The 63,067-nt window shown below is 36.8% G+C and overlaps 3 protein-coding genes across 6 annotated transcripts; 2 read left to right on the top strand and 1 right to left on the bottom strand.

Annotated features, from left to right (window-relative positions):
* Positions 1-4,296: 4,296 nt before the first annotated feature.
* On the bottom strand, positions 4,297-40,684 carry IFT74 (intraflagellar transport 74). Of its 2 annotated transcripts, none has more exons than XM_064640962.1 (20): positions 40,613-40,684; positions 39,922-40,063; positions 39,312-39,447; positions 38,777-38,825; positions 37,868-37,966; positions 37,641-37,701; positions 37,113-37,172; positions 36,105-36,166; positions 25,561-25,699; positions 24,499-24,561; positions 23,433-23,576; positions 22,290-22,330; positions 20,971-21,050; positions 18,233-18,286; positions 14,829-14,926; positions 13,807-13,933; positions 9,982-10,145; positions 9,292-9,417; positions 6,849-6,909; positions 4,297-5,028 (listed from the first exon to the last, which is right to left on the bottom strand). In XM_064640962.1, exons 2-20 carry the CDS (start codon positions 40,036-40,038, stop codon positions 4,913-4,915), a joined length of 1,797 nt encoding a protein of 598 aa, XP_064497032.1. In that variant the 5' UTR covers positions 40,039-40,063; positions 40,613-40,684; the 3' UTR covers positions 4,297-4,912. The 2 variants fall into 2 exon arrangements, with proteins under 2 accessions (XP_064497032.1, XP_064497031.1); XM_064640961.1 differs by lacking the exon at positions 40,613-40,684 and adding an exon at positions 40,351-40,559.
* Positions 28,451-37,272, top strand: LRRC19 (leucine rich repeat containing 19). 3 transcript variants are annotated; one of them, XM_064640964.1, is made up of 5 exons: positions 28,775-28,974; positions 31,312-31,404; positions 32,331-32,841; positions 33,041-33,241; positions 34,438-37,272. In XM_064640964.1, exons 1-5 carry the CDS (start codon positions 28,948-28,950, stop codon positions 34,761-34,763), a joined length of 1,158 nt encoding a protein of 385 aa, XP_064497034.1. In that variant the 5' UTR covers positions 28,775-28,947; the 3' UTR covers positions 34,764-37,272. The 3 variants fall into 3 exon arrangements, with proteins under 3 accessions (XP_064497035.1, XP_064497034.1, XP_064497033.1); XM_064640963.1 differs by having other exon boundaries at positions 28,850-28,974; positions 32,328-32,841; positions 34,438-34,867; XM_064640965.1 differs by lacking the exon at positions 31,312-31,404 and having other exon boundaries at positions 28,451-28,974; positions 32,328-32,841.
* A 106-nt stretch (positions 40,685-40,790) lies between the features above and the next one.
* On the top strand, positions 40,791-58,349 carry PLAA (phospholipase A2 activating protein). Its single transcript, XM_064640960.1, has 14 exons — positions 40,791-40,989; positions 43,250-43,443; positions 44,340-44,440; positions 44,531-44,651; positions 44,978-45,145; positions 46,137-46,272; positions 46,777-46,946; positions 48,461-48,618; positions 50,053-50,272; positions 51,202-51,270; positions 52,779-52,850; positions 53,430-53,531; positions 56,026-56,190; positions 57,635-58,349. Exons 1-14 carry the CDS (start codon positions 40,841-40,843, stop codon positions 58,198-58,200), a joined length of 2,391 nt encoding a protein of 796 aa, XP_064497030.1. The 5' UTR covers positions 40,791-40,840; the 3' UTR covers positions 58,201-58,349.
* Positions 58,350-63,067: the final 4,718 nt, after the last annotated feature.

Genomic DNA, 63,067 nt, shown 5'->3' with positions numbered 1-63,067 from the left:
AAAGTCATTATGAAGGACATCAGGCTGACTGTCTTATGTCTATGCTCTGAAAACTTTCACTTTGTGAGTCAGTTGACTATTTTTGTAGAAGGCTTTGTATTGATTTTAGTGTGGCCTGCCTGTTGTCAGCAGGACAAAAAAATTGTTTCTCTGTTCTACTACTACTTTTCTACCTAATTTTTTACAATATATTTTGAAGGACAAATGAGTATTTATGCTTAATGGCAACAATTGTAAATCCAAATATCTTTAGGATATTAATATTGAATCACCCCAAATGATGCACAGCAATAAAAATATGACTGCCTAAAATAAAAGGGCATTAAGGAGGTAAATTTTGTACTTGTGCGATTTGGAGAAATAAAGAGACATTTCATAAGCCTCTTAATGAATGTGGAGTTTGAAGTTCTGAGTATTGCTTCCAAGGACCAGGAAATGGGTCATGCTAATTAACACTCAGGGGTAGTGTTTTCAACCGTTAAGGTTACAAAAATTCATTCTTAATACTCTGTTTCCAGGACCCACTATCCTCTACTGAAGTAATCTCACACTGTTAGTATGATTTAATGGTAATTTTTATTTGATGACTGCATCATTTAACTTTGACTTTAAACTGAATTCAACAAGTACAGCTTAGTGGTAAATTTGCTGTCTACCTTTCTCTGCTTCCAAATTTGGGATTGGAAATCTTGAAGAAATCTTAGAAATCTCAAAATCCGAAGGCTTCATTTGGAATTTTGTCTTGTGTAACTGTTTAGGTGACTGATGCTACTGATAATCATTATTCTACTATAATCATTATTTTCTTTTTCTTCCTAATTTTCAGACATGCTCAGTCCCCCTCACACCACTTGAAGTAGTATTTGTGGGCAAACTTGTGTTGTATGTTGGAGACAGAGGTCTTGCACCTTACTCATCCTTTGCTGAACAGCAGAAATCTTGGGCCTGATACAAAGATACCAGTGCTCAGTGAATCAAACTCAGTCACTTTAAATGAATGTAGCTTTCAAGGAATTAGGTTTACAAGAGGAAACAAGAGCAGATAATTTTACATTTCTGACTCTATTTTGTTTAAATGCGGGATGTTTCCTCCATTTCACATATTTGGCATATTGTCCAGATATTCCTCCTTCCTGAAGGAGGAGCTAGCAAGTATATAGAGAGCAAGTCAGGCCAACGAACATTTCTTCCTCTGCTCCGAAATTGTCAATCCCAATAAATGATTGATTAAAGCTGGGATTTGAATTCAGATCATCTCTGTACATATGAATGCTTAAAGGTTTCCTTCCTCCTTACTGAAGAGGAAAAAGGTGACAATTACTTTGTTTGGGAATGATCCAGTTCCCCTTCTGAGTGACTGACCTGCATTTCCACAGCCTTGGTCTGGCTGGAGTTATCACATACAATATATGTGTATTATTTGGTGTTCAGCTGGTATTCACCATTGTGCACATGTTCAAGTGAACTCCAGTTTTACGATTGCTTTCACAATCCGAGGGTTTTTCACTCCAGGCAATTGCTACATCCACCCCACCCAGATGACTTACTGCCATGAGCCATGTTTCCAAGGAGTTCACTCAGAGCAGATGCTTTGAGGAGAAATAGATTAAATGCTTACTTCATAACTATTCTTCAAACTAAGATATTCTTAAGGCTAGTGCCTCCTCATAAGGTCTGCATTATGCCCTGTATTTTTGTTTTACACTTGCAGCAGAAAAATAGAAGTGTAAGAGCTTACAACCACTTCACCTAGGAAATATGTCCCTCTGATTCTGAAACAGCACCTACCAGCACCAAGAGCCATTAACTGTCTTAAGGTGGAAGGAACTGAAAAAGAATTTCAGTGTTCTGCCTGTCTAGAATTGCTCACAGGAATGTTGCATGTTGTCTTCTAAGCTCACTAAGAGAAATTAAAAAATAAACTAATTTTGAAAGAAAAGTAAGCTTTTTTGATCACCATGAAAAGTAATGAAGGCAAGATGAAGCAGGAATGCCAACAAGACAGGGAATAACAGGCTTGTGAGCTTGATCTCAATCCCTGAGAAAGGGATGGAGCAACCTACACTGGATATTATTTCCAGACACATGAATGAAGGGAAGGTGATCGGGAGCAAAGATCACGGATTTATGAAGCAGAAATTACGCTTAATCAAGCTGACAGAGTTCCACGCTGAGGTAACTAAATCAATGAGCAAGAAGAGAGGTGTGGATGTTGTTTACCTCAACATTAGCAAGGCGCTTGACACGGTTCTCCATTAAATCCTCACAGATAAGCTGACAAAGTTCAGGTTAGGTAGGCAGGCTTGGGGCTCACTATGGCATCAGTGGCCTGGTCCTGCTGGAGGCCAGTCAGTAGTGGAATACCCTAGGCACAGATACTGGGGCTGATACTGTTTAACCTTTTCACTAATGACCTGGATGATGGGTGCATGCTCAGGGAGTTTGCAGATGACATAAAGCTGAGAGGAGTGGCTCATGTGCCAGATGGGTGCCCTGCTGTTCAGAGGGACCTAAACAGGTGAAGAAATGGGCAGCCAGGAGTCATGAAGTTCCACAAAACACATGCACAGTCCCGTCCCTGTGGAGGCATGAATACACACTGTGGGCTGAGTGGCGGGAAAAGGTTTTGCTGAGAAGGGCCTTGGGGCCCTTCCAGGTGTACACCAGGCTGACCAAGAGCCAACGATACACAGCAAAAAAGGCCAGCAGTATCCTGAGCATTGCCAGGTAGGCTGAGGGAGGTGATCCTTACCCCTACTTAGCCCTGATGAGAGATGTGAGCAGAAAAGGTATTAAACATCTCCACCCCACAGACGCTGCCAGTTAATTAACGTTCTCCCAGTCTGAAGTCACAGTATAAAATGGATGAAAGACTGCCTGGGTAGGGAGACCTGTGTTACTGAGTTAGTGTCTTGATGTACACACATGACCTTTGGTGAAAAAACATTGTCTGTCTGGTACTACTTAAATTGTATTTAAAAACAAGAAGAAAAAAAGAGTTAAAGAAAAGGTTATTTTCACTGAGACTTTAGTCTGGGTGACATGGGTACAATTTACTCAGTTTACTATGGGGAATGAGTTATTAATCTCCCAGAGAGAGATAAACACTTGCTGTGTAGTTCACAGCTTAGAATCCATACAGCTCTTTTCAGCCATGGGTACTATGTCCACGATTTAGGACCGTAAGGATGAACTGTTATAAAAAGAAATGAGTGATGAGATTCTCAAATGGAAACAGGTAATCTGAAGATCCTTCAATGGAATACAGAAAAGAACAGCATGCTGGAGAAAAGGTTTTTATGACAGGCATCTCCTGTGGAACAGAACTAAACCCTGTAAACTTTACCATGCTGTCATACAGAATCACTACCAAGGAATAAAACCTTCCTCTGCCCTGAGTGAAAGCAAATTCAAAGCAGTCTGTTTACTCAGTCTGCAGCTTTTTTCCATTGTTCATTACAATATGTTATTCTAGCACAAGTGGAATTCAGGAGGCGATCTCTCTGGCTGATGGTTGGATTGGTGAGAATATTAGACTTCAACTTTATCTCAGCAAATAATGGGCTCTCTCTGGAATAGCTGAAACTCTGACAGGAAGGAAGAGACATTAGTGGGAATTTCCCCTAGATAACAGTCCTTGGTTTATAGAAATCCTGTTCCATTATCTCTAGATGTTATACAGACATAAATATATAGAGTAACAGCATCTACAGTGCTGAATTTGCAAACACAGTGCTCTCTGCAAGAATCTTCAATCTTTTTATTTTACGTATTTCTTTATACTCTAAATGCCAATCACAGATTTGGAGAAATTTAGTGACAAAAATACAGAACTATTTTAATGGACTCAGCACACTGGATAATTATTTCAGAAATCCAGTTGTATGAAGTGAAGTGCATAGTCTACCTCTTTTCCAGAAAACTTTTTCTAAGGGAGCAGAACAACTATAAATCCAGATCCCACTGCTTTTTAGTACATTTTTTTTTTGTTCCTGTCTAGCTAAGATTCCTATCTCTAGTCAACTGTGCTCTTTTCTCTTTGACCAGGACTAGCTTACAACATACCAGGTAAAGGAAATTATCAATAGGCAGTTTAGAAATACAGACATGTAGAATGTGAGGGAAAGATATAAATGGAAATTTCGTTTTCTGAAATTTCTGTATCATAAACCACATTGTTATTTTCTGTATCAGTCCTGGTTTTGCTCTGTGTTGAAACTCTTTCTGTGTATATTTGTCAGAGGTTGCATATGGCACTGCAGCTTGAAAAAGCAGGAAAAAAATCCTTGCAGAAAATACTAGTTATTTTCCCTTTTATTTCCTTTACTGGTGAATATTACAGCAGTAAAATGCTCCATAAAATCAGTATTAGCTACAGTTCACTACTTTTTTATCATAGTTCTCTCTTTATAATTACATTTTAAAAATAAGGAAGTTCATTAGGAAATGAAAATTTGCTGGCATTTACTTTTATTGTAAGATTTTTACACTACAAAGCAATTCTGACTTTAAAAGATGCTTGTCATCCTTAGATGTTTTCCGTACTTGATATAAATTGCTATCTAAATAGAGATGGTATGATGATGTTACAGTTAGAAATTAAACATGTAAAGCAGACTGAAATTTCACATTTGAGATGCAATTTAGCAATGGGCTTCAGTAACTCTTTGGGCAGTATTTCCTTTTTGTTTATACAAGTTTCTAAAATTCAGAAGTTTATTTCTAAAAATTTTAAACAGTGCAAAAGGAGGGATACTATTAAAACCTGTAACTTTTAAAAACCTTGAAAAATACTTTTAAGAATATCTGTCACCATAGTGGTGAGTGAATGAGCTCAGTAGTCCAGCTTTCCATGCCGGCTGTGCACATCTCTAATTGTTGATCCATTGGGGCAGGAAGGAAATGCCTGGGTTCAGTTCTTGGTGTTCTGTAAAGCTTCTATGAGAGCCTTGTTGTATTCTCTGACCAGCTTTCTCACGTTCTTCATTATTGGCTGGTAGTCACTCTCCTGGCTTTTTGTTGCTATGACTGATTAAAAGAATTAAGGAAACAAACTGCCAGTATAAATATGAGCACAATTAGAGATCACAAGGGAACACAATACAGGACATTTGCTTCTGTGAAAACCCGCAAGTGTTGCAAATAATGGAAAAAACTCCACTGGGGTCTAAAAGATTTACACTAATTTACTAGGGCTAGCTGCCATCTCATGCCAAGCACTGTAGGAAAAAAAAAATAAGATTACATGCCTCAGTCAGTTTTGTTTTCATATATACAGGCAATAGGTCCCTTGTGAAAGACTCTGCCCATTGTTACATTGCAAGTAAAACCATTTCAAAGCACTCAGCTATTTACAGCCATTCAGCCTAGCTACAAAAGTCCCAGTCCAGGAAAGCAGCCCCTCTCTTTCCAGTAGCCCAAGCAGACACAGTACTCTGTATAAGGGTCTGTACTTGGAAAGGCAATATTGCATAGCAAGTTAGCAGATGCTTTAATATCCTGATGAACTTTTTCTCTTGTTTTTTTTAGAGGTTTTTTTGTAGGAAATATTTTATTTAACAGTATTGCCTTAAGAAACATTCCTGTAGAGCCTCCTTCATAGAGGAGGTACCTCCAATTAGATTACATTGTCCAAGACTTTTTTCAGATGTATTTTCTAAGAATGAGAGCACTTATCAGATATGAGAAATGGGTTATTTGGTATATGAAAAAGACAACACTATATGTACTGTTAGATATTATATGTTACTATTTATTATTATCATCATCACCATTATTTCTCTGATGGCTAGGCTATCACGTAATTGCCTGAAATATATTCCTGTGCTATTTTCTGAGACATATAGCAATGTCCATTGTCCAACATAATACACTGGATGGTACAGTCCAGTTTTGATGTTATCTTTACCAATTACATTTGTACTGTAATCATGTAACACTGATTTTGTGCATCTTAGAAATTTCAGATTTTTTGTTACCAAATAATTTTAAAGAAGTAAGTTTATTGCAGTGAATTCACTGTCCCAAAATAAAACTTCAGCTTGGTCCTACTCAGATCTCTACCATAACTATGGAGAATAAAAAAAAAATAGTACAAGATGAGAAGAACCATCAATTCTAAGTAACATAAACATCAGTGCTTTCACTTATTTCAAAAACTATCTTATGGAAGTCATTTGCAAATAAGCAAATAATGATTTTGCTCATGTTTTGTAAGGTCTTATATGATTAGTGAAATATAACCCTTCAATTTGAATCACATAATGAAAAAGCTACAGTGCAGTTCCTCCAGTCACCCATTTTGCAGCTCAAGCATCTCCTTGTCATGTCCTAACAGGTTCACCTGTTTTTTTCCTCTAGTAGGCAACTCCCCTTTTATTTCATAAGAAAAACATTAAATGTGTACAATTTATTGTTTACTTTTTCATTATTGGTATTTTCAGGGGGTTAAACTGCAAAACACCATGCAAAGTCACCATGCTCTACAGATTTTCAAACAATAATACACTTGAAGATTAATTTCAGATAAGACTGGACAGATACGAAGATGAACTTTGTATGAAACTTAATGGCAAAACTGAGCCAGAAGGAATAACTCCAGACTGCAAAGCAAAGCTTATGCTTTAGGATAAGCTTTAAAATTGTAAAATTGTTTCAGACAACACATGCAGGTTTTGCTATATATAATATCTATCAGCTAACCAGACATTTGCAAAGGATTGCCTTTCCCCTCCTCCCCTGTCTCCTGCTCCCCATTCTGTCCTGTCTTATTCTGCTGGAGGAAACAGACTTCTTCCTCAATTAATACAGTGCATGAATTTGACTCTATTTCTTACAGAAAAGGATACATTCCTTCATCATAAAGTTATTTTGCTCATGGTGCTGCCACTTCCTCTCCAAATTTGTAAGCTGAAAACACAAAAAGAGTCAAAAATTAAAATGCTAATTACTACACACACACTTGATACAAACTCCCAAAACTGTTGTATCAGTACCTTGTACACTATCACCCGATAAGATCAAAGTTATTTCACATAAAAAACTCCAAAATGAGAAACAATGTCAAAATGTTTTTAAAGCTGCCAAAAATTAACCTGCATATAATTTAAGACTTCATAATCCATCAGTACAAAAGCACTGCATGCAATTGCAGTGACAGACGAAAAAATCAGATGAGAATTCAAGACATCATATAAGGAAGTATGTAGGTAAGTCATAAGTAAAAAGATGAACACTGCAGGGAGATACTAATTCTCATAATGCTTCTTATCACTTAAATTATCTCTTCTTAGAATCAGTAGGATCTAAAATCACCAAAGATACAATATTTCCTGACACTGTCTTGGACTTTAAGCTACACAGAAGAAACTTCCTTACTTCCATAGTTAGGTTTCCTGTCTGATGCCAGAAGCTGTGATAAGAACAGAGCTGCAGCAAGAAGATTGTAGGAGTGTGGGTTAAGTGTTGGCACTTCTTCAATACTTTCAGCATCAACAGGAAACTAATGTGGACATTATATCGATGGCTGCTTCCTTACAATACAATTTTATACTTGTTTTTCCTGATGCTACTGTTAAAGGTTCTGCATTTCAAGATATGAAGATGTTATTTTTAAATGTAAAAACTGAAAATCATTCTGAGACTAAACTATCAGTGGAAATCAAAAATTTTCCTATAAATTAGGAAAACACTGCAGTATTTTACGCAAAAGCTTATTCTTAAGCTAGAAGATATGAAAATAGTTGCTCTATTACTCAAATCTTAACAGAGAAGAATCAATTATCTAGTGTACTAGTTCACAGCACACGACAATAATTTATTTCCAAGATCAGATATTTCTGACCAATTAAAATTTTTACTGCCTCCTTTGTGTTGTTACACATGATATAGCCAGTAAGGGAGCCTAGATTTGAAATACTTTATGTCTGATATACATAAAAGGAAACATTCAGTGTATTTTTACAGTAACTCCATGGAGGCCAGTTAACTGCTTGCAAAATTGCCCAAGCCCTCAAGATACATGAACAGTATTTGTACTTCACAATGCTTGATGCAACAACCAATCGGCTGTTACAAGATATACTTTATTCACTTTCATGATATTTACACTTATGACATAAAAAGTCCTTTTTGCAGACACTGAAATAGAACTGCCACAGCTTAATGAATTGAAGAAATTATGTATAACTATTATTTTATATAAAATTTTAACCCTCATCATGCAAGTACCCTAACTGCTTATTCATTTCTGATTTCCCTAAGCTCTAGGAATAAGAATCTGATCTTGGCATAAAAAATATACAGTATCTGAAGTCTTGCAGACTTTGGCATGTAGCTTTGTGGATTTATATTATCACCCTAGAGTGATTATAATAATCCTGTTCTACACATGTATACATATACCTCAGTCAGAGCTACACCTTCTCATCTGCTCCATGAAGTTCACTCCAGAAGAAAGTCAACTTAAACATGTACCAATATGACCTTCAGCTTTTAACTGAATTATAAAAAAAATAACGGTTCTAAAGGGCAAATATCTCAACAACCTCAAGCAATAAAAACCAGTGAAATGCACAGAAAATAATCAATTTCCATTTCCACCTTATTTTAAGGTTATCCGTTTTCCTTCTGAGCATTCAAACCTCTATGCCAGTGAAGTTCTGTTGCCAAAATGACAGCAATAAATGGGTGTTTATAATGGAAGAATCAAAGTTGCTCAAGAGGTTACAAACACCTTCTTTCCTGATTCACTTTTTAAATGTAAATGTACATATATATCAAAGTTTAAGTCTGAACAAACCCCAGAACTTCAGTGGTCTCCAAGGAGCAGAAGAATTAGAAAAAGGAAAACGAAATTAATAGCACAGGTTGCAAGAGAAAACTTACCACCATAGCTTCAAAAGCAAAACGGATCTTAGCTGATTAGTAGTGACTGTTTTTTCCCCTGTACTTTCTTCTAAGTTTGTCCCCAAAACTACTCAAGCAAAGGAAGGGCAGAAGGCGGAGGGTTCTGAGCAAGATTAATACAAACACTTAAACATAGAAGTCACATAATTTTAAGCTCAGAACGATCTCTGAGTTTAGTAATCTAAAGTTTACAAGCAATTTATTGGTATAATATTAAGTTTTGTTTGAAAACTGAAAATATGGCTGCACACTTAAAACACATGACTAAGAAAACTCACTGAGAAGGAATAAACAGATTCCATCCATACAATGCTTCATGTGTTTGAGAAAACCAAAACTGAGAAAGAAACAACTGAAGGGGATAATATGTAATCTGAGTTATACCTGAGAATGTGTCTCGTTTTCTTGCAGCTCCTTTTTTAGTGTCTCATACTCTGTATTCAAGTGTTCCATTATCTTCTTGAAAGAATAGCTGCGCTTTGTTAATTTTTCTTTGTCATCCTGGAGTCTCTAGTTAGAAAAAAACCCAACACAAACTGATTAATGAGTTCATTTGCTGTTAGCTTCAGGCAAATTACTTCAATTCAGCTTTCGAAGTGTTACTTTTTTTTCCTTTCAGAACAAGACCACATGAACAGAGAACTCATAGGTTTTTCTCTAGCAATGCATGCTTTATCCTAAAAATGATACTCAATGATTATGACCAAGTTCTAGGCTTAGACCATATTCTATGAGCACAAGTGGGAATGCTGACGTTAAGAATTTGTAGGAAATTCTTTTTTGTTTGTGTTCTGTGTTAGATTGCTAAATTCAAAGTTTGGGTAGTCATAAATTACACCAGAAGAGTTTAGCTGAATCATTAAAATAAAATGAGGAGATTTTGTGGAAGGAAGTTATCAAAAGGCATCCAGCTCATAGCCTGCTACATGGACCTATTTAGTAAGTAATTTATATAAGCAGAGAAGCATTTGGATTCATTTGCAGCTATCAGCTATGAGGAAGTACTCTCAATCACATATTACCCCCCACTGGTTGCTCAAAAGCACACAAATTCTATTTTATTCCTTTTGTTACCTTTTCCTTCTCTTCTCCTGATGCTTTCAGAGCTGGCAAATTATTGTAGACCTCCAACTCTGCTTTTGTCTGTTCAATTTTGTCTTTAAGAGAAGCCAGTTCACCAATCATCTTGCCCTCCAATAGTTCCATCTTCTGTAGGTCCATCTGCAGTTTTTGACTCTCTAGATCACCAGATACACAATTTCTAATTAACAGTATTTTTGTTTCATAATATATAGCCCAGTACGTAAAGGTTTATACTATATTTCAGCAATATAAGCAGCTCCTGTATATCTTTCTGATTTTTATATTAATGGGACTGTTTATGTGAAGGAAAGAAAAAAATGTGATCTTCACAACCATCCCACAAGTCATACTCATACATTACAATAACTGTATTATACTCCATAAGTGAAGAGTGTGAATGAAGATGTGAAGTTTTTTGTATCACATTGTTAAAGTTTATAGCACCAGACAATTTCAAGTCTTAAAGCAGTGGTGATAAACTTACAAAAAGTTGCAATAATGCAGAAAATTTAAATAAATAATTTCATTAGTTTCTTTTAGCAAGATGGTGTTTTATTTATGCTGCTTGTATGTGGGTAAGACCTAGTTTTTTGAGAACAAATAGCCAAATTTTCTTTAAACATTCACTCTGTACAGAAAAACACTTCCATATACCCACAGAATAAGAAGTGCTACAACATACAGAATTTACTTCTGATACTCCATTAAAAATAAGTAACAGAGATACAGGTAATAAGGGAATTAGAAATACAGATGGATTCTTATATGAAGAGAACTGCAAAGACTGAAACAGTTCAGACATGAGATGCATAAGAGAAGAAACAATAAAAAGATACAAAATAATAAATATATGTCGACATAGTTTTGGAGGTAAGTTCCCTGAGTGGGAAAGGACTAGGTGTGGCTAGACTTATTTTGGTTTTGTGATTGTATTTTATTCATGTTCCCGAACATTAAACACATGGCTAAACCTTCTTATGTTTCAGATCTGTGTCTAACTCAGAAGAATGATACAAATGTTGCAGGTCTTTTTCCTACAATCTAAAATATCAGGCAACATGGGCTATTGGGAGGGATGAGACCACACAAAGAAACTTTTCTCGGCATAGACTGGTATTTTGCTCACAGTCAGATTTGTGCTGATCGGCCGGAAAAAGGTAGAAAATTTACCCCCCAACTTAAACAGAGCAGTGTAAATCTTTAAGGCAGAAGGGAACAGATGTGACTATGTGACAGAGGGAGACTTCAGCTTTCCAAAAACTGTGGGTATGGTTTCCTCAGTGGATTTATTTGGGAAAATCTCACTGTCATAGCAAGATTTTGGTATTCAGCTCTCTGCTTGTGAATTTATGCCATATGCTTATTTTTTAGAGTGAAGGATTTCCTTTAATCAATATTTTTTGTTTATTACAATGTTTTGGTGATTTGTTTAGGAATCTCAAAATTAAAAAAAAGACAAGCCAAAATTTTTGTGCACCATTCAAAATCATCCTGAGGAATGCTCATCCATATGGTAAGATTGAAAGGGTCCTATATGTGCAAAGAGCATGTATATAAATACAAAAAATTTCCATACAAGACAAAGAAGGGTTTAAAAGTAAAAGTTTTGGACTGCATTCCATGTCTGCACTTCAGTGTCTGCCTTCCACTGTAAAGCACTTAAGAAAACACTTTCTCTGTGCCTGTAATATTTTGTAACTGCCCATAGTTTCAATGCAAAGTTCCCAATAGTGGTCAGTGACAGACTGTAAACCACAAGTGAACCGACCACAGCTTTACTTCTCTTGTTTCTACAGCACTGTGGTTTAAAGACAGACAAGTGCTTAAGGACCTCAATAAATGAGGGTTTTAAGACCAAAATCAGTAAAAACCAGAATTATAAAATAAATTCAGATTGGAGAGAAATAGCAGAAAACAACTTTAGATGTTCTTTAGGATTTATTTAGGCCTAATCACAGCATTTTCACTTTTTATATAGTAGTTTAATATCTATATTTTATTTTAAAATAATAAAATAGTTGACTGGTTGCAATTTTATTTTACATGTAAAGAGTAGTAAGAACATAAGTGCCAAAGAGGCACAAAGTGTTCTTAGACTGTTCTATCTATATACTGATAGAAACTATGATGAGACAGCAATGGGTATTCCTATCCATTCACACTTTCTGGAGAAAAGGGAAGAAACTGGAAGGGGTGAATTTTATCCTTATCCAGCAGCAGCCTCAATGAAAAAACCTCAGAACTCCTCTAGAGGAAGAGACAGGAAGAGGATGCAGCCCAGTTCCTTCTGATAGGCCATGAAGTTGCAGTGTCTAGCATGCAGTGTGTACATAGTAGCAGATTCTCAGAACAAACTACAGTGACCCAAGGAAATATTTTTGGGAAACTATGCCATCAGCACTTTTGTTTACTCCTCATGGTTTCCTTCTCTTTTTAATTTTTTTAAGGGTTCTGCTGGTGGACATTCTATATTTTTGTTATGACAAGAAAATATGGATATCCAGATTTTAATCACAACAAAAGAATTCTGAAGATTAATTAAAGTGTTAGGAAGAACTTCAGCTGTGCAAACTGAAAATTCAGTGCATTTCTGAAAGAATCTTAAGTTGTTTATTACAGTATCTGTGACTCCTTGCTGTCAGACATTTACTTACGAATCATTTAAATGATCTGCTGAAAATTATGCACTGTAACTTCCTTCTCTCCCCTTGCAGAGAAAGAAATATGTCTTTCAATAATGCCTCTGTAGCACTAGGTGCTTTCAAAACATCCATATACTGTAAAGTAGTCAGAATTGATGCTTACATGAATGAACAAAAAGCCATATTTGAACTTTTAATGTGTGGCCCAGCATTTTAAACTACACTAGAACTGCAAAATGAGTACTTGCAGACAAGTGAACACTAAATGTTCAAACGCAAAACAGAACAATCAAATTCTGCAATATTTTGTGCATAACAACTTCATATTTGCTTACAACTAATTTGAAGTCACAACAGGGGCACCTATTTTGAAAATTACTACAAAGTACAGCATGTAATAGTCTTCTAACAAAATGATTTATGGTTCTTAATTCTTGCCCCTTCCTTTCAGCCAAATAAACAAGGAAAGGTTTGCTGAACCAATAATGATATTGGCAAAGACTTAGAACTTTGAGAACAATCCTACTATAAACAGTGCAAATAAAGAACTAAATAGACACTTGTTATGGGAATGAAAGAAAAATACTGTCTGCTTTTTGAAATTACAGACAGGATCCTGCAGATGCTTACATTTAATTTTTGGTATTTAGAATATTTAGAAAATGAAGTCAAAACGAATGCTCACTTTGCAGAATCAAATCCTCAAAATTTGAGAGCTATTCACTGCTGTTGTCAGTTATTCACCCATAGTACATATCCTTTGTAAAAGCACAAACCCCAAGCAAGTGATACTAAGAACTACATTTACAAATAATACATGGTTAGATAACTGTGGAAGACTCCAATTTATTAAACACCGTTTAAAAATCATGGAAGATATTTATTTTGAGGTGAGTATTAGTAAAAATCAAACTTCAGCTACAAAAACTTCATGCTTCTGTATTAAAATACATTTGTTTATCTTATATCTGTGCAAGGAAGATGATCATTTAGTGGTAATAGTAAATTAAATACTCCTGAGGAATATAAATAACTTGTTACTCAAAAGAGTTTCAGTTTCTCAATTGCCACTGTATTTTAATATTTTCAGATCTTCCACATGTTATTAGTGTACCATTGTGGGTAATCTTAATGCTTTTAAGAAATGAATTTAAAAATTCATTGCTGATCTCACCTGTAACCAGATTCTTAGCAGTGCTCTGTGACTTCTGCATTTCATTTGATTTGAAAGTGAGGTCTTCCTGCATAATCTTCAGCTCTTGATTTGTAACAGATGAAATTTGTTTCATATGATTCAGATTCTGTGTGTTACCAATAAAAATAATGAGAATATGTTCTATTTTTGAAAAAACAAATGGTAACTGGACAAGTAAAAACTCTTCTGCTAGGACATTGTCTGTTATTTAGCTTTCATACTACAAAGACTTAAAATATTGGAAATATTCTGAAGTGATTTAAATGTGAATGACTTTCATTCTGCCAACTTTTGATAAAAGATGTCCTCTCAGGCCAGCACAGATGAAACAAACAGCAAGAATAAACTGTGCTGCCATATAAATTGGTTCTAAAGTGACAGTGCCTAACATATATGGTATATCACACTGAGTTATAGACAATTAAAGTAATCATAGAATCAAAATATTACTCCGCTGAAAGTTTTTGGTAAGATAAAAAATCCATGGAAACCAAAAATATTAAAAGAAAAGGAGACTTGGAAGTGAAAAAAAAAATGGCAGACTACAAATTCCAACAATTTCTAAAGTATTACATTATTCATTTATATTATTTACATTCAATATTACACAGTAGGGTATTCCAGACATAAATTTAGTAGATCAGAGAGGAAAGTGGAATATTTTCAGTTATGTAACAGTATGACAGGATACCCCTGAACTGAGATTTGCAAACTTTGGGTAAACAATATATTGTAGTAGTTTTATTTGCACTACTTGGAAATGTTTATCATTAATGGAATAATGTTCATTATAGCAGTGATGACAACTCTTTCCCCAGAAAGAAATTAAACAAATCCTTTTCTTTTTAACTCCAGCTGTACATGGTTTTATGTTTAATTCTCTTAAGAGATTACTATGTGGATAAATTTAAATATATAAAGAGCACCATCCTTCTTCATCCAATCACTCTCTTGTTTTGTGCTTCTCAATTCCTAGCTTGCCACAGGAGGGAAATGCTCACCCTGCTTGAGTGCTCCAGGAGTGCAACAATGTTGGCTTCTATTTGGGCCTTTCTTTCAAATTCCTGTTTCTTAACCTCTTCAAAAGTCTCAAGAAAATCTAGAGATCAGCAAACAAGAAAAAGAAGGCTCTTAGTTGTATGAGTACAGCACATGCCTTTGTAATTTCCAGTAAAAAATTGTACTATATTGATAAATTGTACAATTAAACTTTAATTGTTTATTTAAGAGCCAGGTGGTAGAGACCTTGAAACTTGTCAACTTATCGGTTGGAATGAAGGAGAATTCTTCCAGAGACACACACTGGGCATGAGGTCAGCACCTTCTTGTACAGTATTTAGGTGAGGGTTGTTACATGACAGGAAAGGAGTTTCATCCCCATCATTTCTGACACCTTTCTAAATGCTTGTCCCAGCAGCTGTTGCTCTTTATTTTTCTGAAAGCTAACTAAATGGGCTACCAAATAAAGGAAATGGGTGACTTCATTATCTCTAATGTCCTGGACTAAATGCCAAACACTGCTAAGGACTGGAGACCAATATTCAACTGGGATCACCTCTTTCCTTCTGTATGATGCCCCTTAGCTATACCTGTAATTTAAGTTCATTCTAGTAAGTGTCCAACTGAATCTGACAACCCAGTTGTAATGGTGGTAGGCACTCTGTGTTCTAGGCATACTACATTGTATTTCTGGTCACAGATATATTGAAAAGAAAAAGCTGTCGGACACATCATATGAAAGTCAGAAGTCCAGCAAGATGCCACCTAGGGCTGTAAGTTATGGTAACTTCTCTCCTACTGGGTCTCCTACTGAAACATGGCTTAGACACACAGGAGCACTCAGCAAACCTAAGAGTTTCTATGTGCATGAAAAGGAGAAGAAGTCCTTGTTTGAGCAAGAAGGATGAGACAACGGTAGAGACATATCTTCACACTTTTATAAATACGAAACAATAAAACTAACATACATAACATCCGCAGGTATATATGTAATTCTATAAAACTGAGCCAGCAACAATAAAATTGGGACCTTAGAATAGTATATATATGATTTGACTACTGTTTTTCTCCTCTAGCATTCTGGACTTTTTAGGTGTTTTCTTGCAAATCTTTGAGTTTATTTAGAATCATTAAGCAAGGTCCATATTTACATCTCATCTCACTGTTTTGCTACAAGCAACTCTCCTTTTAATAACGCTTATCTGATTGACCTTGTTCATTTGAGTACTACGTGTTTCACAGACTCATAAAAAATTGAATGCAAGAGACTGCAAGAGCTCAGCTGATTAATTCAATAGCTCGAGGACAAAACCAACCGTATGTCAGTAATTCAGGTGTTTGTCTATACTCTTCTCACACTCAGCTCCTGATGGATACTCCACAATTCTCCCAGGACAACCTATTTTAATGCTTGGTAAATGTTAATGTTAGGAAGTTTTCCCTAATATCCAACCTGAAATCTTTCTGCAACTACTGATGTATTACTCCTTTTCTCTCCTTCATGTATACACAGAGATAAATTATTCACTTGTTATTTGAAACAGACTTTTTAGATAATTGACAACTTTCATAAATCGTATAAAATAAAAGACTTGTTTTTTAATATTTCCTTGCAGGTCATGCTTTCTGCATCCCCTATCAGTTTCTCTTCAGGACTGTCACCCCTTTCTTTATGTGCAGAACTAGAGACAGTACTCCACCTGAAGTATTCAATGCACAGGGAAAAAGATTACTTTTCACGTCTGACAAATTACACTCCCATGTATACCTACTGTTGTGGTATTTTCTCTGCCATGATAGTGTGATACTGCTGAGCCACATTCACTTCGTCCTCACTCTAACTGAGCAATACTACAGAGCTGTTCCTAGTGAACTGCTCCCTATTCTGCATTTTTGCTGTTGATTACACTGCCCAAGTGTGGAAACTTACACTTAATCATTTTTGAACATTTTTAACTCATTTCTAATATGCCAAAAGCATATGAAATTCTAACTCTGTCCTCCAACATGACTTCAGCTTTTCCAATGGAGTATTTTCTGTTAACCTTTCTCTCTTGTCATCCATCTGATTGATTAACCTGAACACCCAACACACTGCAAACTCTATTCAATATACAACCTTTCATTCTGGCATTGAATCCTTCATAATTAATAATTTTTTAATTGAATGCACAGTCTAGGTCAATGACAATATTTTCCTAGCTTGCTTCTAAGAACACCATGAGACAGCAGAAGATGTACTGAAATTAAAGTACAGATCATCTGATGCACCTCTCTTATTCTGCAATATTTTTCTGTCAAAAAAGGAAAATAGATCTTTGTACTTGACAAATCAATACTACTGTTATTCATATTCCTGTTTCTGTAACATTTACAAAGTGTCTGCTTGCTTTGTTTTTCCACATTCTTTCTGGAAATTGATACTAAAGCTGACTGGTATATATTTCCCTGTCTCCAGTTCCTCTTCCCATGTACTATATTTACTCTTTCCCCATCTTTTAGACTCCTGCATGTTCCCCCAAATCTCTCAGGTCTCCGGTCCCCCAAATCTCAAACAGGCCTGGAACTGCATCCATATCCTCTGATGAAGGGTAGAAGCAGAACCAAAACCCAAAGACTTAGAAGGACTGTGAGTCCCCACTTGCACAGTCTGTATTCATACTGAAAATCCAGATTAAGTGAGCTTTTGCCTTTTTGCTTCTCAGGAAATTTGGGAATTTGAAAACACAGAAACTCTCTAAGTATGGTCTTACCCATCTTCCCTTACTATGAGCTGAGACCTTTCTTTCAGTATCATGCTAACAAGAAGTTATACAGAGAATACTTAAAAAAAGGTATTATATCCTCTGGTTTTCATGGCATATTTATTGATCATTTTCCCTCTTTGCTGAGTAACGGACCAACTTTTTTGGAAAGCTGTCTACTATAGCACACTAGCAATAAGGTATATTTAAAACCAATTGTTTTCATCCTCTGTTAATTGTTACTAGGGTCTCTACAACACTAGACCCTTCTAATAAGTACCAAGCTTTAGCAGCATTTATTTTGAATAAATAGATATCAGAAGCCTTAATTTTAAAGAATTACATGATGTCTACATTTGTCCACTGTCAAGTTCTGCCTTTAATAATTTAATCAATTAATTTCAGCTTGTTTTCATAAAATAAAGCTGAGTTCCTAAGACCTTTAATGACTGATGAAAAGCCTTGAAAGATGCTCCAAAAATCTGTGACTGTCCTGTAAGTCCTAAGATATCAATTACCTTGCCCTGAGGCAGATCACAGAAACTTGATGCAAAGATCAGGACATAGTTCTTTGGAGCTCTAAATTATCTGTGTTTTGACAATACAAGAAAATCTGTATTTTAGAGGAATTAGGTCAAATTAAACTATATTAGACAACTTACTGTCCATGTTTTCTTCACTCTTCTTGAGCTCTCTGTATTTCCAATTTTCTTCTCCTGCAAGAGATGTAACATTGATTTAACTTTACATTGTCTCAGTCCTGAATTCCTTTATGTATGCAAAATGTCAGTCTTAAAAACAAAATTTCTACATGCCTAGAAACTACAGGACTAATCCTATGTTATGGAATGTAGTCACTTCAACAAACTATGTCATAGGCACTTTTACATTAAAAAAAAATATTTAGCTAAATAAATCAGACTCAGTGCAATTTTTTGAACCTTTTATTGCTGAACTCCACTATGACTATAAATAGATCTTAATTTAAATGTACTAGTAAAGTGGGACACATATTTTGTCACAAGGAGACAATTCTTTTAATTAATTTTAAATTTTAAATATCAAAAAATTTAATTGTTTGAGTCTTATATTTTTAACATAATCTTTTAATTTTAAAGAATACAATGTAAAAGAAACAAACAGATACAGATATAACTGAGCAAGCAAATTTCTCCGGATCTTTTTATTTGTACACCCCCATGCTTTCCTCTTTATGTAGTATATACAAACAATAAGAACACTCTTGGGACCCTAAGGGACTGTGATTCTGCTTCAGCTTCCTTGCAGCTGTGGCTTTGTTCCTTGCCAGACTCTCTCTTTCATTTGCAAGGCAAGTCTTCAATATTTAATAACTCAGCCTTTTCTTAAAAAATTTAGTAATAATGAGCCATGAAACAGCTACATGATTTGTCAACTGTTTTAAGAAAAAAAAAATTTGAAATAAAGTCTGCAACTTTGAAATTATCTTTACAGATAATTCTTCTTTAAAATACGCCACCATACACCAATATCTTAGCCTCTCCCGCAATTTATGAATGGTTAAGTGTATTCCATTATGAGTTAATCCTGGCTTTGACTAATCAGTTAAAGTTAACTTTTAGTATATGGAACATGTAATAAGCAGGTGAAGTTTTTATTTATTAAGATTTTCTCAAGTGAAAACTAAAAATAATTATTTCTATATCTTCCGTTTATTTTTTTTCTACTCAGAAATGTTTCTAACACTGAAATATTAATCCTGAAACATTACAAAAAAATCCTTAGATATATTTTTTTTTACTGTCTATTTCACCTTATATTTACCTAAAAAACTTTAGGAGCTGAAGTTTTGGGAGTGTTTTGTAATAACATTTAAATACCAATCCAGAAGTAAAGTGATTGGGGAGGGAGGGAGAACAGGCATTTCAAAGGCACACCAAGATGCTGACTTTAAGCAGAAGTATGAATGGACATCTGTGATTCTCTCTCCATTCACTAGGAAAGATAGCATTGGCAGTTTACATTTCTGTTTATTAAGCTATTCTTTGCAAATATCTTGTTTATTCCATCTGTTACAACAACATATGAATTCCCTCTATACTATACTACAAGGTAACTTGATTCTGAATATCCCGACTGTTCCTGATATGCTGACAAAGAGCATGTGCTTTCTCCTACATATGCTTTAAACTCTCTTCTTCAACACACTTCTTTTTCTAAAAGAGTGAAAGACATACAGTCCAGCAATGTATAATTGTGTGTGTAAACTGAACTATAAAATGTGAAAAGCAACTCACTTCTTACCTTCTGCATTTTTCCGAAGTTAAAATGAAAAAGCGTTGCAAGTCAAACAAAAAGGAAAGATTAAAGAACAATAAAGTTGGCAATGATATTACCTGGAAACACAAAAGCTAACAAAACAGTCTTAACAAGTTATTTGTGCAAAAATAAAGAAAAATCTGTAGAAATATGAAATATTTTGTAATGCAAAAGACGAGAAACAGGCGTATCAAACATTTGTTTGGAGGCAAATTTAGAAATATTTGTTCGGCTTGAAGAAATTTACAGCTAGATTTTACACTGATTGCCCAAGAAAGGGCATAAAGTAAAAAGGACACACATCAACTCATTAGTCCTCCAACATTTAAATAAGTTGTTACAAAGCCTTCCAGAATGTATGCACATATTTGTGTAATTCCTATCTGAACAAGATTTCTTAAAATGAAAAGAAGGTTTTCTATTGCATGAATCTTTATGTTATGGAGAACCTTTCATAACTATTAAGGCCCTATGCTCAAACTAACATTAATTCCTCCAGAACCATAACTTCCAGTGGTGGGAAATATCAACGTAACCTAGTCTAAGTACTACAGCACATGTTTGTGTGAGGTAAGTATAAATTAAGGCCATTTTAAGGCAGCTCTCAAACTCTTCTTGCAAAGATCAACCCAAGAAGTTTCAAGGAGAGATAAAAATAATACTGAACTAGTATTAAAAAAATTCTGTCTGCTTTACACGTTATTATTAAACATTTTCAATTCCAAATCCATTGACAGTGTAACAGATAATGTAGAAGGTACAATTAATGAAAGCATTTCTAAGTATGAGCTGGTTCTACAGTGCTGCCAGAAGGATAAACTTCTATTTCTCAACCAGTCCTAAAAATAAAATTGGGATAGGAAACCAGACAGGTGTACTATTATTTTATCTGGTAATTTTCAATATGAACTTGAAGAATGCATCACTAAAGGTGGGTACTCCTCAAGTCTGAAAAGAAAAGCCTATACCTCTAGATGTGACGATGTTGATGAGCAATGGACATTTGCATCAGCCTAAAAGTTTCAAGCAACTAATGGGTAGAGCATATACCATACAAACAGATGCAGCTCTGCACAGTCTGCTACAACTCTAGTCATATTACCTCGATGATTCTCCAGATCCATATCAAGTTGTTGAATGACCTTTTTAAAATGGTTTGTTTTTTCTTTTACTTCTGCCAGCCTGACAAACAGATAATGAAAATCAAGGTTAAAAATATGTTGTAAAGTACTTACTTTATTTTAGACAAAAATGCAGAGAAATCAAGAATAAAAGTTGCAAACCTAAATTTATCAAAACTGAAAGAATATCAGGAGGATTATTGTTATTATAAAAGGTATATGTAAGTAACCTGTCACTTTAGTCCCAATAGCTATTAAATATAAGTACTGCTGCTCCTTTTTATTAAAAAACAATTTTTGTTGAGTCATCCATAATTCTTAACTTACTCAACTAGTCCCTCTGCTGGTTGCTATTCAGCTTTGCAAAGGTACAACATAATTGGTAAAGTGCAACAAATAACTGTACTCCTTAAAAATTACTTATGTGTTCACTAAAATCCATTAAGAAATTGCCATGTACAAGTAAAATACTCTGCTATATAATCAATCAAAGTGTGAAAGAAATTACCTTAAACACATTTCTATGTAAAGTCTCAAGTATAATTTTTTGTTATTGTATCTTTTGAAAAATTCTGTTAAGCAATTTATTATCTAATTAAAGTATCAACATATTAAAAATTAACCAATAATTACAGCTGGGAATACTGCTTAAAAGAACTTAAATTTGTTTCTAGGATATTTCATGAATTACCTCAAATTTTATTTAAGTCAAAAGAAAAATCAAAACCTCAAAATCTCAAAATATTATACTGTTTTAACTATACCCCACGAACTTAACTATTTATCATAAAATTTACTTGACTTTCTTGCAAATCTTCAGAAACGCCCAGTACCCAAGAATCAAGAAGCAGTACCCTTTTACTCTTTAGAATGGAATTTTCTATAAGCAACTTTGTAACTCTTAGGTTTTGAGAACACATAACAAACTTCAAAATGTGACTGCAGTGCAATGTGCCTCAACTTCATCGATGTCCCAGAGGAGTAGCTTTTTACAGATTAATGTCTTCTTCAGCCTTAAACAAGTTTATGTCAGAGCAATTACCAATTTATATTTTCAAGGCATATTCTCAGTATTCATAAGGGATGAAAGTATCTGATTATGCAGATCTAAATGTTCTATCACTATAAAAGCTGTTTACCTGAAACAGAAGAATATATTCTATTCTCTGTGGAATGTTAACACTAGAACAGGTTTGAAAATGTGGTGATGTTCTAAAAGTCTATAGAAATATACGATGGAACTCAACTGTCTTTAGGGTGTGCATGTAATTGATAGCAACAGTATAATGGGGTTACTCACTGTATTTCCATGCTTGCTATTTTTTGACTATCGTCTTTAACCTATAAAAAAGTATGACAATGTTAACATACGAAATAAAACCTACAAATGAAAAAAGGAAAAGAAAAAAAAGATTTCTAGAAGTACAGGGAATAGAAACTCAGCACATGAAATCACAAACTTGCTGTCACATTGTCCAACAAGAAGTGATATGATTCAAGTGTTATCTTTTCCAAATGTTTAAAATCATACATTTAAAAATCACTGGTCATTCCGACCAATAATCCATGTAATACAGATGCTTAGTTACATAACTCAGCATAGGTCATTGTAAACTGATTAAATTGCTCCTGGATTAGTATCCATGTTCAGTACCCACAAGGATACTGTCTGGAGTTATGTTACAGAGACGCTCAATTGGATCAGTTTTCCCAACCAACATGACTTGTGAATTGGATCAAGTCAACTAGCTGAAAAGCTGCCTGTGCCAATTTTGTTTTCATAAAATCATTGAATGGTTTGTTCTGGAAGGGACCTTAAAGATCATCTGTTTCCAACCCACACATCACCTCCCCTCCAGCCCCACTACAGGCAGGGATGCCACACACTCGATCAGGTTGCTCAGGGTCCCATCCAACCTGGCCTTGAACATTTCCACGCAGGGGGCATCCACATGTTTCAGTGCCTCACCACCCTCACAATAAAGAATTTATTCCTAGCATCTAATTTAACTCTCTCATCTTTTAGTTTAAAACACTTTCCCTCTTGTCCTATCACTATCTGCCCATGTAAAAAGTCACTCTTCCTCTTTTTATAAGCTCCCTTTAGGTAGTGGAGGGCTGCAACGAGGTCTCTCTCCCAGGAGCTTTCCCTTCTCCAGGCTGAACAGCCCCAACTCTGAGTGTGTCTTCACAGAAGAGGTGCTCCAGCTCTCTGATCATCTTCATGGCACTCTTCTGAACCCACTCCAACAGGTCTACAGCTTTTGGATGAACCTGAAATATCCCAACCTTCCAATTCATTAACTGTTCATAATTTCAGATTATTTGTGCTGCTTAGAATGCAAGTAAAGGCAAGATTCAAACTCAAGTACTTTCAAGTAATATCACCCCTAAAAATACTGACTCAGAGAATCTTTTACATAGCAATATTTTATGTTCTTGCCTGCTTTAGTAATCTCTCTCTTTCCTCCTGCGGAGATTCCATATTCTTATCCTCAGCAATAATTTGATCTCGACGTTCCTTGAGCTCATGGAGCTTTTCATACAGATGCACAGCTTCCTGTTTCACTCCAGATTGTGCTATTTCCTGTTGGGAAAAGCAAACACCTACCAGCTATTTTCAGATGGCAAGAAAACATTGTAGAAATTATGCTTTAGTTAAGCAACATTTATCTGTATATTACAAGTGAAGATTATTTCTTACAAAAAGCACAGAGACGGTATAAAAATAAAATTTAAAATCCATATTGTCAATATTGCATTTTCTAGAACGGAATATCCCAATTAGCTAATTCTTGCTTTATGAGTTTGTCCTCAGGCCAATTTTCTGAGTAGATTTACTACTTCATCATATCTAGGGGATTTCCAACCATATACAATATTTAAAAGGACTGAAAAATGTCTAACAGTATTTTAAAATTATACTTTTTGACTGTATTTTTCTGCTCAGAGATCCTTTAACCCATGGAAGAGGCAATATGAGAACATTGTTCTCAATCTAGCAATATGAAAGTGTATTAAAAATGAGCATTTATGTATGTATATGGAATAAAAAATACATCAGCTGGTACCACTGTGTTTGAAATGCCAATTGCTTTTGAACTGAAATGTGGAACAAGAAAATCAATCTCAGACATTCTGAAAATTTAAAATATATCAAAAAATTAAGTCACAAAAATCCTTAAGAAGGATATTAATTTAGAGAGATATTCTAAATCCATCAAATGTCACAGAAAACATCTGAAACTGCGGGAGTAATTAAATCCAGGAAAGCTCACTGTTGCTATCAAAATTTTGTACTTGGCATCTAGCAAAAAGAATTTTTACCCAAAACTGATTAGAAATTATTGGTGGAAAACAGAGAGGCAGCTTTGCCTTCCCATTCTAGGGTATGATCCTGCAATAGCTGAAAATTAAAGGAAAAAAAATTTGTTATTTTTCTACTGTATTATTTTTTACACTAAAGTTCAGAGAAGATGGGTACAGAGACCACTTTTTATCATACATACAGCTCTTAGATTCTCTTCCTTTACATTTAATACATCCAATTCCTGCTGTTGAACAACCAATTCCTAAAGAGGAAAAAAGTGCAAAATTCAGATAAAAATTACTACTTGATTACTTTTCGGTTCTAAACCCTAGTATTTATCAAATGCTGTAAAGCATCTTACTGCTGCTCTTAAAAATTTTAAAGACAAGACTGTGTCCAGTTCCTTTAAGTAACTCAAATGTAATAACCACTTACTTTCAGCATCCAACTTTTCTATTACTCTTATCGTTGTTATTTACAGTTGGGCTATGACCAGAAAATTGCCCTTTTTCTACTATTTTTTTCTTAAAATCAGTACTGAGGGTGGAACTTATTATTTCTACTTCAGAAGTTTAGAGTCAGATTTTAAAATCTGAACAAACCACCACAGTTTCTTCATAGTCCAGAAAGAGACTGGCCCTGTCTACTGATTCAGCTCATTCTAAGACAGCTGGGAAACACTGGTGTCATCTCTGCATATTCTATACAGAGACATTTTTACCCTGTATAACTTAAGGTAGATCATGTCAGAGAGCCTAGAAATCTTACTCCTGTTGTTATCATTAGGAATAATGAAGTCACAAACATTTTATAAAGCCCACTTAATTTTTTCTGATATATTGAGACATACAATAATAACAACAGAAAAAACCTAGTTAGATTCACTTCTGTACACAAGAAGAGAACTTTCTACTCAGATGAACTACAAAAACTGCTGTGGTTATTTTTCCCTTCTGCTTGCTTTTTACACATGATGAAACATGTAAGCATTGGAGTGGCTTTTAAAATCTGCATGTCAGTCCCCAAATTTAAAAGAAAAATTAGGAACACCGTTTATTCTTAAAAAAATAAATATAAAAAGAGAAAGTACTTAGTCTTAGTCAATTGCTCTATTTATTTTCAGGCACTTTTACAATTGATTAAGATGCCAGCAAGATTTTTTATTCTATTAGTCTGTTGCAAAGCTCTTTTGTACTTAAATCTACAACCCTTGAAGCCTGCTTAAAAAATATTTTAGGTAAGTTGAGTGAAACAAACCAACCTGGGAGAGTTTTTCATTAGCAGCCTTCATCTCCATATATTTAGCTTGATCTTCCTGCGACATATCTTTCATTATGTCATCTGCCACAACCTTTTCATGTTCAATATCTTCTTCTACAGCTTGAATTAACTTTTCTGTGCTGTAAAAATACAATGTTCTTGTAACTTTTACTAGTTGATGTTTTTTGTAAGCACTCATTTCAAACTTCAGTATTCCTTCACCCTCACTGAAATGGTCCTTTAGCACAAAAACTCCAGACTCTAAAAAAATAGGAGTTACCCACTTGTATCTAATCTTCTTGGGGCTGGATTAGCTATACAAACATTCACACTGTGAAATACAGAAGCTGAAGAATTCCCTGCCCCTACAATACCCACATACTGCTTTCCAACACTTCCAACCTGTCTAACTGCATAGGCCTCAACACTGGTAAAAGCAGACTACTCTCTCTCAGTTGCTCTTAATGGGTGAATTTCCAGAGTAACATCTGGTAGTTTGAAATAAAGAAGTTGGTAGGTGATTTGTGAATGCACATAAAGAAAACATATAGCACAGACATCAGGACTTGATGGTACCACATGATGATGAAAAGATTACTTTCTTTTTGCAATGAATTGTTAGAATTCTGAAGAATGGAGAGTGAGTTCAGCATCTTAAGCAGTGCAGAGTTTTTAAACCATGCAATAAGTAAGAAATTAGGCATTCCTAACATTCTTGATTCACAAATTTAATCTTGTTAGGAAATCAATAGGCTGCAAACATAAAAACTCTACCACTGCAGCTATAGTGAGCTACAAGCAACTGTCTTAGCAGAAACAAGGAACACATAAAGAACTGTTCTCACTGTGTTGTATCAAGACTAATAGTTTCTTTGAAATTCATGAAAGCCAGAGAGTCAATTTAAGAACACAGCTAAAGGAAATTAACAAAAGCTCCTGAGACCCTGAAGAGTATACCTTCCTTTCCTTCACTGTTCTTTAAACACTGCTTAAATGGTTTGCTTGTTTCCAGAGTGAATTCTTTTTAAAAGAATGACAAAATCAGCTGAATACATTCCTTCAGGATTTTTTTCTTCTCTTTGTCATTAACTCTTCCTGAGTTGCAAGATGCCAAAAGTTGTAATTTGTGTAATTGACACTATTGGATCAAAGACTGCAGTCAAGAATGCACTCAGGCTTAAGAGATGATGCAAAATAGATGATGCACAATGATAATCTCAGGGTAAGGGAATAATGAAAATATCACAGAAGCAGAGTAGACTTCACGTTGGAATGGACTTCTGAAGGTCACCTGGTCCAGCCTGTGCACTAATCAAACATGGTCATCTAGAGCAGGTTTTCAGTGTCTTAGGTAGGTTTTCAATATCTTGAAGATCTTCAAGAAAGATTTATACTCTCCAAGAATCTGAGGATGTTAAGTAGAATTTCTGTCATGTGACCAGTTTGTGCTGCAAAGATGCTTTGGACTCTGATGATGATGATGAAACAAATCAAAGTGATGGTCTCCCACTTTCTGCAGCAAATCTGGAGTGCATTGGGACTGTTCAAGAAATACTGGATGGTTGTATTATAACATTAAATTTAACACCCTCTTGAGAGCGGTTGGTTCAGATCCAGTCCACAGAATGAGGTCCTCACTGCAAGTATACTAGTTTATGAATGTATAATTATATTATATGTGGTAGTGGAAAGGAGTTATTTTTAAGCTACAAGAGTAGTTTGATACAAGACCTGCTGGAAAGCATGGAACTGGGAGTTGGCAGGGAGCTTTCATGTAACTTCCCTATTGGACACTCCTTCATGCCTCAGTCTGGGCCTATGAAAGCTGTTGTAACATCTCAGCAGTGACAGTTTCTCTCAGATCAAGCCCAACTGAAGACATGGAAGAACAGAGAAATTGCGGTGAAGAATTCAAGATGTTACAGCTGCTGATTCCAGAAGGAATCTCCACACTAGATGTAATTCTCCTGGAGGGACTGCAGTGCTGATTAGAGAGAGTATTTAAGTACAAACATGGTACCTTTTCCTGGAGATCACTGGAACATTTAGGGTGGGAGAGAAGAACACAGCTTGCTTCATTTCTCCTGGGTTCCAAAATACCATGTGGAAGTAGTGGCATGGCAATACCACTCTTGAGAGCAGTAGTGTCTGCAAGCTCTATTGTATATTTCTCCTCTATGCCTGAGACTGCAAACATGCATGGCTGGGTAAGGAAAGGACCCTAGTTTTCCAGCCCCATCTATTTAAACAGTGTGTGGACACATTACGGACTAGCCTCTTCACCTGAGGCAACTCTCCTTTTCTTATGTAATATGGACTCCTGGCTAAATACTTCAAGATGATCCAGCATGTTTTTGAGACTAGGAGTGTCTGATTTAGTTGTGATGAATCTTCTCTGGAAGAAAACTTCTGTCAGAGGGCTGAAACTGGTTGCTTTTCCAAGAGGTAATAAAAATGTCAGCATTTTGTGGCCGTCACAGAAACACAATTCATTACCACGAGTAATTTGAAGACTGTGGATGAAGCTGAGCCAGAGATGAGGCTTGGAAAAATTGCAGAATGTTAAGAGATGTTAAGCAAAAAAACAAAGTGGCAATAAGATCAAAGAAGGATAGTGAAGTAAAATGACATCTCCAGCCACATGTTTGAAAGGAATGGAGAATGAAAGGAGACTTAGCTGTTCCATAGTTTGATGGTATGCATTGGACAGAATGAGCACTAAAGCAAGCAAAAATTTATTTGACACAGTGTTTGTATGAATATAATCCCTTTTCAATCTGTATATATATATATATATATGTTACCAAATCAGCGCAAATATCATTTTAGAACTTCTTCCTGAAATATAGCCCTTACAACACATGTACTTAATGGTGCTTGCAATTCTTTGTAAATAATGAGCTTTATGTATCACACCATGCAGCTTCTCTGATGATGCTTCCAAAACACAAGAATTAACACAGATTTAACTAACTACTAAAGAGCTTTACTTCAGTATGCAAATACCTTGACATTTCCCTCATTTGATGAATGATCACATAAAAAAAGCAAGTCTTTTTCTGTCTCCAGCATTTCTTTAATCAATTATAACTCAACTTGCTTGTAAATTACCTATGGCATTTTGACTCAGTGCTTCCTCTATGATCTGGAACTTGACACTTCAGCATAATACTACTAGACATTCCTATTGGCTGCAGATCCAATTAAATCCAAGATGATTATAAGAAGTTGCTCAACTTAGTCAATCTTTTGCTAAGGATTTTCCAGGTTTATTATTTTTTTTACACTGCCTGGTTATTCATCAAGTACAAAGGTTGAAGCAAAACAAAGTGCTGTTTCACCATGTTATTTCTTGTCAGTGCATTGAAAAACCCACACATGTGTACAAATGCTGCCTTTAAGAAGCAACAGAAAGGTAAGACACTTGGCACATCTAATTAAAAATTCAGGCAAAGATTTATTAGTGTAACTTTGTTGCTAGTCTGGAAACAAATACATCTCAAAACTTCAGGAATTACTATGAACCTTGGACATGCAAAGTTGTTAAGTAAATTGTACTTCATTAGAGAGCTGGGGAACAGTCTCTGAACAGACTACCCGACTGTATAAAGTCTATTACCTCACCTATTAAATGCTAAAATCTTCAAAGCTCTAAGAGGAAAATTTTTAAGAAAGCACTTCTAATTACAAGAAAACGGCAAAGTATTACCAATGTATTTCCAGGTTGAGTTTCTTCCCATAGTAATTAGTTTAAACAGCAATTCTTAAAGTCTGGTTCTGGTAAAGAGCTAAACTGCAACTAAATTACAGATGCTGTCCTGTTCTTCTACTGATTATACAGGGTCAGACACACAAAATGCAGGAAATCACATTTGTAAAAAAACCCCTAAGCTTTCAGTAGAAACTAAAGTAAAAACTATGAACTGTTTTTCACTAAGACACATGTACAACTTAAATTTTCAACTTGATTGTTATTAACTTATGGATTAACTTTAAAAATAATATTTAATATATTTTCCCCACTCTATTAAAGACAGTTCTTTTCTTAAAGTCTGCAAAGTGCAATATTACGGTTAATCTGTATTTCTACATTACCAGGTTAAGACCCACTCTGTTTCCAAATACCTTGGAAGCAGTGCCTTTAAGGACCAAGTTCCAACTATTAAAATAGTTCTGGAGTTCTCAAACTGCATCATGTTTTCCACTAGCAATACACAAACTGGTTTCAAAAATATGCAGGCCACCAGTACCATCAGTGACAAGAGCGATACCTATGGCAGGACATAATTCCACAGTGGCTGCTCATGCTAGCACCCCTTGTCCCTGATAATGGCTCAAAGGCACAAAAGGTTTATGAAATCTTTTTGTATTTAATGTAAGTTTCCAGCAGAAGTAGAAATACACAATGGATCAGAGCAGAGTAAGTGGCTCTTATCTTCCTCTTCTTTCCTAGAAGTTATTAAGTCTCTGGGCTGATTCAGTTAGGTGAATGAGGTCAATCCTCAGACATGCAAATATATAGAAGCTATTAAGTAACTTGATCAATTTGTTCTATGACCTCACCTATTCCATTCTCATCAGCAGAGGCCTCCTGGCACTTTCCTTAAGGATGGTGGAGTTTTTTTAAAATCTAACTGGCTGCCTATATTTAGCATTGTTCATGCAACTAGGCTTCCTTATGTAATTTCCCCCACTCTTCTCTGTTAAATTCAGTGAATACTCTGTACAGCTCAAGACACAATAAGCACTTTAAGCAAGTACCTTACACTCTAGCTTTCAGGTCTTTTTTACTCTGAAGATAGAAGTCTTGGAAGGAGATACTGAGATTCACTTAACCCACTATCTTTTCAGATGCTTAAGAAAAAACGCAAAATTTAAACATTAATCTACCTTTTACGTAACATTTTCCTTCAAGTGTGGCGCAAACAGGTACTGATTTAACATCTGCCAGACACAGTTCAAAATGAATAGATCCTGCAAATAACGCCTAATTCAAACAGAATAATGAGGGCCACTTCCTCTGAGAGACGTTAATGTCACAGCGGAACTGTGTAGGAAATTTGTAGGAACTTTGCTGAATTTCAAAAAATAAAGCTGAAATCTGTACAAAAACTCCATCACAAGAGACTGAACCATGTTTACTTCGTGCAATACGGAGGTCCAGGTTTATGTCATATGATACGTTATATTAGGGACAACAGCGAGATTAAAATACCAATCTACTAGTTAAAAATTCACAAAAAGTGCTTAATAACTTATTTAAGAACATAAAAGAAATTGGACTGGACAAACCAACCATCCATCTACTGCAGTATTCTGCCTCTGTCAGTGGCAACAAGGGAAAGTGTTTAGGGAGAGCATGTCAGCCTGAATACTTTCTGCAGTTTACATCTACCACAGTCTTCCAGTACCCATAATGGCTTTGTCAGGGATATTAATGAGTACAGCCCTGCCTATTTGTCTTACACATCCATGAAACTTTTACCTATTAACTCGTCTAACCAATCTCTTTTTTATTTACTGATACAGTATGCTAACTGGATTTTAAGTTTGGCTCAATTAAGGGAAAGCTGAATTCATTAATTCTGATAGCCTCTGTTTTTCTGCTTAATTTTGCATTTCCAAGTATTTATGTAGAACAATATTTATTAAATTGTCATTGAAATAATTATACCTATTAATTTATTAAACTACCACAACAGTAGACACTGGTATTCTGGTCTTGGTACACAAAAGTGTTGTTTTTTACTAGGCTCTAAACATGAAACATTCTTGGCTTGTGATATGGGTTGGAACACTGTTTTTGAATCCAGTGACTGCTGACTGCAACATTACTTCCCAAACTGTAAGTTTTATACGGATGTGAACTACTCTTATTTTTGAAAGATACACTTGAAACAGAAGGCATTTTAAAAACTGTTTCAAAAACATAAAATTCCTGAAGAAAGAAGTACAAAAAGACAAATAAGTGGTTTTCTGAGAAATGGACAATTAACTGATGGCAGTCATTGTAAGTGGGTGAATCATCACTGAAACACATTTGAGATGGTTTTATATCTCAGACAAATTCCTCCACAGACAACAGGAATGCCTCCTGTGCATATATAAATAAATCTCTTCTTTTCAAAAAACACAAGTATTTCAAGGTATTGAGAGTAAACACTCCAATCTGAAAAGACTGCAGCTATGCTAAACTTCAACACAGAAAATTAAAATTAATTTAGGTGATACAAAAAAAATATAATAAATATTTTGTTGAGGGTCTGCTCTAAAGATGTTTTAAAGACTAAACATAGGCGTTTTTAAAACAATACATTTTAAAAGATGTACTTGAATTAATTTGCAGAATAAACTTCCTCTGTGACACCCTTCCAGATTATGTGGGAAAGAAATCCTTTTTCTACCCAGTCAAGCTTCATTTCAAATTTTAAAACAGACGCCCCTATTAATTCCAAAATAGCATGTCATAGTGGTTATATTTTGGATGATCATCATATAAAGAGCCTTGCAGCTCAGAGTTAAAGCACTAAGTCGTCAGGAACTTCAGGTCTTTATCCACTAGGAATATTAATTCTCATGTATCACCAGACCATAAATTAATTAAGAAACACATAAATAAAACTGCATGAAGAGCAGTAGAACTTTTCTTTTAAAGTGGTAGCATTAAAAAAATACCAGATCATATTTGCCTTTAACAGTCATCAATGAGACATCTTCATTGCCAGACTTTTGTACAGTATTTAATTGTCATCATTCTCTTTTTTTCAGCAGGTCATTTGTGACGAGTCTGGAAAGAACCTCTCTAATATCCCCACCAACCTTTCTCAAAACGTTACTAAATTAAGCCTCAAAAACAATAAAATCACTTTAAAAGATAGTGACAAAGAGATTCTTGGACGTTTTATTAACCTCACTGAACTTCATCTGAATAAAAACAGGATTACTGAACTGCACAAGAACAGCTTCTGCAATCTGAAAAAACTCATAAATCTGGATATCAGCAACAATCATATTAGCACAGTTCATAAAGCAGCATTTGCAGGATTAAATCAACTGTCCATGTTGAATCTATCCTATAACATGATTGCTCAATTAGATTCAGATGCATTTACTTCTCTAGAAAGCCTGACGGTTTTAAATCTACAGTGTAACTTACTGAACTACCTTCATATAAAATCATCTTTTAAATTGATTAAAATTGTTTTAGCTGGAAACCCATGGATCTGCTCCTGTGACCTCCTTGACTTACAGATATGGCTAACTGCCTCCAATGTTACATTGGGTAAGTTTTGGTAAGAGCAGCGTTTCACATTTGTTTACACCAAACAGCTTTACCTTCCTTTTTTTCTGCTGTGGATAATATCCACCATCAACTTACCCGCATTTTGCAGTAATACAATAGCTATCCATGAGATTTTTTTAGATTAGGGTGCCAAAATATTAACAATATCTCACAGCCTTTTCACTGCTCACATTCACAGAAAACGAAAGCAACACTACATGTACGCTACCAACCAAGAGAGAAATCTCCATCAAGATGGCTATCCAACCAGCTGACTGCAAAATTGAAAAAGCTTCTTTAGAGAACACTGTAACTTCCACTCCTGTCATTAACCTTAGAAGTAGTGCCTTAATAACAGCTCTGACTCCAAACATCACTGGAAACAATGGAACAAATGCAGGTAATGTACAGATGCTTCACTTTACTGCTTGTAAGCTGTTTGATTTGCTGTTCCATGACTTTAAACCATTTTGTATGCCTAGCACACTCTCATTTTCCATAAAAAGCCAGGGATACAGAACAAGCATATTTCCAGGTTCTGTTAGACAGTCACACACATTATGGTGCACGTTAAGCTCTACTGAGTAAGTGTTCAAAACGAATAAACCACACAAATTCCCAAATGATATTGAAAAATGATGATGAAATTTCAAAGCCCTGAAATTCAAATAACTGTCTAGATGTCTAACTAACAGAAGTAGGAAGTAACTTAAAAAATATATATATTTTTAAAAAAAAAGCCAACAAACTTTTCCTAAACTAACTGGTTTTTAGATGTAGTTGTTTTCCTAAAACGCGAAAGTGTGACCCTACAGATTTTACTCCTGCCCTCAGCTGTGTTTGGTATAAAGGACATGGATGCGCCCGTCACATATTTTTTGGAAATTTCAGTGACACTCTCCTCACCTTTCTATGTTAATTCCATCATTATTCTCTAATACTCTAGTTTGGCTTTTGACAAAGCATCCGTATCAATGTACAGATATATACACAAATCATAAGCCACCACTGCCACACACTTTTTTAGCTGTACCAGGCTATAATCTATTTTAGAACTGTGGCAGGCACACAAAATCAGCTTCTAAATAAAGACTAACGGCAAGTCTTATTGACATTTTTACCACAAAAGAAATACAGCTGAAGGCATATACCAAACAAAAGACATAATATTTTAGGGTGCAGACATCATCCCCACACAGAAAATTAAGCCTGAGAAATAGAATTTGAAGTCAATTACTGATCATTTTTTTCCAAAGCCTAATTTTTGTATTTAAATTTTGAAAAAAAATTATGTTATCTTTTATATGTTCCTGGAACTTTATCTGACTTTGAAACTATTATTTTTTATAAATATGCATGGTAGATTTATATTACTAGGAAATATGAGATGTACATATATTTTTGGTCTCTGTGATGTTACTGACTCCTTAACAGCATAGCAATAACATTATACTAAAGCTCTGTAGACACTCACTAATTCTCTATCATTGTTTATTTTGTGAGTTCTCAATTTAACTATGAAAAAAAAATCCTACTAGAGCCCTTGCTAGAATTCCTCATGAAAATTACACTTCTTTTTTCCTGTTTGTTTTAAAGAGTTACCACTTCTTGGCAAAAGCTGGACCTTCCTGGCGGGTGTCCTAGGGTTTGTCCTAGGCACTACACTCCTGATTTTTACTGCTGTAAAATGCCCAGCATGGTATCATTATGTGATCAGCTACCGACACCGTCGTCTGGAAGAAAATGACCCAGAGAGGTTTGAACAGGAGTTCTCAGCTGACATAAGCCCTTCTCCTTCAGTACTGGGTACAAACAGTGAAGAACCCATTGTAATCTTTGAGAAAATTCATGCATTTGGGGATGGAGAAGATGGATTTATTGAGGATAAATACACTGATTCTTATGTAAATGAGGAGAGTTAATGTCTTAAACAATGAATAATGCACTGACTTTTCAAAAATGTAGAACACTTGTACTTCCATTTTACACTACTCATGTACAATACAAAATGAAGTTATGCAGTCTATCTCCTTTCATCTCGTCAAATCCATAACAAGGTTTTGCTGCATCAATCATGAAGTTCAAAAATGTAGTGGTATGCATGCATTACTGGCACAACAAATACTTCAAAACATGCAAAAATACTTATAATGCATGCTTTATGAAAATCTATTTGGCTACTTATGTCAGGGCATGGGGAGTGCTTACTGTATATTGCTTAACATGAACAAGTCTTTAAAAAGTAGCAAGTGAAGTTGGCACAATCACTAATGCTTTAATTGAGAAGAGGTCTAGAAAAGAAAAATAATTCCTCCAATATTTTGAAGCACACTTCAGTCAGACTGGGGATTGAATTCAAATCAGTGTTGTCACAGCTCAGTAGTCTATTAGCCAAAACCAACATAATCATACAACACAGCATTTGGGTATTGTTCTACCTAAATTAGCAGAGTAAGAAAGACCAACTGCTGTATTCCCTTAAATGTGTATGTACAGTACAATGACAAATTATCATTCCAGTGTACCTAATGCCTTTATACCTTAGTTTGCTACTGAACCAAGTACTTTCTCTTCAGATTTCCTTAACACTTTAAAAATCCATAAATGCATTCATCAATAGAATAGACCCATTTGTGAGCTGTTGAAAGCAACAGTATTATTGATATGTGACTTGTTATAAACTGGTAAGCTGTTTTTTCAAAGTGCTTATTGATATATAAAATCTCATTCTTGAGATTGCTTTCAGTGGTAACAAGCACAATCATGTATCTTTCTCCTGCACATCTCTTGTCTCTAAATCAAACATCTCAAAAAGTCACTGTCTCAGCCTATCGCTACACAAGCCATTCTCCTGGCTTGCAAATTCCTATTGGAAAAATCTTGTTGTCCTCGTCTTTCCCTCTACACAACCCTACCTTACCAGGTAGGTAAAGATTTAGTTCCCACTTCTGCTTGCTTTCCTCACTCTGTTACTCCACAACAAAACTCCCAAAACTGAGGACTTTGACAGCAGATTGCCAAGACAGGAGTCTCCACCACCACCTAACTTCTTGGACGACACGATAAGTATCTCCAGGGCAGTTACTGCAGTTTAAACCTAGGAACTCTAGCTGCAATCTGGTACTAATGCATTACCTTGAAACTGTTCAGGTATCATATGTGATATTGCATCCCACTGTTGAGGTAGGAAGTAACACCTCCATTTTCTGGAGTTCAGTTATGGTCTTAACAGCTTTGGAGAAGCACATGCTTAATGTACTTACGCTTGTCTTTCTGTGAAAATTTTATCCATACTCTGAGCGTCTTGGTCATTCTGAACCTTTAACTTAAAAGATACAATATTGAAATACAATCAAGTTTGTAATAAATCATAGAATCATTTAGGTTGGAAAAGACCTCCAAGATCAAGTCCAACCCTTAACCCAGCACTGCCATGTTCACCATTAAACAATGTACCATATCTATGCGTCTTTTAAACACCCCCAGAGAAATCGATTCACTTACTGTTACTGTGGGATCTATTCCTGGAACACTTAGTAAAATACTGTTTCAGCCTCCAGACAAAATGAAAATTTAACACTTGCAAAGCATTTTTCTTTTCTTGACACAGACACTGGGTCTTTATTTTTTTAATCAGGGAACAAAGTTGTTTTGACCAAGAAATATTCAGATCATTTTTCAAGTGAGCAAAACAGCCTTTTCTGAAACTAGATTCTTTTGTTTATGGACAAAGTGATCACAAGAAATGAAACGTGCTTGAAGCCATTCATGCCTTAACACTTAGAGGAACACTATACCTGTGCTAGAAAATAAAGAAAGAAAGTAAAGGAAGAAAAAAACTCATTGATTTTTGTGGCTGGCCATGTCAGAGACCTATTTAATACTTATTATGCAAGAGACATTTAAAAGGCTGAAGACAAAAGAGAATTAAATGTTCAGAAGACCAGCCAGTTTTAAAAGGCAGTGCAGTCTACCTGAATTTGTCTTCCCTATGACTAGTGCTCCCAGGAAAAGAAAGAAGATGTTTTAACAATCATAATTTGGGTCGGTTTCATACATCACAGGAAACTACTATGGGGCTGTTAATGCAATACTTCAAATAATTACCTAACTACAAACATGTTGCTAATATTATGAATAATTTAACTGAAAAAAATAGATAAGTTTTAAATTAGTGTTATGCTTTTTTAGATATGTCATGCATGCAAAGCACCAAGAATGTAACACACACCATTTCACTGTTAAAACATAGCAAATACCATAATTCTTACCATATTGTAATCGCGGCTCACTTCTGCCATATCTGTACTGGTGTTAAGTATATCCATAACCTAAAATGAGACAGAATTCCAGCCTATTATTGCTCTCCTGGTTTTTTTTTAATTTAAAAAAAAAAATCAATAAATAAACCAGGCATAGTGTTCATGAAAACACAGAAACTTTCAGTTACTCCAAACGGAAAAAATGTGATTCGGGAATCTGAACAGATTACATGTCTTTTTCAAAACTAATCATCATTATATGTAGCTGTTCTAAACCCTGAAATATTTCACACCAATTTCTTAAATCGATAGACAGCCATTTCTCCTATGTACAGTACACTTCCTTTTTTTTTGTTTTCCTTAGCTTCCATCTCATTCCTTTCCAATAACCAAATAAATGTAGCATTAACCAGTACATTTTTCTTGAGAAATGTCAATAAAAAAGATGCTGAAGTAAAGCAAAAGCAGTACAAAGTAAATGAGAGAATAAATTAGAGAAGGAAGAGCACTCAGTATCAAAATTTGACATCAGCATACCATGTTGAAGTCTGCTAGTTGACCTTGAAATTCCTTGATTTCACTAGCTAATGCCTCTGCCCTAAATACAAAAGAAAAAGTCAAACTTAAGGTGGGAAGATTTGTATGCGTAAAAACAAAAAAATGAAAAAAATAATTATTTAATGGTTCCTTGAAGCCTGCCCAATATTCAAGAATAGTCTTGTGTCTGAGAAAGTCAGCACTGCATTAGTTGCAATACATCTTACCGTTTTTCATATGACAAATAGACAGATTTCTCTTGCTTGTACATTTCTACTTCTTCCTGCAGCTTGTTAATTTCTGTTGTGAGTTCATTTGTTTTGCTTCTGAAAAAAAAAACAAACCAAAAGATCATTAACATTTGGATGTACGACTAAAACACAGCTAGAAAATAAATTTTACTACAGGAGATTTACAATTAGTATCTCACTGCATTGCACTCTTTCTAATCAGTATTTCAAAGAAGAGCTAAATAAGTGAGGAAAAAAGCAAAGTGGTTGTATCAGACAAAGTCATAAGCAGTTGCTATAAAACTTTGATGTCAAATAAAATATTTTAATCAGCTTTTTATTCCTGCTGGTGAAACAGGTGTGAATTATTCTTAAATGGACAGAAAACAGGATAACTTCACAGAATGTGAATATCATTCATATTTAAAATGACATCTTTTAGGACTGGTTATTCAAACCTGCATTATGATCAACTGAAAAAGATCCATAAGCAACAGTTTCCACCAGATCTTGCCATTGTCCTTGTTAGCTCAATGTATAATCCAAGTAATGTACACTAAAAAGTGTTTGTTTGCAATGCTACATACAAATGGAGCTATGGGACCTATCAAGCACTACAGGTGGACGCTAAAAGTCACCGACCCTCCTCTTACTAATGCTGTGGGATTGCATTTAACTTAGCAAGCCTAACAACAGATCATTAAAGGAATCTACTTGTACTTGGACATAAGCGTGAAGTTCCTACAAACTATATGGAAAATAATCTTAACTGTTATAGCAGGACTCCCGTAACAGTTCAGTAAGTGAACACCACTTGTCCCATGCTATTGATAAGCTTAAACTCTGGGTCTGAAAGAGAACAGGGCACTAAATCTGCTGTAGTTTGAATGTATTGTAAACACGTACCTCAGCACCCCAAGGTAATAGGTTTTATCCATTATCTGTCTCTGGGGACCTGATAAAGGAGAGCAATATGTTATCTTGTAAGAAAAAAACTAATTTTGATGAACTGTAAATTATGAAAACAATTTGAAAAATTCACTGGTAGAAAACTGTTACATTTTAGTGTTCTTAAACAGATATCTAATTAAAAAAAAAGAAGGCATTTTTAGACTGTTGTGAAGATAAACATTACTATTAGAATATAACAGGATATTTTAATTATTCTGCAGTGATGATGAAGATGCAATTACTTTTGTTCTATTGTTTTGAATGATTCTTAAACACAGCTCAGGTACAGAAAAGCCTTTGTCTTCTCTGACTGCTAAGAGCAATGACAATAAAAGGCACGCTTTAACCTTCATTTTCTTTCTCATGCTCCTTTTAATCACAGCTATTCACTCTGGAATTTATACAGCAATGAAAAGTTTTCCTTTAAACACCTAAATATGACTTTAAAACACCTGCAGATATCTCAACAACTATTTTCTATACAAAATACCTTTCATCGCAGTTTTTATTCCACTTAATCCTTGTTGAGTCACTGGACGGTCTGCAACTTTAATCTGAGATGATAAAACTCCTCCAGCAGTCAAAGAACCACCACGAGAACCAGGTCTTGCCGTACTAGGAGGCATCTATAAAAAAAAAGCCAAACGACAAACCTCCTAATTATTACCTAATGCAATTGCCAAAGCAATCAAAAACATCAGTCAGCCTCTATACTCATTGTATAAGAACCTTTTAGCATTTACATCTCTTCAGGAAAACAAAGCTTTAGTCAAATGTCTGCTGCAGAAAGCTAAGGGATTACCTTTGAGCAGCTGTTCATTGTTCCATCTGTCTGCAACACTAATGCTATTAAGGTCTCGCACGTGAACTTTTGATGCTGCAACTCCTTAACCCCTTTCAGTCAAAAGTAGAACCGAAAACTTTCTACAAAATTGAAATCTAAAAGTTCGTAATAAAAAAACTAAAAAAAAAAAAACAAAAAACAAACCATGACTCCAGTGATGGTACTGGAAGAAAAAAAAAAAAAAAAGAAGCAGTAAAAAAAAAAAAGGATAAAAATCTAAATATATCAAAGTTAATAATAAATGTTTTTAACATACCGCTGTTCCTATTCTGGCTGCTGATGGAGTCCGTGACGAAGAGGCAGGCCTCGAGGTCAGCCCTATTCCTGCTCTCGAGGAAGAACGAGCTATTGGAGGTCTGTGGCTGCTGGCCATTTTATGTCTGGTTTTCAACTTCTCTCTGGAAAGAAGAGAAACAGTCCTTTGATTTGCACGGGGTCCTCAATAGTGTCGGAGACCAACTCTTTAAAGCTTAACTCTTTCCCTTATTAAAATAAGCTTAGGGGGTTATTTTATTTTTATTTGGCTTTTTTGGACTCTGCAGAGCACTTCCTGACCGGTCGGTACGAGGCAGCGACAGGGCTCAGGAAAGACCACGCAAGGTCCGTGACTAAGGTGAGGGACTAGCCCCTTTTCAGTGCTCAGTCAGCTCTCGGCTTACTCGTGTGGCATTTATTGCTTCAGTACCTGCCCACAGAACGCAAGTTTTTCACGAAACAAAGTGGAAGCGAGCCGCTGCTGCAAATAACCACTTGGGTTATCTGGAGACGGTCCGTAAACCGCCGCCAGTCACCAAGGCGACCGCGCTACCCCCGATGGATTAAATACGTTATATCCGCTGTACAATCCCGATTTCTATCACCCCGGCAGCTTCCCCCTGCTGCCCCGTGGAGCCGCTCCCGCCGGGCCGGCCCCGGCCCCGGCCTCAGCCCCAGCCCCGGCCCCTCACCGCGCCGCGGTATCGCGGCAACGGCGCGCACTGCTATCGCGAGGGGCGCAAATCCCGCTCCACCCGCTGCAGCCCGCGAGGACTACAACTCCCAGGAGGCATCGCGAGAGAGGCGCGGTGCCTGCCGGGACATGGAGTCCCGGGGAGCCCAAGAGGCGCGCCCGGTGACGGCACTTCCGGCGCGGGTTCCGGCGCGCGGCCGTGCTGTGTCAGGCGGGCGCTGCCGCCATGGCGGGCGAGGGAGGTGTGTTCCGGCTGCGCTGCTCCCTCCTGGGGCACGGCCAGGACGTGCGGGGCCTCACCCGCGGCCTCTTCCCGCAGGGCGGCTTCGTGTCCGTCTCGCGGGACCGGACGGCGCGGCTCTGGGCCCCGGACGGGTGAGTGTGGGGCCGCGGCGCTGGGCGGGCCCGCTCCGGCCGGCGCCCTGCGGGGAGGAGGGCGCGGAGGTGGCGCCGCCGGGGAGCCGCCCGAGCCCCGCCGGGGTGGTCTCCGCGGCCGTGACCCCCTCAGGGGCTGACGGCTGAACCGACGGGGCCGGGGAAGGCGGCGGGCGGAGGGACCCTGTTCTGGAGGCGCCCGAGAGTGGCATTGTCGCTTGCATGGATGAGAAGGGGTTGGAAGGGACCTTAAAGGTCATCTGGTCCCATCCTCCCTGCCATGCGCAGGGACACCTTTCACTAGACCAGGTTGCTCAAAGCCCTATCCAGCCTGGCCTTGAACACTTCCAGGGATGGGACATCCACAACTTCCGTGGGCATCCTGTTCCAGTGCCTCACTACCCTCAGCGTAAAGAATTCCTTCTGTATCTCTAACCTAAATTTCCCCTCTTTCAATCTGTACCTATTACTCCTTTTTCTGCCACTACAGTTCCTGATGAACAGTCCCTCTCTGGCTTCCCTGTAGGCCCCTTCAGACACTGGAAGGTTGCTGTCAAGTCTCCACACAACCTTTTCTTCTCCAGACTGAACAGCACCAACTTTTGCATGCCTGCTGTGAGGGAGGTTTTATGTGTTTAAGCAGTTAGCTATAGGTCAGTGTTCCAGCCTGCTTTGCAGATGATAACAATGCCAGTAAATCTGGGCATCTTTTTTCTGGGTGGTGTCAATAATGTTGTTTCCACCTTATGGTATTCAATGCCAAAGTATTCCTGCTAAGTTTTGCCAGTAAGGCAGTATGCTTTGAACGTTTTAAAAAAACCCCATCTTTTCTTGTCCTTGCTGAGCAAACTTCTTTGAACATAATGTGAAATATGAACAAAAAACTGCACAGAAAGTTTGAATACACAAGGGCATTGAAAAACGAAAAACACATTAGGTTTTTTGATATTTGTGTTGCATGGGGTTGTCTCCTACTGTTGAATTTGTTGTGTTGAATTCACAAAGTGAATTTTTCAAGATATCACTGTGACCAGAAGCAGCACTGCTAAGCAATGTGCTTTGCAGAGAGTGGAGATGCAGGCTATTGCTGGAAGACACAGGATGTACCTCTTCTTCTGACTATAGTTTCGAATTGTGAACTGCATTCTGAAGCTGCTAGGCAGCTTCACTGCCTTCCAGTAAAACAGATGATTGGCAAATTTGCTGAAAGCTTACATGTGTCATTATACTGAGCTCTGCAACTGAGGTGAAGGAAGACTAATCTCATTAAGTGTGTCTTGTTAAATCTCTCATCACAAAGGAAAGAAGTTGTTAAATTGCACAGAAATTTGCAGCAGAAAAGGAAGTCTAATTTTACCCCATAATTTTTGAGGACTCTGTGAGGAAGACATGAGTAACTTATGTGGAGTCATAGTGTTGGTAATGATTATCTTTCTCTGCCCTGAAGACCTGGGGATTACAGTAGCCAGGGTTCAGTGGGTAAGCACACTGCTGTATACTGGCTTTATTGTTTAGATTTGTCAGGAAGATGTGTTGCCTTCACTTGTTCACTGTCCCTTCAGCAGATATTTTAGAATTTAAAAGAATGTAATGATTTCCTCACATATATCAAGCTTTCCAAGCATTAGACTATGAAGGATGACAGTGTGATGTGTTATGTTTTTTGAGAGTAGGGGAACAAACGCAGAAGAGAAAAAAGAAAAAACAAAACAAACCAAGCACACAACACCACAACCTGTACTGGGAATAAGTAGCTTCTTCCAGTTAGTCTACAACTATTGAATTTCACTCAGGGTGAAGAAATGAGGGTGCTGCTTAAATCAGTTATGATCTATTTAACTATTAAACCTCTGCAGTGCTCCTCATGAAGAGCCAATTAATAGATTTGGCAAGCAGTAGACTTTCTTCATTTGTGTGCTCTGTTATTTTAGCTTGTATTGGGATACATATATGAGTCTTAAGACAGCGAAAGATTTTGTAAAGGTAAACTGTAACTGTTTCTGATCACATTTGGCATAATGTTTGCAAGGCAAATGAAAACTTTAGTCTTTTCAGGCCTACCACTGCAGAAAAAGAAGTTTAGAGCTTTAAATATTGACTACTGGGTAGGAATGCTGGGATATAGTATTTCTCTTAGGTTTTTCATTCCTTCTAGGTCATCGATAGTATTTATTTAGCACAATGCAAGCATAGTTATTAATTCAAGAGTTGAAAGTACTGTTTCTGTCATGACTCTGAATTGATTGTCTCGTATGTTTAGTCTTAACAGGGGTTTTACTGAAATGCACTGTATGAGTGGCCACTCAAATTTTGTATCTTGCGTGTGCATCATACCTCCAAGTGACCTCTATCCTCGTGGACTGATTGCAACTGGTGGCAATGATCATAATATTTGCATTTTTACAGTTGACAGCACAGCTCCTCTTTACATCCTTAAGGGTCATAAAAACACAGGTATGTAGTAATTTTATTTTGGAGTTTTTTTGCATGAAAGTTAACAGGATTTATTAGAGAGGAAATTAAGTTGAATTTATAAAACTCAGTTTTGATTTATTTGGTACATAATGTAGCAAACAATTATGGCCTCTGCAAACGGGATTTTATAATTTTAATTCATGCAGTGACCATTCATGGCAAGGACTTCCAAGTTTATCTTGATGAATGTTTGGACTTTTACTGCATATGTGAACTCATGACAATTTACAGAATTATTACCCTTTCGTCAAGGGCTGCATTTTTAAGAAGTAGCTGTTTCTTCATGTACTAAACTTAATTTTTATGTCAAAGCTGATTGGAGCAGAGAAAGTCAGCTTCCTAAATAAACTTTCTCTGCCCATTTTGTTACATAGATAAGGATATAATATTAATTGGTGCTTTAAATACGTAGTTTTATACTGGGTTACTGAAGCATTTTCAGATTATCTTTTTACTGAATCTTTAAATGTCATCACAGCTTCTTGGTGGTAGTAGTTTGCCTTCCAAGCAAACGACTTTTTTTTTTTTTTAACTAAATCTTGCTTCTTGAGGACACAAATTAACACCTGTTGCAAAAAACTTGGTTATCTAACCTACTTGTCATCGTATTCTGATCTGAGGAGAAGAGGTCTGGTACTAAAAGAAATTTAAAAATATGAATGGCAAAAATATTTCAGATTTTGTAGCCTAAAGTTGAGAGATTTTGAAGCAACTTCTTTCTAGGTTGCAGTGCAATTATAGTTCCCCAGACTCCTCAATACTAACTATGCTATTGATACCAAGTAAATCTCCTCAAGTTAATCTCTTTAAGTTACTGGATGAGATTTGTGGCAATGCAGGACACTTGTCAGTTCTGACTTGAACGTTCGTTCCAGTTTGCAGCCTTTCATCGGGGAAATTTGGCACATTATTAAGTGGATCATGGGACACAACAGCCAAGGTGTGGTTGAATGACAGATGTATGATGACATTACAGGTATGAAGTTCCTCTACATGAATATAAAATGAGTACTCTGAATTTGATTCTGACAGTCTGACAAGTCTAACAATGTCGAGTTTTTTGCAGGGTCACACAGCTGCAATATGGGCAGTGAAAATACTTCCTGAACAGGGATTAATGTTGACTGGTTCAGCTGACAAAACTATAAAACTGTGGAAGGCAGGCAGATGTGAAAGAACATTCACTGGTAAATGTTGCTGTAGTTGATAATTTCATTAGGGTAATGTATTCTTTTAAAAAGAGAAAAAACCAAAACATTAAAACCTTACAAAACCATGGATAAATTGAACAATACTTGGGCAGGATTTTTAAAGTCTCTGAAGTTGTATGCTCAGAAGTCACATGATTTTTAAAAGAAAAAGATTTTTACGAGAATTGTGAGCAATTTTTTTTTTTTAACTTCTCCCATAATGAAGATTTGTTGCCTGGATTTAGATGTGAGCTAAATAGAAATGGTGTACTGCTCCTAGCAGAGAGAAAAACTGCATTAAATTTTTCCTTTCTTTTATAAAGGACATGAAGATTGTGTGAGAGGTTTAGCTATTCTCAGTGAAACAGAATTCCTTTCCTGTGCTAATGATGCTAGTGTTCGAAGATGGCAGATATCTGGAGAATGTCTGCAAGTGTACTATGGACACACAAATTACATATACAGCATCTCTGTTTTCCCTCAATGTAAAGGTAGGGTTACTTTTGTGACTGTTACCCAATATGAAATGCAGTGACAGGGTGGGTGTTCTGTTGTTGAACTCAGGTAGTGTTTAATTTACTTCTTACATCTAGTGTAAATAGATTTTAAAAAGTGCTGTGATTGACTCCAAATCACACCTGTGTCAGAGTTGCTCTGGCAATATGTGGGATAAAAGGTCCTGGGTTAGAGCTAATTGAAGCCTTAAGTGAAACTTGGGTGAAGCAGTAGGCAAGACTGTTGTCTAAATTGCCACCCGTGTTTCAGCACTGTTGCAGAGGAGTAAAATAGTAATGTGTGGTTTACCAGTTTGACATAATATAAATTTACATAATCCCACAATGTGCATTATAAGTAGTTTAGGTTAAGAATTTTATGTATGAGGCTAAATTACATTTGTTTTCAGAAATAGAGGTTTAGAGGTTCAGAACTAACTGTTGCAGACAGTTGCAGAAGAAATTCCAAGTCAGTGACCTTTATGTGGTGTATGGGACACTTGTGCATTTGTTCAACAGGTAAAGTGCATGTATATAAATGGATGTGTATATTGTAAACTTCCTATGCCTTAGAATTCCTCACTGAGGAGTTGTAGATGTTGAGAGTGCTTTATGCATGTTTTATAAAAAGCAGCCTTACCGTCCAAAACTCAATTTAAAACAAATGCAAAACTGTGCGAGTTAAGTGCAAGATGAAACAGTGATGATTACCAAATCGTTTCACTCTTGAAAGGAGGAAGGGATCATTGTTTGTCTTGGGCATAACTGCATTCCCTGCCTGGGTGTGTAGTTTGCAATTTATGCACTTGACAAGACAGATTAGAAGTGGCTTTCCTTTTGCTCTCTTCTTACAATTGAGAGAAGTAATAAATTGTAGAAAGGTTCTTTTACTGTTCTAATTTTTAGATACCCAGTTGCACAATGGCATCTAGTATCACAGGATGCTAAAAATATACTTTAGAAGTTTTTATATGTTTTTTATTTTCAGATTTTGTGACTACTGGAGAGGATAGATCTCTTAGAATCTGGAAACAAGGGGAATGTGCTCAAACAATCAGACTCCCAGCTCAGTCTGTGTGGTGCTGCTGTGTGTTAGACAATGGTGACATCGTAGTTGGTGCAAGGTATCCAGATTTTATTCTCAATATATTTGTAGATCCAAATCTGCAAGTCCGTGATGAAATTGAAAACATCACTTGGAGTATCAGTTTCATTTCTATTTAAAAATGCAGCCATCAAAATGTGCACGTGTGTGTTAAGTTTAAACATGTGCTATACTTCATCCAAAATGTAATTTTTTTATATGACTCAGAGAGGTAGAGTGAGTTCTTTGGAGATGTGGTAAACCATGAATAGACAGAGAATAAATGTATAAATACTGTGTAAAGAATATTTTTGATAAGCATATCATATCTTGATTTTAAAATTATATTAAAGACAGGGTTAACTGCTTGATTACTTCTCTGGGTGGTTTTACCATGACAGTGAATTCCTTCCATAGGAATAATTGAGAGGAGTAATTAAAAGTAGTGATGGTTTCTTTTGATGTAGAAGTCGCCATTAGATTTTATGTAATCATTGTGATATTTAAAATCCTATTTCTGTTTGAATGTTTTCTCTCCATTCAGTGATGGAATTATAAGAGTGTTTACAGAGTCTTTGGAACGTACAGCAAGTGCTGAGGAGATTCAGGCTTTTGAAAATGAGCTTTCCCAAGCATCCATTGACCCTAAAACTGGGGATTTAGGAGATATTAATGCTGATGACCTTCCTGGAAGAGAACATCTTAAGGATCGTGGTAAGTTAGTGTACTTCTGTGATTTTAGAGATGCCTCCAAATCTGGAGGTCTTGAAACTTTTAATAGTTTCCAAAATTAAGGCTTTAATCACTTTCAGTAGGGTTGCTGAAGGAAACAGCTTAATTTTGCTCTGCTAATTCCACTGATTCTTTTGGAGGCAAGACTCTAGGTTTTTTTGTTTGTTTGTTTGTTGGGGTTTTTTTTTGGTAGACTAAAATGGTAAAAAAATATTTATCTTATGGGATAATTTAGAAAAAGATAGAATTCAGGATGCTGCAATGTGTTCAAGATGTTTTGGATCTGTTCCGCCAGCCGTACCAACAGTAAATGAGTCAGGTATTTTGCAAAGGGACTACTGAATGTGGAATTTTTTTTTCCCCTAAAACAAGCATTAGGTGCAAATTTTCTGCTTTAGCTTTTGGCTTGAAAGATAGTTTTTGCTAACTCAGTTCACAGTTTCTAGGTACTCAGGAGATTGCTGAGAATGCAGTAGAAGCAGTAGTAAACATTACTCTAAAATAGACAAATGCTTTTTCCGAAGGTGAAGTAAACAGTGATTTCAACCCTTGGCTCTGATAAGCAAGTGGAAATCTTACAACCATATGGAACTTTGCATCTAGTTAAGACCATGGGAGAGTATCACCTTTCTTGGTTGTTATCTCACTGGGGAAATGATAAACTTTTGAAATACTTGACCTAAGTAAGGGTTGGTTTTGCAAGTTAGTCTGGTGGCAGATACCGTTACCGTAACTGTAAATGCTGTTGTCAAGATACCTGCTGTTCTTGCTGTGACGTGTAGTTTTGTGCTGGTTTTGGCTGGGATAGAGTTAATTATCTCCAATAGGAGCTAGTGTGGGGCTGCGTTTTGGATTTGTGCTGGAAATGGTGTAGATAACACGGGGATGTTTTCATTTCTGCTGAGCAGGGCTTACACAGAGCCAAGGCCTTTGCTGCTCCTCACCCCACCCCACCAGCAAGGGAGTGCACAAGGAGCTTGGAGGGGTCACAGCCAGGACAGCTGAGCCCAGATGACCCAAGAGAAATCCCATACCACGTGGCATCATGCTCCGGATGTAGACTAGGGGGAAGAAGGAAGGGGGGGATTTTGGTGATAACATTTTTCTTCCCAAGTAACTGTTAAGCATGATGGGAGTTCTGGAGACAGCTGAACACCTGCTTGCCCATGGGAAGTGGTGAATGAATTCCTTGTTTTGCCTTGCTTGTGCATGTGGCTTTTGCTTTACCTATTAAACTGTATCTCAACCCACACATTTTTTTCACTTCTACTCTTCCAATTCTCTTCTGCATCCCAGCCAGGAGGAGAGTGAGCGAGGGGCTGAGTGGTGCTTAGTTGCCATCTGGGGTTAAACCATGACATGTATCTACTTACTTCCTGTGCTGTTACATGTTATTGAACTATTTTTTTCATTTTTAATGCTAAGCACTATTCAAAGACTTTCCTAAAGTAAATTGTATTCTTGAAATTGTTCAAACTCTTATACTCTGTCTACAGGAACAAGAGATGGACAGACACGGCTTATTAAAGATAATGGTAAAGTAGAAGCATATCAATGGAGTGTTAGTGAAGGAAGATGGATAAAGATTGGTGATGTCGTTGGTTCTGCCGGAGCCACACAACAGACATCTGGAAAAGTTTTATTTGAAGGAAAGGTATATGCAAACTTTAGTTTTATTCCTTCCTAAGTAAAATACTGAATTTCCCATTAAAATCTATTCCGGTCTTTGTTCAGATAAAATATAAGGTAGAAAATAGGTATTTGTTTTGTACTTTCTTGTCATCCTTGATCTCAGAGGTAGAAGTATAAGTACTACTTGCTTCATTACTTCTGAAACACATTTTGTAAAATGAGCAAGCCAATGAAGACAAATTATTTTGGAGAAACTAGTAATAGAGAAATGATCAAGTTCTGTGGGGTGAAGCCCCACAGAAGGCTCTGAAGCTTGAGGGGTTTGAAATATTACAAAGTGTTAGGCCGTTTTCCATGAGAACAGTAAAGCTAATTAGATAGTTCCCATGGACACAGCCTTGAGTTATAAAGAGTACAAGGTTAAAGCTGTTTGGCTGAGTGCAGGTGCTGCATGCCTAAGTGTTTTTGCAAGAATATGTTTATATTATATGTGTGAGAAAGTAGAAGCGGGCGAGCTCAATAAAAGCTGCTGCTTCTGAGAAGCAGCAGACATCTCTCTGTCTCATCACCCTGTTGTGTGTCATGTGTGTTCTTTTCTTCTCGGACCAAGAGCTATTGACATTTTACCCCACGACAAAGTTCTATTTTATTTATTGTTAATAACTTGAGAAGTTAATTTCCTTTCCAAAGGAAGCGAACCATAAAACTTAAAATGCAAGGTTTACCTAAAATATTAGGTACTGGGCCTTCTGTAGCCCTTCTCTGTAGTAACCAAAGAACTTAAAGATAGCTGGAAAATGTTTCCTTTACTGAAATATACACAGAAAAGTCTGTCTGGGGCAGAAAAAATGCCTCAGAGATAAAAATTTTCTCACTCACATGTTTTGAAAGTTAGAATGTTAGAAAATTGTAGTTTTTTTAGTATTAGAAGTGTGCTTTTAAGACTGAAGTTTTTTGAGGCATCTGACTTCCCTGTAGCTTTTCAGGCAGCCAGAGCTGTCCATGAGAATTATGTGGTGCATCTGTTATTTTGTAACATATCTACACAAACGTTATCATGATATGTTGTTTTACTCCATGTTCTGTTCTTGAGACAGAGAAGTCTGGAAACTACAGGTTTAAGTTTCTCATGATTTTGGCTGAGACAGAGTTCATATTCTTTTTAGCATCTGGTACAGTGCTGTGTGTTTTGGATTTAGAGTAGCAACATTCTTGATAACATACTGATGTTCTGGCCAATGCTAAGTAGTGTTTACCCGGAGTCAGCAAATGTTTACTTGCAATCTCTGTAGGAGAGTATTATTGATACATTCTGCAGTATCACTGCTATTGATACATCACAGTGTTACAGTTTCTAGTCTTATTCCTGGGCTGGTTTTAGTCTACATTTGATACATCTTTTTGTAAAGAATGCTGTCAAACTTGTAATTTGCTTTTATTTTTATTCTGCTTAAAGGAGTATGACTATGTTTTCACTATTGATGTAAATGAAAGTGGGCCTTCCTACAAACTGCCATATAACATCACTGATGATCCTTGGCTGAGTGCATACAACTTCCTGCAAAAGAATGATCTAAATCCTATGTTTCTGGATCAGGTGGCGAAGTTTATTATGGACAACACTAAGGGGCAAACACTGTTAAGTTCAAGTGCTCAATTTTCAGATCCATTTACAGGTAAAAATTTTAAACTTAAATGATGACATCAGTCACTCCTTCCAGTTTTGTGTCTTCAGCAAACTCGCTGAGAGTGTACTCTGGCCTTCCAGATCATTAATGAGGATGTGGAACAGGAGTGGATGCAGTACTGACCCTGGGGTAGTGGCTGGCTTCCAACTAGATGTTCTGCCACTGATCACCATCCTCTGGGCCTGATTGTTCAGTCAATCACCTCACTGTCACAGAATCAGAGAATTGTCATGTTGGAAAAGACCTCTAAGGATATTGAGTCCAACCATTAACTTAGCACTTCTGTGTTCACCACTACACCATATCCCCAAGTGCCATATCCACATGTTTCTTGGATGCTTCTAGGTTGATGATTCTACCACTTTCCTGAACAGCCTATTCTAGTGCCTGACAACCCTTGCAGTAGAAAACTTTTACTTATATCTAATCTAAACCTCCCCTGGTGCAACTTGAGGCCATTTCCTCTCATCTTATCACTTGTTACCTGGAAAAACAGACCAACCTGGACCTTTCTACAACCTCCTTTCAGGCGGTCGTAGAGAGCAATGTGGTCCACCCTGAGCCTCCTTGTCTCAGGGCTAAACACCCTCAGCTCTCTAAGTCACTCCTCATAGGACATGTGCTCCAGACCCTTCACCAGCTTCATTGCCTTTCTCTGGACTCGCTCCAGTCTGGCTCTTGATTTGGTTGTGTCCAAGTATATAGCATGTATGCACCAGAAAACAAACTTCTGACTCTCAATTAGTATGGAAGAATTTGTTTGCATCAGGGGATAGGATCAGATTTCCTATAATGCCACAATAAGACATATATGATGTTTAGCTTTATTTTTGAGCTGCTTCTGGCTGAAAAGTACTGACATTTAAATAACATCAAGCTGTGTTTAATAGTCACTGGTTTTCTTGCTGTTTCACTAGGTGCTGGACGTTATGTTCCAGGCTCTTCATCTGGATCGAATACAATACCTGGGGCAGATCCATTTACAGGTAATGTAAAATTCGTAATTTGTCTGGCTAGCATGTAAGATGCGTATTTTAATCGTGTTCACTTGTATTCCACGTTCGGCTCCAGATGGCTGCTTCTTGCAGCACTCTGGGGCAGTAGTGTGGGACTGCCTGGTAAGGTGGGCTCTGCCACTGTCAAAGCATATGGAGATCTGTTTAGCAGCAGAGAGCCCTCTGCTGTCTGTTCTCCCTCATGTCACTCTGCTCTCTACAGCAGAAGGGTAAGGACATAAAACTTGTTTTGCAAAAATCCATATGCAAGGACAACACAGAAATGGGTATGTTCATAAAGGTAGTTCTCTATTTTCATTGTCACTCATTTTTTCTTATTACATGATTTTTATAAGTACCTTGCACCCTAGATCCTTACTGGGATAGCTATTGTGAAAAGCTACTGATAGCTTTTTACAAACAAACTTTGCTTGTTTGCAGAGACGTCCCCAGTTGCAGCCCTGCTTTTTCAGACTTACTCCATCTGCGATAAGTAGCTCTTGCTCCTTGAAGGTCCTGTAGTCAATAAATGCCAAAGCTCTGCCAGTAAAACCAGCCATGCACTGAGCTGCTGACCTACGTGATGAGTCCGTTTCTATTGAAGCAATTTTGCTTCCTTGATAGCTGGGCCCTTCACTCTTGCTCCCAGGGCTCTCTAATCACCCTTGATACTCTCCAGGACTTCCTTGGCAATACCATTGATGGCTGTGTGGAAGAGTAGCAGAGTAACAATCTTGGTAGTGTCTCTGGCATCCTGGATCCAAGCCTATCCCAAGATATCTGGAGATATACTCCTGTGTCAGTAGTGGGTGCCTCCATACCCTGCAGGAGGATACTCTGCCTCCTGTCACTGTCACTTGCCTTTCTCCTGGGGAAACACCTGCTGGGTACTTTTCCTTACCAGTGCCAGGGCACTGTCTGTTCTGCAGTTGCAGTACTACAGGTAGAGCTGAAGCCTTCATGCCATTGCCAAAACCCACAGCCTTCAGCCTTCCCCATCCTGGCAGTCTTTCTCTGTTCCTATTCTACTTTGTTGTCCAGCGATCTCTTCTCCCGTGCTTTGTGTGGCTTTGTCTGTGATCTCTGCAGGTGGAGGTCTCGCCTGAGGCCTCAGTGCCAGAAAGGAGAGTCCACCTCCCACAGGAAAGGCCACTTCGGGCCCCATGCACATAGAGAGCAGGTCTGAGCAGTGCCCTCCTGCTGGAGCTTGTCATGGATAAGTACCTGCCGTGCTGAGGGCCTTTGCTCCTCTGAGTGCCAGAGACCATGCCAGTGGTCTCCCATTTGTGTCTCACTTAGCTAGTGAATGCTATCATCACCAACACCCTCACACATAGGCATAGATTTAATCCTTAAAGAAGTGTTGAAGATTTCTTTATAATTCCTTTAGTGCAAAATAATCCCTTTAATGGTGATTTTTGAAAACTGGTGACTAAATACAGGTATATATTACCTCTGTACCAGTGGTGGTGGTTAAAAAACTTAACATCTTTGTTTAGGTGCTGGTCGCTATGTTCCTGGTTCAGCATCAAATGCAGGAGCTCCAGTGGGCGGAGTTGATCCATACACAGGTAAGAGATGATTTCTGCCAATGAAAAACATTCCTGATCTTTTGTTTTGTTTTTTCTTCTGACATGAATTCTGCATTGATGCAAATTGATACTTTATTAAAAATAATGAGCAGACTGAAGCTGCTTATACTCTGGAAATTATTCGGCAAATATGGATAACAGAGCCTTGCTTTACATGCAGGAATTAGGTACACAAGCTCTTTATCAAAACATGGTCAAGACCGAAATACTCCTTTTTGATTCTAACTTAAATCAATGCAGGTGCATCTGACTCAGCTTGTTCCCACACCCATTCCTATGAATGGCTGTGTATTTAGTTTGCATAATTAAGAAATCACTGTTAATAATTTAAACTTGTAAGTTTTTACATGAGGGGAGGACAGTTTGTGATTGCTTTAAATTTTAAACCTTGAATTTAAAAATAATGTAAAGAAAGATAGCTATTTGCATAAATGTTCATTTTTTTCCCAGAAGATACTTTTCTGAGTGACATTCAACAGTAGAGAATTACTTCTAGGATATTGTTCTCTGTTAGACGCTTTGGTGTGCTGTTGAACGTTCTGTGTTGCATTTCTGTAGGAATGGGTGCCTACCAGTCAGCTGCAGCTAAAGCTGAAAATATTTATTTTCCGAAGAAGGATGCTGTCACCTTTGATCAGGCCAATCCTACGCAGATACTGGGTCAGTGTTTTATTATCAAGGATGACTTTTTTCATTTGTTTGAAGTAACTTGACATTTGAGCTTTTAACAAACCTAAGCAATTTCCCATAGCTTTCCTAATGTTTCTTGGTTTTTACCTTTTAAAATTGCACTCATCATTTTATTGGTGCATGTATTTGAAGGCTTAGAAGTATGAGTACTTCACAGGAACTTTTACCTAATTACAGAATGTCCTTTCTTTCCTTTCCATTGCCTTGTATTCTTGTTTCCATATAATCTCTACCTTCTTTGTCACCAGTTTGTTTCTGTATATTTCTATAAGGGTTTTGTAAAATTATTTGTACTCACAGTGTATCTGCCTTGAAGATATTAAAACTCAATTCTTTATCTCCCTTTTATACACAGACCTTGAAAATGTTTAGCTGTCTAGCTAGTCTGATGAGGAAACTTAGGAACAAGAGACTCTGGTTTTTAGAAAAAGTATACGTTCACCTTTATCCAACATCTTGAAGAGGGCAAGCTCCTGACTTTACAGCCATGGAATCATAGAATGGTTTGGTTTGGAAGGGACCTTTAAAAATTATCTAGTCCAATCTCCCTGACATGGGCAGAGACACCTATGACTAGATCAGGTTACTCAAAGCTCCATTCAGCGTGATCTCAAGCACTTCTAGGAATGGGACATTGACATTTTCTCTGGGCAAGTTGTTCTGATGTCTCTTTCTGTTCAAAAGCATTAACCCTTGTCCTATCACTACAGGCCCCGATAAAAGGTCTCCTTCTATCTCATAAGCCTCCTTTAAGAATTGAAAGGCTGCAGTAGGGTCTCCCTGGAGCCTTCTCTTCTCCAGGCTGAAAAACCCAAACTCTCAGCCTTTCCTTTTAGTAGAGCTCTTCAACCCCTGTGGTTGCTTTTTTTGTCCCTTCTCTGGACCCACTCCAAAAGATCCATGTCTTTCTTGTGCTGAGCTCCCCATAGGTGGATGCAGCATTACAGGTGGAGTCTCACAGGCAGCAGAGTAGAGGGGCAGAATCACCTCTGTTGCTGTGGTAGCCACGCTGCTTTTTATGAAGCCCAGGATGCAGTTGGCTTTCTGGGCTGTGAGCACCTATTGCTGACTTGTGTCCAACTTACTAATTAACCACTACCCCCAAGTCTTTTTTTCACTGCTGCTCTCAGTCCCTTTTTAGCCCAGTCTGTATTCATGTCTGAATACAGGTGCAGGACCTGGCATTTGGCCTTGTTGAATTTCATCAGGCTCACATGGGTCCACTACTCAAGCCTGTCAGATCTCTCTGGAGCCTTCTGTCTGTGGTATTGCTCTTTTACATATTGTTCAAGTTTTGTTTTCTGATTAAAAAAAATGTCAGAATCTTCAGTTAGCCTTATCCTGTTGTGCCGAATTTTGTTGCACTCTGTTATTTGTTCAAGGAGAAGTTAAGGGATTCACAAACTACATACTTCTCCTGGAGGTTTTGGCTTTTAAAGAGATTTAGCCTCCTTTTGATTTTCCACAGATTAACAGTAAAATTTTGTTCAGAACTTCCTAAGAGGGAGAACAGCAAGACTGGCTGACATTCATGTTATAGCAAAGGCAAGACTTTCACTTAGTCTTTAAAACATACTGCATCAGTTTATTTTTATCCTGTAGTCTTGAAGGATAATGGTATTACTCACAGGCTTAGTGGGCTGTTTGTTTTTTTGAAGTTTAGAATCAGAAAACCAGGTTTACTGTGTTTTCCCCGCAGTTTTGTAACAGTGCATGGTTAAATACACTTGTAAATATTATGGCTGGACTGGGAGAGATTTAATAGATGAATGTTTGTATTGTATTTTTTTTTTTTTCCACGAGGGCCCATGGTTGATTTTTTTGTGCATACTATAAAACAAAAGGGTGTACTAATGTAATGTTGTCTGCTTGTGTATTTATTGACATGGCCCTCATTATGTCTGGAAGAACCATGATTGGCAGGTCCTTACTGCTCAATCCATTACATTAAAATGATTTTTCCAATACTTGGATTTTTAAATCACAATGAAGTTTGAATACAGGACATGCCATAAGCAAAATATGATCACAAAACTTAAATAAGAAAAAATACAAAACCCGTGATCACACTAAGGACATACAGTTTCTTCATTGTTTCTATGACCTAATAATAGGAAAGAACAAAAAAGAAATCATATTTGTTATGAAAACTCTAATGGTCTTGTGATTATTTTCTGCATTTTTCTCTTTATGTAGGTGTTTTCTGAAATTTTCAACAAATTCTGAATCTTTTTGTTGCACTGTTAGAGGAGATTTTAGTAGTAGTGATCATTGTGGTAATTGAAAATTTAAATTAGAAAATTATGAAATTGGGAAAAGTGTTCAAAAATTCATCACCCCCCAAAAACCCCCAATTACAGTAGTTGTTACTTGTTTGTAAAGTCCTTTTGTAGTCTTTCATTCAAGATCTCTATTTGTGAAGTTCTCTTATCAGAAAGCCATGCCTCTTCCTTTGGTTTTACAGGCAAATTAAAGGAACTTAATGGCACAGCAGCTGAAGAACATAAGCTTACAGAAGATGACTTGATAATCCTAGAAAAGTTGTTATCTGCAATGTGCAACACCTCTGCAGAAACACCTACAGCACAGCAACTTCAGACTTTATGGAGAGCAGTTAACTGGCCAGAAGGTAGACACTTGCAGTTAACTTCTTGTATTGTCATCTCATCAACGCTTCACCATGAACAAAAAGTCTTGTTATGCTGTTTATTACACAGAGTCTGTCTCAAAGACTTGATAGCCTCAGTAGAAAACAGATGATGAACAGGTGCTAACAACACTGATCAGCAGCAGAGGCAAAACTGATAGTTGGTTATCAGGTTTCGTTGTTGTCACAGTAGTAAATGTAAATGAGAAACTTGATATAAACATCAGTCATGGTTATTTCATTAGCAGAGTTATCCTCAAAAATGTGTGAGACTTGGAAATACAACAAGGAAGTGTGAGCTTGGGATCATATGTTTTTATCAAATGAGAGATGAAATTGTAGAGATAAATTATGTAAAAAAAATATCAAACGTAGCTCTTATTTTAATGTGGTAGAAAGGGAGGAGTTACAGAACCTCTAGGCTATGTGGTCAAAACTGCATTGATGAAATGACATTCTGAATGAATGCAAGTGGAGGTGATATAATTCCATGTAGTAATGTATCATCAGCAGTGATAGATTGGAAAGACTATTTTGGTTATTAAGGCACATTCTGGAAAGAAAGCATACATTGCATATACAAGTGTCTAAAAATGTGGTGAAAATTAACTGCTTTCTTGAAGATGGAGTTCAAGATTAATTAGCTGGAGGAACATTTTAGTATTAAAAATTTATGGTCATTATATAACATCACTTAATCAAAGTATGTTTTGCATAGCTGGGAGCTATGGTAATGGCTAATGTCATACTTTCCAGACTCTCTTTCTATTGTACAAAGCATTAATTCTGAAGATTCTGCATGTCTGAAAGAAAATCCTCAATAAGTAGTTAGGCAGGTTCAGCTTTGATTTCATTATAAGCATAGGATAGCAATAGTAGATCAAGGAGACAGATATGTTTAAAAATCAGACAAGGGGGGATACAACTGAACAAACTTTTAGTTCAGATTACTTAAAATCATTTCCAGCTGATCAGTTGAGGACCTGTTTTCTATTTTCTTTGCAAATTTTGTCTCAGAAATGAAGGTAATTAAAATATTTTTTCTCTTTTTTTTTTTTTCCTGAAAGCAGTTTTGTAGTGATGCTGTCTATGTAGGGATGTTTAGTCAGAAGCTTTCAGAGACATTTGCCTTCAGTGTTATCAATTAAAGTTTTTGGAAAGATTTAAGATTTTCTGCAAAGCACTGTATTTATCCTAAATTAAGGGTTATGTTTTTTTTCATGATAAGTGTTAATGGAATGGATTTGTCAGTATTTAACTTCATGAATTTCAAACAACTTGTGCTTTACCTGAGTCTCTGCATGAAACTGTTATTGTCTGTTCCCCAAGCTACAGGGCTAAGGGCTGTATCTGAAAGAAAACTCACTGGCACATTTGCACAAAATGCAATATTAATTCTAAAATTCTGTTCTGTTTTGTTTCTTAGATATTGTCTTTCCAGCCCTAGACATTCTTAGATTGTCTGTCAGGCATCCCACTGTGAATGAAAACTTCTGCAGTGAAAAGGAGCATGTACAATTTATCGTCCTTCTCCTTAAATTTCTGAACCCTAAAGGAAAGCAAGCAAACCAGCTGTTGGCACTTAGAGCTCTTTGCAATTGTTTTGTCAGCCATGCAGGTGAGAAGCTCATGATGGAACAGAGGGATGAAATAATGACACAAGCAATAGAAACTAAATCGGGCAATAATAAGAACATCCACATTGCGCTGGCCACACTGACATTGAACTATGCTGTATGTTTACATAAAGTCAACAATGTTGAAGGCAAAGCTCAATGTTTATCAGTCATCAGCACAGTTATGGAAGTTGTTCAAGACCTTGAAGCCGTTTTTAGACTCCTTGTGGCTCTTGGGACGCTTATCAGTGATGATACAAATGCTGTGCAATTAGCTAAGTCTCTTGGAGTTGACTCTCAAATAAAAAAGTATGCCTCTGTATCGGAACCAGCTAAAGTAAAAGAATGCTGTAGGTTTGTTCTTAATCTGCTATAATAACTTTTAGCACTTGGGAGACACAGTGTATGCAGAAAAAAGATGCTTCTATTCATATTTTATGACAGATTATACTTGAGAAAATACTGGGGATTAATTACACTTGATTTGTTGCAAGATGCAGAGCAAATAAAAATTTTTTCACTGTTTGTCATTTGACTGCTTTTCTGAAGAGTATGATGCACAGGATCTTTTCAACAAGTCCTGACACTGCTCAGATCAAAATAGATTACCAAGATCAAACCATCTCAGTACTTACAGGTCATCTAGATGGAAAGGTAGGAAATGCCTGTTATTTAGTGACTGTCAACTCTGACACCCACTCCAACTACATTTCTTTGTTTCAGCATGATGAGTCTGTTTCTTGACTTGCTTTTTGTCAGCAGAGAAGGGGTCCTGAGAACTGTTAAGTTCAATAGTGCATTTCACAAGCTTATTAGTTAACATTGGTTAATATTAACCCTTGTCAAATAGCCTGGTAAGGAATTTTTTCATCAGCTTTTCTCCACTTCCTTTTGAAAGCTAGCTGTTTGTGGCTCTTACTGTTTTTTAACCCAGAACTAGGGGACTTTTAGAGGGGTAGAATCTCTGATTGCATATGGATGATGACCTTCACTCACAAGTTTGTATCTTGCAGCTTGTAAAATAGCGTGAACTTCTACAGAAGCTTTTACCTGACTTTTTAACTTTTAAGGACAGGAGTACCCCACCAATTCATAGCAAGTGTCTTACTCCAGAAAGTATACTGTAAAATTCAAGATGATTAAAAAGAAGAAGAGCCATCTTGAAGAACGGGAGAAAAATTTAGGTGCAGAGAACAGATCAAACAGCAGAAGCTTGAAGATGCTTCCTAGACGTGGCCTTGTCTGTCAGTGTTTAAGAGGCATTTGGACAATGTCCTTAACAAGATACGCCAACTTTTGGTCAGCCAAAAAGTGGTCAGGCGGTTGGACTAGATCATTACAGGTTCTTTACAACTGAAATATTCTAAACTGTATGAATATAAAGTCAAGTTTTATGCAATAGCTTTAACTTCATAACTGTGGTGACTGTGAAAAGGGAAAATAATATTTTACAGCTCATTCCAGCAGATCTAAGATGTTCAGCTCCAAAGGGGAATGTTACCTTCTACTACTCCTGCACTACATTTGGATTTAGAATTAGGATGAACTGAAGATGGTCAATGTTCCAGTTACATTTTTCATTAGACTAATAGAATGGAAAACATGAAAAAAAAATGGGCAAGCTTTTCTGGCACATGAGTTCTGGCACATACCTGCCTGCGTTATCTGCCAGAGATGAACGTTTATGTGACCAAGAGCTCTGACTTTTTTTTTCTATATCTACCTGAACTGTCTGAATTACTACACTACTTCCAGAAAATCTTCCTTCTCAGATTCTTAGTTGCACACTTGTACTGTGTCCACTGTTGATGGATTTCTAGATACATACCCTTACAAACAGTCTTGATCATGGTCTTAGTCACAGGTTTTCTCATTTGATCCATTGCAGGTTCATGTATTAGGCAGTCAGAGAGATTATTGGGGATTTACAGTGCTCAGTAGATGAACCTCTTCCTGCGAAAGCATCTAAGAAGCTACCATTAGGAAACATGTCTGTGAAATAATGTGCCTGTCTGTTGAATTTTGGTTGCCTACTATACAATTGTTCTTGAAACTTTAGCTTTTAAATGTTGTGCTCTATAACTGTGGTTGTACATGTGCTATTTTAAAAAAACTATACTTGTCTTAACATTTTGATTTTATTATTGTGGGATTGCTCTGTTACAGGTTATCTCTTCACGTGAAAATTGTCATGAATTTCCCAGACCAAAAATTAATGTTTATATTAATAAACATACTCTGGCAACTCCAAGAAATGGTATATTAAGAGATATTACAAAATTTGATTAAATTTGCGGAGAAATGATGAGGCACAGAAAAAATCCTTCTTCTAGGGCCTGCAGCAATGCATATTAGGCAAGATAAACAAAGCAGGCCAGGAATATTTGGAGAGAAAGACACCTGCTTCTAAAAGGGTACTGTGGTATCCAACCATTCCATAATCTAGCATTGTCTGAGGGAACAGAGGGAGTGGGAAATTGTATGCTATTGCTTGTGTTTTAAATTACACTTTAAAACTCCAGTGTAGTTCATGTCAGCATGCATGTACCTAAACACACAAATACATGTAAGTACTACACAATCTGCTGCTGAGGTCACAAACAAGTAGAACACCTTAAGAATGTCACTAAGGATGCATTTTCTGTTTCAGTGAAAGCATGTTAAACCTATACTGAGGAAACATGCCAGGCACGATGTCCATGGTGTACAATCTTTTGAGACCAGAGGACATTGAAAACAAATACATACCTATCACACAGCTCAGAGCTGGCTTGCTGTCTAGAGCAGTAAACTTCAGAGGAGTTGATCTGTGTGCTGCATGTTCCTGGTTTGATTCATTGGGGGATAGTGAAAGTATGTTTTGAGAGATTTCAAGAGCCCATTACAGAGAAGTTGTGCCTTCTGCCAAGAATTCAAAGCTTCTCAGTAGATGCCAAAATTCTTTTGGCATCTTTTTCTAAGCTAGAATGGAAGCTCTTAGAACAGGAATCAGCACGTAATAGCACCTCATGTTAAAGCTTTGTTGTTAGGCATGCCTTGGGTTTTATAAAGTGGAAATACCTGGGATCTACTTGGACTAGAACTCAGGACACTGCATAAAATGCCGCCTTAGGGAACTGAAAGAGGAACCAAAACTGACGGAGGTCAGCACCAACTGCTGTACTTGCCAAGACAAATGGACACTACAGTTACATAAATTGGGATACTTGTATCACAAAGGTTTTGTAATGTATAAATCATTATTATGATGCACCTTGCTCTCATCAGGACCTAATCATGCAGACTTTTAGCTACTCAGTTGTGTTCAGGCTACAGACAAATAGACTAACTTCAGTCTGCAAACCTATTTCATTAAAAGCACCGTACATTGAAATACACATTCATGAATCATTGGATGCAGTCATTTCTTTATAAAGTAATATGCTCAAATAATCTATAAAGAGTAGTACCATAGATCAGTACTATAGAGGCAAATTTAAATGCTTTAGGAAATATTATAACCTCCTGGTTCCAGTTGTGTGAAGTTTTTTTATTTAAAAATAGTTAACCTGTCTCAGCTGAATGTGATCCACTACTATCTACTCTGATCACTTTCCTCTTTTTGTCTCTTTCTCTTTAAACTGTCAACAAATCCAAAGTCTAGGAACAGCAGAGATTTCACAACTTTTCAAAATTTGTACTGAGTAGACTGTGAAATAAAACATCCAGCAACAAATTGCAGCTGTTAACAGCCTAAAGAGTATCTGGGTGTTTTCAGGTGTCCTGTTCTTCCAATTGATTTTTGATGTTTATTCCCTGTAGAGATTGAGCTTTCAGTTTTGGTGGGAAATTTTGTTTCTAGACTTTCCAATTGCAAAGATAAATTTGCAAATGTGGACCACACCACTGTTGATCTGTATCAAACACATAGAAAAAAAGGCGTTCAATATGAACTACCCTTTTTGACAGTAGAATTTGAAGCCTGTGATCAGAAATCTTTTTATCAGCATGCCCAGTTAGCTTCTGTATTCTGTATGAGTAGGTGCTGCATTTATTGAAAACACAGTTTGCATGCCTAAGCATACACTACTTAACCTTTTATTTTCCTCATAGTTGCTCAGGGGATCCTATTTTCATCTCAAACTCACAGACACCACATTAATGTTTTTAATTACATTACCTCTGCCATCTTCAGAGTACACTAAGGCAGTCATTTTCTGATGATAAATATGATGATCTATTCCCACCCATCCAGGTAATCTAACAACACAGACTAATCAGGGCCAATTCTGACACTATCCACCTCTGCAGGGACTCACACTTCCTGAAAAAAGAACAGATGGTACTTAATAAATTCTTCTAACCCTTTTGGAAAACAATGTCAGCCCATGCATCTGAAGACAGCACTTTTGATCACCACTAGCTTTGTACAACTGGCATTCAGCAGATCTCTACCTAAATGGGTCAATACCACCCATTTGATGAAGATCCAACACAAAATGGACAGTAACAAACTAAAAGGCAACATGTTTGAATCTGGGAAACGAAACAGACACAGAAGAATGGACACTCCAGTGCATTAAATAAAGAAGAAAATAATTGCATATCTCTGCACAGAAAAGGAGGTTCTTAATACAATTTGCTCCATGTAATGATGGACATTTTTCTACCCTAGTCTTCATTTTCAACTAACTGTCCTCCTTGGGATAACAGACCAAATTCCCTCTATAGCTAATCTTGGTGTTTGGTGGCTGAAGGCTGATCAGTGTCTGACTGAACTGCACAGAGTGATCACCTGCCTTTAACAGGCTTCTCTGCTGTGATTCCTAATTGTTTGCATCCCCTGAGAAAAACTAGTGTCTCACTTCTCCAATACGCATGAAGTATCACAGTAAAACTAAGGTTACTGTTTTTCCAAAGTTATTGGCAATGCTTAAGAGCCGGCAAGGGGAAAGCATGCAGGTCCTTGCGCTGCTGAAACAGGTTGAGAGACAGGGAAAAGGCCAGGATTAAACAGTAGTTACAGACAATGGAATCATCATAGAATTATCAAAGTTGGGAGAGAACTTGAATATCTTGAACACCTCCAGGAATGGTGACTCCACCGCCTCTCCGGGATAGGGAAACCTATTCCGATGCCTCACCACACTAGGAATGATTCTTTTTTGTTGTTTTTTTTTTTTTTTCCTAATATCTAACCTGAATGTGCTCTGTCTCAGCTTAAGGCCATTTCCTCTTGTCCTCTCACTTGCAGGCAGAGCAGA

This window comes from Pseudopipra pipra, chromosome Z (genome assembly GCF_036250125.1).
Source record: "Pseudopipra pipra isolate bDixPip1 chromosome Z, bDixPip1.hap1, whole genome shotgun sequence".
Classification (NCBI taxonomy): Eukaryota; Metazoa; Chordata; class Aves; order Passeriformes; family Pipridae; genus Pseudopipra; species Pseudopipra pipra.
The sequence above is the reverse complement of the archived record's forward strand: the minus strand, read 5'-3'. Positions and strand labels throughout refer to the sequence as shown.

Bases quoted from the DNA above. Each gene is read 5' to 3' on its own strand.
- LRRC19 (XM_064640963.1), top strand. From the start codon at position 28,948: ATGCTGCCTTTAAGAAGCAACAGAAAG. The intron at 31,405-32,327 runs GTAAGTTTTATA...TCTTTTTTTCAG, and splicing joins GCAACATTACTTCCCAAACT to CAGGTCATTTGTGACGAGTC. The intron at 32,842-33,040 runs GTAAGTTTTGGT...TCACATTCACAG, and splicing joins TGCCTCCAATGTTACATTGG to AAAACGAAAGCAACACTACA.
- PLAA (XM_064640960.1), top strand. From the start codon at position 40,841: ATGGCGGGCGAGGGAGGTGTGTTCCGGCTGCGCTGCTCCCTCCTGGGG. The intron at 43,444-44,339 runs GTATGTAGTAAT...CGTTCGTTCCAG, and splicing joins TAAGGGTCATAAAAACACAG to TTTGCAGCCTTTCATCGGGG. The intron at 50,273-51,201 runs GTAAAAATTTTA...CTGTTTCACTAG, and splicing joins ATTTTCAGATCCATTTACAG to GTGCTGGACGTTATGTTCCA.
- IFT74 (XM_064640962.1), bottom strand. From the start codon at position 40,038: ATGGCCAGCAGCCACAGACCTCCAATAGCTCGTTCTTCCTCGAGAGCA. The intron at 21,051-22,289 runs GTGAGTAACCCC...TCTGTTTGTCAG, and splicing joins ATAGCAAGCATGGAAATACA to GCTGGCAGAAGTAAAAGAAA. The intron at 14,927-18,232 runs GTAAGTTGTCTA...GCTGATCTCTAG, and splicing joins GAGTGAAGAAAACATGGACA to ATTTTCTTGAGACTTTTGAA.